Below are 72,089 nucleotides of genomic sequence, written 5' to 3' on the forward strand. Positions count from 1 at the left end.
AAATATTTGCAATAAACACTATATATCCTATGACGTTACGCACATTTTGTTCGGTAAACATTTTTTTTTTTACAACACACAATATCATACTTCACGCCTCTGCTGTAGCAGCTTTCAAGTTTAAAATTATAATACGAAATAAATTACTTTTGCAAATATCATTATAATAATAATAATTATAATATTATATCTCGTGTGACATTACACGTGCATTTCGTTCGGTAAACATTTTTTTTTGCAACACAATATCATACTTCACAGTTTACACCACTATAATAAAGCTTTTAGTTTTCAAGTTTAAAATATTATAATACGAAATAAACTGCTTTAAATATATTTTGCAAATAATATCACGATAAAATAATATTATATTCTATGACGTTTTGTTCGGTAAACATTTTTTTTTGCAACACGCAATATCATACTTCTCACCACTGCTGTAGTAGCTTTCAAGTTTAAAATTATAATACGAAATAAATTACTTTTGCAAATATTATTACAACAATAATATTATATCCTGTGTGACATTACAGTATTACACGTGCATTTCGTTCGGTAAACATTTTTTTTTGCAACACAATATCATACTTCACGGTTTACACCACTATACTATAGCTTTTAGTTTTCAAGTTTAAAATATTATAATACGAAATAAATTGCTTTAAATATTTGCAAATAATATTATATTCTATGACGTTTCGTTCGGTAAACATTTTTTTTACAACACAATATCATACTTCACGCCACTGCTAAATTACTTTTGCAAATATTACTATAACAATAATATTATATCTTATGTGACGTTAAACGCGCATTTTGTTCGGTAAACGTTTTTTTTCTCGACACAATATTATCATACTTCACGCTAATGCTATAGTAGTTTTCACGTTTAAAATTATAATACGAATAAATTGGTTTAAATATTTGCAACACGCAATATCATACTTCTCACCACTGCTATAGCTTTCAGTTTTCAAGTTTAAAATTATAATACGAAATAAATTAGGTACTTTTGCCAATATTATTACAAAAATAATATTATATCCTGTGTGACATTACTCGTGCATTTCGTTCGGTAAACATTTTTTTTGGCAACACAATATCATACTTCACGGTTTACACCACTATACTATAGCTTTTAGTTTTCAAGTTTAAAATATTATAATACGAATAAATTGGTTTAAATATTTGCAACACGCAATATCATACTTCTCACCACTGCTATAGCTTTCAGTTTTCAAGTTTAAAATAAAATTATAATACGAAATAAATTACTTTTGCAATTATTATTACAACAATAATATTATATCCTGTGTGACATTACACGTGCTTTTCGTTCGGTAAACATTTTGTTTTGCAACACAATATCATACTTCACGGTTTACACCACTATACTATAGCTTTTAGTTTTCAAGTTTAAAATATTATAATACGAAATAAATTGCTTTAAATATTTGCAAATAATATTATATTCTATGACGTTTCGTTCGGTAAACATTTTTGTTACAACACAATATCATACTTCACGCCACTGCTAAATTACTTTTGCAAATATTACTATAACAATAATATTATATCTTATGTGACGTTAAGCGCGCATTTTGTTCGGTATACATTTTTTTTTTTTTGCAACACACAATATCATACTTCACGCCTCTGCTGTAGTAGCTTTCAAGTTTAAAATTATAATACGAAATAAATTACTTTTGCAAATATCATTATAATAATAATAATAATAATAATATTATTATATCTCGTGTGACGTTACACTCGCATTTCTTTCGGTAAACATTTTTTTTTTCACGACACGTCGTATATTGTCATATATATTATATACTTTGCGCCCCTATAAAACACCGCTGCTCAGACGTTATATCCGATAGTATAATAGGGTGCACCCATTATGTACCACTGCGCGTGGTCTGCGTATTATCACCATTATCATTATTATTATTATTATTATTATTATTATTATTATTATTATTATTATTATATATAGGCGGTTACCACTCTGTCGCGGGTCTCGTTTATCGTCATTGTGCGTCTCCCGAGGCGGCTGCTGCGGTGGGCGCGCGTCTTCTCTCTTCGCATCATCTCCTCCTCCTCCTCCACTCCCCCCCCTCCCATCCGGAGTTCGATTTTCATTTTACTTTTCGTCAAGGGCAATAATCTCGGGTGCCGCCTGCGTCTGACGCGTGGCAGATGTTCCGGTCCGTCCCAGACGGGCGCGAGAGACCGCACAATATACATATTGTATTATATTATATACATATTGTGTTGTACGGGTGCCTCCTCCCATGTGCGACGACGACCTCACCACCACCTGGAACACAGGAATTTCGTTTAATGTTTTTTTTTTTTTCCGCACACGAATAACAATTCTGTATCCGTTTGCCCGGGCCCAACAAGCCGTATTTTATATTTTTATTGTACGCATACAATAAACCGCCTGCACCCGCCGACCGGTCGTCGTCGCACCCGCAGACCGTTTCGAGTGCCGATAATAAGTATAATATTATTTACAATGTATGCTATACAGGGCGATTTTTTTTTTTTGAAGCATGCTCGCCCCCGTTTTTTTCAAATCCTGATTTTTAAGTATACCCGCAGAAAACTATGTTTTCAAATTTCTGATATTTTTCGTACTACTTAACCATATTGTAGTCCTGCGACGTTTATTCGTCGAATGAGAAACACCCTTTTTTTACGTCAAATTATTTAGTCGATGCGTCTAAATCAACATTCTAACGAGTAGTATAGACACTCGATCGGCTGATTGGGCCTCTGTACGAAAAGTATGGGAATCCAAAAATAAAATATTATACTATTGTTATTTGACATTTTTCAAATACATAATTTATAATATTGATATGAAATATTTAATTGATAACGTGTACCCTGGATACTGTGTTGAAGACCACTATCAAACGATTTTTCCGATACACACAGTGTCTATACCCGCCTACCATAACTGTTCGGTAATAAAAAAAAAATTTGATTATCGCGAATATCGGTTATAGTTCATTTTAAATTTTAAAATACGCCGCGTAAAGGTTATCGTGATAACCGAATTGTTTATTTATTACCAGTCACTTATAAAAGAACATTCCGTTTATACTATACAAGGATAAAAAGGTCTTACAAAAATATAAACTATATTATGTCCTAAAGCTGAGGGGCATTAACGAGTTGAAAGTTAAAATTAAGTTAAAACGTTAAGTTAATTTTAATAAAGTTGATTAACTCGTTACTTTTTTTTCAAATTAACTTTTAACTTAATAAGTTACTTTTTTTAAGATTAAAGTGTGAACTCTAAGTTAATTTTCGTACGAAGAATAATGCAAATTTTTGAATGAGGTTTATATTTTGATGTATCATTTTAAATTTTATTGACCGTAGAGAAACACTATCTAATGAACCATATTATGAGTTAAGTTACGTTACTTTTTTTTCAAAGTTAACTAATACCGAAAAAAAACACGAGTAACTTTTAATTCAACTCAAGTTTATTATTTTAAAATAACTGAACTTAACGAGTTCAAAAGTTAAGTTTCCTTGCAAGTTAACTTGCCCGGCCTTGATATTATCATTCATAATTTAAACACGAAAATAGGGCGAGCACGCTTGAAAAATCACTCTGTATAATGTAATATATTATAATAAATATAACACTACATTATAATATTATGCTGCTCGTCGAGGGCCACCCCGCCGCTTTTTTGGGTGATATGTTGTAGGTACCTACCTTATATTATTATATTATAATATTATTATTATTATTATATCCGCGGCCGCAGATGAAGTGTGCGGCTTATTATTATTATAATATATAGGAACGTGGTCGACACGCGTTCAAATCACCTGCGCACAGTGTCTACATCGTACCCGCGGCCGATTGTGATAATATAATATATATTATTATTATAATATGTATGGGTACCTACACGAGCGTACGCACGACGTGATATCTTTGATGTCGGATGTTATTATTATATGGTAAAATTCGACGAAAATCGAAAATACATAAATCAGCGGCAAACCGTATAGGTATACGGTATAGGTACCTATGTAACATTTGAAACACGTGTACCTACCTAAATATATATAATATAATAATACATAAATAAAACATTGTCCCGCGCATGAACGCGTGCTACCGTAAAAGCCAGATGTTCGGTGTCGGATGATCATCATTGTCTTTTACAATCGAAAAGTTTAGAAATACACAAACTTAAAATTTCCAATTTCGTAATATAGTAAAAGCTAAGAGTTTACCGACGAAAAGGTTATGTGCACTACGGTGTGACACGATGGCTTGTTTGGTCGACGGTCGATAATAATTTTCAATTCCGATCGCTAATATATTATAATATTATATTATCATGTAGGTATTTACACAAACCTTCGACGTGACATCGGATATTACTATAAAATTCTACGAAAATCGAAAATACACAAATCAACGCCAAACTATATAGGTAACATTCGGAATACGTGCACCTACCTACCTACCTAAATATAACATGACAAACGTACGAATAAGACATTGCCCAGCACAAGACTATGTTATATTATGCTTGAGCGCGAGCGCGAGCTTCCCCAAAAGCCAGATGTTCGGTGTCAAATGATCATTATTGGCTTTTACAATCGAAAAGCTTAGAAATACACAAACTTAAAATTTTCAATTTCGTAATATATAGTAAAAGCTACGAGTTTACGACAAATAAGTTATGTGCACTACGGTGTGACACAATGGCTCGTATGGTCGACGATCGATAATAATTTTCAATTCCGATCGCTAATATATTATAATATTATATTATTATATGTAGGTATTTACACGCGCATAAACCTTCGACGTGACATCGGATATTACTATAAAATTCAAATAACTATAAAATTCAAATAACTATAACGTGAAAAATGCACGAATAAGACATTGCCCAGCACAAGACTATGTTATATTACGCTTGTGCGCGAGCGCGAGCTTCCCCAAAAGCCAGATGTTCGGTGTCAGATGATCATTATTGGCTTTTACAATCGAAAAGCTTAGAAATACACAAACTTAAAATTTCCAATTTCATAATAATATAGTAAAAGCTAAGAGTTTACGACAAATAAGTTATGTGCACTACGGTGTGACACAATGGCTCGTATGGTCGACGGTCGTAATGATTTCGACGATCGATAGTAATTTTCAATTCCGATCGCTAATATATTATAATATTATATTATCATGTAGGTATTTACACAAACCTTCGACGTGACATCGGATATTGCTATAAAATTCAAATAACTATAACATGAAAAACGCACTAATAAGACATTGCCGGGCACAAGACTATGTTACATTATGCTTGTGCTTGTTCCGTGTCAGGTGATCATCATTGGCTTTTACAATCGAAAAGTTTAGAAATACACAAACTTAAAATGTCCAATGATAATTGCAATGGCCAATTCGCATAACGCACGCATAAGGTGTACGCATACGAAGTGATAGGTATCTATAATATTTGATATTGTTATCATTGAAAATGAAAATGAAAAATACATAAATCAGTGACAAACTATGATTTATGTACATAACATTGTACGTTCGGTCCATTCAACGGAACACGTGTACCCAAATAATATAATAATATGGAAAAAACGTGAATAAAACATAGCAAGACTATATTATATTTTATTTTATTTTTTTAAACAAGTAATATATACAATCCGCATCAGTCGACAAAATAAGCATAATACATAGACTAAAAGTAAAAACAAAACATGAATATTTTTGAAGAAAGAAACCTGAACCCAGTGGTGACACTTTCAATAAATTCTGTACCTGAGAGGCTAAAGGGTCCAAGTCCACTTTTATCAAAATTGAGGTTATGGTTTTTTCTTATGTGAAATTTTGACGCGCGTCATTTTAGCTATCTTCATTTTAGTCCAATAACGAATATTTACCGAGATATTGGGAAATAACAAAAAGAACTAAGTCCAAATATTTATTTTGATTTATGAATTATGATCCAAGTCCATGATTAGGACTTGGATCATTTTGCAAAATTCTTGTAAGGACTTGGACCCAATTGATAACATTCTATTTTTGGACTTGGCTCTTCTTGCTAGGATTTGCTGTGACTTAGATCTAATTGATAACGTTATTATTATCATCATCATTTATTTTATTTTATTGTTTTATGAAGAGAACCAAAGTTGTTAGTTGTTACTTGTTAGTAAATTAGCATATTAATTTGAATGTTATAAAATATAATGACGTGATACACAAGGTGTAGAATATAATATTATAAAAATTATATAAAATATATACTAAATAATATGAACAGAGGGAGAAAACTTGTAAGCCTTGCAAATGGCAATTCAACACTTGCAAATTCTAACAAAGGTTAGTCAAAATAATATTATAATTATTAATTATTATAATTACATAGTATTATGGATTTGAAATTATATTAAAATATGTAATATAATAGGTATCATAGATATTATGATATAAGTTATATTATATTTTAGTTTATATTGTATTCTAATATTGTATGTAGTTAGGTACCTAGTTAATAATAACCTAACCTGGATTATAATATCAAACCAAGATGGTTATGCATTTTTATTTATTATGTTTTGATTAATAAAGATTTGTTTTTAAAAAATGTTTTGTTCTTATTTTGAATTTTATCAACACTGTTTAATTACATTTTGTTTATTGGTCTAATAAGACCTTTTATAGGGATAAAATATTTTTATATTTAACTGGAATACAATATAACTTTACTAATACCTTAATAAAATTCATAAAAATTGTAAATTATTCAATATTGTATTATAATATTTTTATCTATATTAAAATTTAGTATTTACTACACTCAATGATATAATATTTTCAAAATAATCAAAATTAACATGGAGATTAATAGAGTCCAAGTCCACTGTGTGATTGAGCAAAATGATCTAAGTCCAAAACATTTCATTTAAATCGTAAAATAAACAATTATAGGTAAGTTATAATTAAAAGAAAAAATATTCATCTTATTGAGAATATTACAGCTTATTATTTAAAACAAACCTTGTTGGTATAATCATTAAATTGAATTTACACCAGCCATTTAAGTAAAATAAAAATAGTTGAAAAACGGTTTTTTGGCTCTCCTGAAAATGTACAATAATGGACTTAGACCCTTTAGCCTCTCAGGTACAGAATTAGGAGCTTATATATTGTGCGTCAGGGGCGTAACCAGTAATTTTTAAAGGGGGGGTCCACATTTTTTTAACACGTAATAACTAAAAAGTATACTATCAGTGGTTTGCACCTTGAGAATTTTAAATGGGGGGCCCTGGACCCCCCCCAACCACCCTTGCACGCAAATTTTTCGAAAAGCACCGTGTGCCGTGTTTAATAAAAGTATGAAAACCACTGCGCGCTGGATGTCATATGTAGCAGGTAATACAATTTTGTGTTCGGTAACTACTAATTACTTATATTACACTGCCATATAAAAATATTATATAGTGTAATGGTTCACGACGAGTATACTTAAAATCGGTTCTAGGTCACTTTGTACGGTCGAGCATTAAAAGTGCGAAACACGGACACTTTGTACGGTCGGGTAAAAAGGTACATTGAAGAACGCGGACACTTTGTACTATTATATACATTAAGTATATATATTATAAATATAAGTTATATACCTAAGTAGTAAGTATATATAATATTATAAATCATAATGTAAATTATTAAAATAGAAAAACTAAAAATAAAAAGTAAATTGTTTCATCGTATATTAATAATGATGAAAATAATCAAACAATCAATAATATTATTATAAATCTTAATTGTATTATAATATTAGATATTAGTTTAAAGCAAATTAAAAACGTGTACAGTATAAATATGTCATAATGACAAATAAAATATATAACGAAAAAAATTAATAAAAACTCTATGCATGTAGTTTTTAATAATTTTTTACCTATAATATGGAAATAATTCGTCAAAATTAACGATCTATAAAATATAAAATTTCCATTCTTTAATATTTAAAAAAATCTTTAAAAACTACATGTATAATATATGGAATTTAAAAATTCCATATTTGTTATTTCCTTTTTTTGATGTTTGTTACATAAATTTAATAGTTTATTATTGCAGCCAGCAGTATAGGATTTTTGTCTCTTATGAAGTCTATTGCCACATTCATCCAATTGTATTGCTCGCAAAACCGTCCAAAAACTTAGTAAAATTTGTCATATATAATAATATATAGTATTATTTACTTGCTAACTTAGGTATATCACTTGTATTTATAATATATATACTTTATGTATATAATAGTACAAAGTGTCCGCGTTCTGCAATGTACCTTTTTACCCGACCGTACAAAGTGTCCGCGTTATACATTTTGAACAATGGACCGTACAAAGTGACCGTTTACCCTTAAAATCACATGATAGATAATATATAACCGTATATTATTGTCTCATTAACACTATACCTATGTATATAATATTATACTGCACACATATTTCATGATAATATATAAGAATAGATGACAAGCCACTATTTAATTTCACGTTCCGGCCGGCATCGGATTACTGTAAACAACGGCGATCCATATGGAAGAGGAGTATAATATAATATTATATAGGTACTCACTTTTTTTTTTAAATCCGTTTAAATATTTTCTGGTCTCACGATAGAAGCTATATTATATAATATATATATAACTGAAGTATCGTCGGTACACACACACACACTCGTATAGGAATTAACGACCATAAAGACACACGAATCGCGTCTCTCACATGTCTTCAGTTACGTCCCTGTCCGGTGACGATTCGTCTGTACCCATATGACCCACCACCATCGTAAACATTGTTCGCATTTAGCCGAGCGGATTATTATTATACGCCGCAGTCTGGTAGGTATACATACCCAAAAACAATTATATTAAACCCACCGACTGTTATAAAATACTATAGCTGATCCCCCGCTGGCACTTCGTTGCCCGTTAATCGTGCCAACTGTGTACGGCTCAAACTTTGTTCAATTCGTTATATTTTAATATTCGGTGTATGGTGTTCAAAATGTATGTGAACTTTTCTGTTGCCTGGAATAAAAATTCTGATTCGCAGCAGTATAATATTATCAGGTAGGCAATCTACCTGCGGTAGATCGCAGACCCCGTGCCGTTTGTACGTAACTGTATGATTTAACTCTAAAGTCTTAGAGTTATACCGAGTCTGTCGTTTTTACTTAATTCACCTACGGTGGATTAATATAATCAATTAATATAAAATCCTAACCTATAGCCGTACTAAAATCCGATGAATAAAAAATCCGAATTTAACCCTTTTAAAATTAGCCCATCTTCTTCCCAGAGGTCTAAAACATTGATTTTTATATCTATATATATAAAACTGAAATCAAGCGTTCATTTTTATTATATTTGAACTCATAAAATTGATTAATAGTTACCCATACAGTGTACTCTCGGTAACTCGAACCTATTGATAACTCGAAATTCTCGACAGCTCGAACAAATAAAATTCCCCTTTCAAATAACAATAACACATTCAAATTTTGATAACTCGAAATTTTTAGCAAGTCAAATTCGACTCATGATGCATTTGTGTATACTTAAACCCAAGGCTGGGCATTATCGAGTTAAAAAGTTAAATTTTTTACTTAACTGTTAACTTACTACATTTCTTTTCAATTGACGTGAAATTAACGAATTAATTTTTAATTTTAAGAAGTAAGTTAAGTTAATTTATTTTTATTTTTATTTTATTATATTTCACTATTTCAGTCTATTTCGTTTTCATGTCGAAAAATATTTACCGTAAATTGTTTAAAGTTACAAATTTATATCATTCGAATCCAACTTACTTGGAAATACTGTATAAAGCATAAAACTGAAATCAAGCAAAAGAGGAAATCTTTGTTACGGTTTGGCTTCGAAACTTCTTATCCAATTGTCATGCAGTTTTTTTTTAATGAAAGAGGATATCACGGAGCAGGTTTTAGGCATAAATAAAGTCCGATAATGTTAGTCAATAATTAGTTATCTATACATATAAAATCCAAATAGTAGGTATATAATTTTAGGTATATAGTAGTACCGACTCACTGATCGCTGTATCTCAAAAACTACTCAACATACGGACTTGAAATTTAGAATAGATAATAATAATAATAATAATAATAACCGTTAATTACTCCACTAAAACGCAACATTTTTGAAAATCCTTTTTTATTGCACGGTGAAAATATGAGAAGAACCTCTATTCCAAATGTCAAGTCCGTAAACATTGTCAGTTTTCAATTAGATTCTGAGCGAAGCGATAAATGTATTGATTTTACAATGATGTGTGTTTTTTTTTTATTTTTTTTTTATTTTTGTGTCTGTCATCACCTTTTAGGACAGTAAAAGTGCTTGGATTTTCTTCAATAGTAACTTTTCTGATAGGAAAGTGAATCTAGTTGGTACTTTGAGGGGGTCAAAAGTAAAAATTTCCCAGTAGTTTTCACAAGCGACATGAAAAACAAAAGAAAAATTAAGGAAAAACGGGAATTTTTACGCAAAATCTGTTTTCGAAAAAATCGATTTTAGTCTTTGGTGTAACTCTAAAACAAATGACCCTAAGGACATGAAAATTTCACTGAATGTTTATATTAGCATTTTCTATACACCATAAAATGTTGAAAATATTTTGACTCTTTTTGAGCTGTTTACGGACATTGTCAGTTTTCAATTTTTTTAGTTTTTTTTTCTATAAATATTAATAAATTTTTATTCGTTGGGTAAAAAAGCGTGAAAATTTAATATAAGGCTCCTGATATATCGTTCTAATAGCATTTGAAAAATATTAAAAATACATATGCACAATTTTTTTTTATAAGCATTTAAAGTTCAAATTTTGAAAACATTTATCAAATTTATAATTTATTAATTATTTTGTGGTTAAAAATTTATAAATTTTATAAATTTTTAACTTTATGGCTAAGGATTGAAAATTGAAAACAAGGCTCCACGTAAATAGGTTATATATAAATTACTTTATTCACAATAATATCATCAAATATACTTGGTAATATCATAGGCTGACTGACCGTTTTTGCTCAGAATCGTTTTTCTTATACAATGATATTATATCATTGAATTCAAATTTAACACCATCCGTTACAGTGACCCACTTGTAACCTACTGTACAGCAGAGCGACACCCACTTATCCACCTTTTTTTTTGTATAAAAATTTAAACGAATAGTTTCTCAGTTATTAAAAATATGTATATAGTATAAAGATAGTATAGATTATTGTAGTAAGACATACTTGGGTCCTTTAAAAAGTATTTGGAGTGAATACTCGAATACTTGTGAATAATAGTGTTCAGATAATGTATTCGAATACTCAATAAAAAAAGTATTCTGAATAAAGTGTTTTAAATACTTTAAAAGTATTCCAAATACTTTTTAGTTTTAATATTAAACCAATAATAATTAGCTTTAGGTAGCTACATTTAAAAATTATTCTGAATAGTTACTTAAAATGTATTCCGAATACTTTATTCAGAATACTACCCAAGACTGACCAAGGTTATAATATTCTAATTAATTTTTTTTTAACAAAAATATAAAATAGGTGTAACATCGGAATATTGGATAATTTTTACAAATTACTATAATGTTTATGGATTAATAATATTGATCACTAACATTATTATGTGTACCCCGCAGACGTCTATATTGTGATATAGGTACCAATAGACTACTACAATAAATTATTATTAAATGTTGGCCAAGAGACGAAATTTATTCAATATTATTAAAGTATTGACTGTTCAAATATCTAATGAGATTTTATTTTAAATATGTGCTGCGTTAATATTATCAGCCACAATTATACACGTCATAATATAAGTGTTTTTTTTAGGAGTGTTTCACACAGCCCAACAAATCTCGTCACAAAATATACAGAGTGATTCGCCATATTATTTACCTCTTATAAAATTTAGAAGTAAGAATGTATACGGTATATAGTAAATATTTTTTTATTTTTTTTTAAAAAAAAAAGTGGAAATAAAGGGGAATGATAGTCACACTCAAAAACCAGTGCAAATGAATAGGGAAAATCGTAATTTTTTTCATTGTACTCATAATTTCATAAAAAAAAAACATGAAAAAACATGATAACATGGGTAACATAACACATATTATATTATTATATTATATTACATATATTTGCAAATGACTCATCGCCCCATAAGCATTGACTGAGGATACCCCATTCTGCAGTTTATAACAAAATAATATTTTTTTCATTGGAGATTTGTTTAATTAAATTTGCAATTACAGATTTGTAGTACTCCACAAATTACTTGTTATTTAAGTTACATCTAAAGGAAAATATAATAAAATTTAGACTTACCTTGAAAAGCGTTTTTCGAACACGATTTTTAACAGGATAATGGGGAAAAAACTTTGATAACAATTTGTTGGCGGTAAAACTTAACTGATACTTACCATATTTAAATTATTAAGCTTTTGATGACAAAATTAATCATTCCACGTAGTCAGCTGATTTGTAGTTATCTTAGTTTCGTAATAATCAAGGTGACCACGATTACCCCTTGACCACCATTCCCCCATTCTTATCCCCTGGTCGTGGTATACTTTTATAATTCAGATTCTTGAACTCGCTTCTGTCATAACCACTAATAATTGTGTGATAATCACCCTTTTAATGGCATGTTCAGTATAAATAATTTTTTGTTTTGTTTGGATGTCTTGGATGCCTTGTATAGAAAATAAACATCAATATTTCTAACCACCTCTTTTACAGATAATGCTCCAATTTTTTTTTTTTTGAAAATGTTGATGCCAAAATCTCATTTTTTCGATATTTATGATATACGCCCTTTTAACAAAACACCATCGAATTATATACTTTGACAATTTTTACGAATTACTAATGTCCGATGGACCACACACATTATTACAGTGAAACTTTTCTCCTCGACGGACACCTGTAAATAGCGGACGTTTTTTTTTTTTTTTGGAAACAAACCAGCTTCAACATTTCTACAAACCGAACCCTCTGAATAGAGCCAACCCCTCCGAATAGTGGACAACATTTAACCGAGAGTGTTCGGTATTTAGAGGTTTCAATATGTGTTAATACGCCGCAGACGGCCAGTCTAGTACGATAATATAATACCAATCGACTATTATAATTATTACGCAACAGGTCAAGACACGAAATATATAGCTATATGATATTATAATATTAAATCGACTGTTCAATCGTATTTTATCATATCTTATTTTGAACATGTGCTATGTTATTTATCGACCACAGTTTTAAGTGTGCACCATAGAGTAATATTACTCTTACGGTGTATACCTACTGCGGAGTGTTTCACACAGTGTAACAAATCTCGTCGCAGGCCGTTTAAAAAATATAGAGTGTGATTCACCTGCAAGCATTACGTTCACCCTGGTGTTTTACTCTAATCAAATTTTTACTTTTGGAATTTTCAAACATTATACCTGCTGAAAGACCGTATATTTTAAAATCCTTGAATTTTTTTACACTACACAATATACACATTACACGCACTGCAGATGTCTTTACTTACCTGAAACATACAAACATATGATTTAAGAACCATCATACCTATAGACCTATCATAATGTATTCAGCATTTTTTGTATATTTTCATGAATACACCTATACAGAGTGCTTCGCCAAGCACCTCATCTCCATGTTTTCTTCCGTTTCCCCCCCTTTTTTTACTATACATTATTTAGATTTTATAGGACGATTTTTTTGAACATTTTGATGTACTTATCTAGTTGAAAATTCGAACGAGTAGTTAATTAGGTTATTAAAATGCATATAATATTATGTAAACACAAAGGACAATAGACGTTTATATTCGTTTTACAAAGGTGAAAAATAGACGTAGGTAATGATTTACTTCGAGTATTTTTATAAGTTCCTAATGTTAACAGATTAATGCTGATCAGTGATCACTATCGTTTTCAAATCACCAAAGCCCCCATATGTTCCAAATCCATTGTCATATCTTGTCCCGAGTTCACCGAGTTTTGAATAACTCAAAATAGCAAGGCTGGGCCAGTTAATGATTTTTTTTAACTCAGTTAAGTTAAGTTAATATGCACCAATAACAAAAAGTTAAACGTTAAAAGTTAATTTAACTCTAGGTTAACTCAGTTAAGTTAAAAGTTAATACACACTTTTTGTTAACTTTTTATTAAGTTAAAAAAAAAGCAAATTTGTTTATACAACGCTAGTGTACTTAATTTTTTTCCAACCCAAAACTAAATTATAGGATATAGTGTTAATACTTCATACAGTATTTCCATATAAGTTAGATTTGAATGATATACATTTTTAACTTTAAACAATTTACGATACATATTTTTTGACATGAAAACGAGATAGACTGAAATAGTGAAATATTATAAAATTAAAAACAAAATAAATGAACTTAACTTGCTTCTTAAAATAAAAAATTAACTCGTTAATTTCACGTTAATTAAGAAAGAAAATTAGTAAGTTAATGAAAAGCCAAAAGTAATTGGTTAAGTTAAAATAAAATTAACTTTTTTAACTCGTTATTAATGCCCAGCCTTGCAAAATAGGCACTCGTTAAAATGTTAATTACGAACGGTCCAGGTTTTCTGAAAAATTACCCGCTAAACGGTTTAAAGTGGATGAAGGGAAGTTTTCGTCTGAAAAAAACTGCAGAATATTGTATATCCACAGGACACGAGTCGTAGTACAACAAACCTCAACGGTTTGAAAATATAATATTATATATAAGGTCTTTGAGGATATTTGAAAATTCCAAAAATCAGATTTCGAATAGCTCTAACGTTTTTGAAGAAAACAAAATGCCCAAGTGTTGATTCACCCTGTATATAAGATGTGTTACCATTAGATATATTATATTATTTTCGCACGCCGACCGAGCAGTTGTTACACGAAAGTCATTCAAGTTGTGGCCGTCGCACGTGACTTCTGGTTATTCCATTGACCAAATATCGAGTGCCGGCCACTAACCTAAACTGGTTGCAATTAAATTAGGTGCCTACACACCATACTTATGTTACACAAGTTATGTATTCATGCAAACCTACTATTCAGCTATGCCTTAAATAGACACGTCAAAATGAGATCGGCAGACCTTCGATTTTTTTTCCTATATTAGCAATATTATTATTCAACAAAGTGTTATAATAGTTGTAGATGATATTATTTAAATCATTGTCCGATTCCTATTTCCCCCCCCCTCCTCTCGTACATTTTTCGCCGATTGTCTATTATTATAAATATCTAAATATCATTTCCACCACCCCCTCCCCTATTTATACTTTTATTTGTTTATTCATTCATCATTATATTGTATAATAGTATGCTTCTTGCTAAAACGGCATATAAATATCTGTACCACAAAAGTCAAGTAACGCAAGTCACAAAAAGCAAATTTTACTGGAGAGACAAAACAATATTGCTGTCGCAATGGACTTACCTACGACTGATGTATAACTTCGATAATAATATTAATTTCTATTACTTTTCTAATGGTGAAGCTGGACATACTTTTCCCATCGTAGTTTAGGTCGTTTAGGACTTAAGTCAGTATACTTCTTACTGCCTATGAGTTTAATGTGTTTTGGACTTACGTTTTAATACGTTTAAAAATATCGAAAAAAAGATATTCTAATTAAAGAACTGACTCAATATTTCAAAAAATTGACTTGTGTAACTTTACTTGTGTAGTACTTGTTCTCAGTTGAAGTTTCGGGAAGTGATATAAAACTGCACAATTTACAATACAGTAAAATGTCTTCTGAATGACTTCTTTCTGTATAGGTCCATCACAACGGTGCAAGCCATTAATAATAGTGAAAAAGTAATTTTTTTTTAACTTAATTAGTTAGTTAATTTTCTGATCAACTTATAAACTTAACTAGTTTAATCGACAGTTGAAATAACTTGGCATTCTTCAGTTGAATTAAAAATACTTAATGCAAAGAGTTAAACAAATTTTGAAATTTTTTAGTTTTTATAGTTTTACAAGTACGTAAATATTAATATAAAAGTAAAAATAATCCAAATTTATATAATAATACAAAAATTTCTGTTATATTTCTCGATGAATATTTTAGTAGGTTAGATAATAGGCATAATATTATGTGACCTTAAAGCTTAAATATAATTATTTTTTTTATTTATTGTTTATTATTATTATTTGTTAAATTATTAATGAGAAGCGCATGTGTAGTTTAAAATTTAGAATATTTAATAATCATGTAAAGTAAAATAGGTATAATAAACAATATATATTATGATAAAATGTTCAGTAAAATTGTCTATTATAATTAAGTAAATTAGAAAATACACAGTCGCTCTTTGTGTGATCCAAATAATGATTTAAAAAAGTGGACTACCTTTATTTAAACTGAGTTTGATTAATATTTTTTCCATAATATTAACTTTTTAAATTTATGATTTGTGAACTATTAACTTCTAACTTATCGAGTTAAATTTATGATTTGTTAACTTCTAACTTGTCGATCTTATGCTATCTTAAACTAACTCACCCACCTTCACTCCATCATAATAATATGTGTCAAAGACGGATGTTTATGTTACTGGTCATAGCAGAGATATAACATTTTTTACTTCGTGATTTTTGTTAAGGGGACACATAATATGCACGAGTGACCTTTTAACAAAAATCAGAATACTAAAAATATTTCTATAGCACAAATGCCGTTTTAACACATGGTATGCGATGGACCCGACGATGACAGAAAACCAAAATAAAGCGATTTTTAAAAACGGAAAATGTAACGTGCGGCCTTTCAACGAGAAACAATTTATACATAAATGTTGTTATTTTTTTAAGAAGGATATCGTCGGTGTAATAATATAATATTATGAAAGTGCAATGATTTATAACCGTAGTTTTCAAAACGTACGATTGTTATGCAATTTGCAAAGTTATTTAGTCGAAAGTTATACACTAGTATTTTACACGTTAATCGCTTTAAGTTTCTATTTTTCCTAGAAACAATCGCGAACAATAGACGTCAACTATTCTTAAGTACACAGCAGTGTTGGAAACAATATAAACATAATTCATTATAACGGTTAACATTTTTACCACGAGTAATAATAAGACAAGTTTGGAGAGTAGTAAAAAACCCACATATGACCGGAGTCCTAACCTAACCCGTAAACTTGATTGAATCCAACTGACGGAATAAAGAATATTATTGTTTGAAAAACGATTTCCGCTGCACATGAATTGCGTCCCAAAGATATTTAACGACTACACGAATTGCGTCCCTACCATATTTAACAACTACCCAAATTGCGTCCCAACGTAAAAAACATTATTTTCCTTCCCATTTCATACAGACTTAGCACTGTCAATAGCAAATTACGACTATCGGTTAGGTTAAAAATATTGTTTTTTTTTATCATTGATATAATATGTAAAAAAAAAATTTATATATATAAAAAAAGTTATAATTGTAAAATTAAAAAATTGGTAAAAACTTGAATGATACCTTCTTAATATAATCAAGACGGGTTAATTGGCCACTTTCATATTTTGCCATATTTTGTCTTAAATACTTTTCTTAAGGTTGAATCATAAGTTGACAATGTTGGAATGTCTTTTTATAAAGCTCCATAATAAGTTTTGATGGTTTATCGTAAAGTTCTTCTACAGCCTTTCAACTGTTGTCTATGAAATACTTCAACAGAATCTTTAATATGATTATGATCATTTGCACGTTCGATAATCTCATTTTAATTATTTAACACAAATTTTTTTCAAATTTGTAACCTAACCTAACCTACGATTTCCTACGTACAATTCGTACCTATAATATAACCATTCGAAATCATCGCAATTCTGTGCGTTGAAATTAATTTCGAAAAAAAAATAAACAGTTTTCCATGATAACAAATATTGATGAATATAATAAATAAGTGGGCTGGTTTTTGATGGACGGATCGTATTTTATTTGTCCACTGTTGTACTACACATAATATGTAATGTATATTATAATATACAGGGCGTAACAGCAGAAACACCTGATGAATGAATCGATGAAACGTCGATACTAGTTAACCGTATGAATACAATATTATGAAAATTATAACATGTGCAGAGTTTGTGTATTTTTTGAAAAATATGTGGCTTTTACAACTGTTTTGTTCATTGTTTATTTATTTGCTCTCTATTCTATTCCTGAATCAATCATAGATCGATTTTCAAGAGTAAAAAATAGATTTATATTACTATGAAAATTGTTGTAGATATTTTATTTATTTATTTTTATTTTTTGTACAATTTATATATTCATATAGGTACCTATATGTATTTCTTAATTTTGTTTTATTATAACCAATCAAGGACTCGACTGCAAAGGCCGCGCTAGGAGTGTTCCATGACTAAAAAGGATTTAAAAATATAATACTACGTAAGTCGGAAAATTCCCAAGAGAATTATATTTAAAAAAACATTATTGAGTTTTGAGTTATTCATTTACTGCTAGAAAAATATTGATATTTTAAAAATTTTAAAAACGTAACCGCTAGATTTTTTTTAAATTAAAAAGGGGATGTTACACGTGCTTTGGTTGTCTCCGTCTTACAAACGAACACATACCAAATGTTCATTCAATACTTTCAATAGTGTGCTGTTAGTTTTGACATTAAAGTGAATTTTATTGAACTTTTAGGTGAGAACATTATATCTTTGCTCTGAGCGTCAGCTTTTATTCACTATTTTCATTTTCAAGGGAGATATGAGCATTTTTAATTTGTGATATTCCATACCTAGCTTGAAAATTTGAGTTGCATTATTATTATATGAGCTATCAAGACTCATGTAAAATTTTGATAAGCGGAGTAGTGGACCAACAGTTTACGGGGTGACCGCATATACCACTCCACTCCGTGAACTTTATAAATATTTATAACTCACAAACTACTCGTCCTGTATTCAATTGTTATGAATCAAAATATTTAGCAAATTATTCTGCTTTGTAATTGAAACTACAGTGTAGTCGTTCAAAAAATTAAAAACTTAAAAAATATTTAGAATAAAATGTTTAAAAAATATATATATTAGTTTTTTTTAAACCGTTGTTTTTTAACCACCGGAAACTTTTTTGAAACAACGAAGTCCCGTTGGATAAAACAATCACCCGGTATACATTTCAAAATTAGAGGTTTTTTTTTCATATAATAATATAATATCATTTATACCTATGTTAATAACCTATTGTTACGGCATTGTGCTATATTGACAAGCCGTAAGTACAATACAAAATATTTATTTAGATTGCGAAACCTGCAGCAGCCGACCGTTATAGCATAACCGTGATTTATGAATATTGTTATAAGATAGCACCTGTTGATTTATCAGAGTCACTCAAATGGAACTCGCCACATTAAAAAATTGTCCATGAGTCCGCGGGACTTAATGATGCGCGTTATTCCTTTTACCATAGGTAATATTATAATATTATTTGCGTAATCATTATATTGTATTATAATTTTTTTTTAACTAATTACGACGACGACGAAATACAATATTACAGACTCTCAAGGTGTTTTCAAATAATATCGAATTCGAATAAGACGTGTTCGCCGTTCACAATCGTCGTGCATTTATAAAAGTTACGACATTTTATGGCAAATCAAACATCAGCTGTCAAAATTGCTCAGAGCTTTTGAGATTTTGAATACATGCCGTGAAAATATATTGCTGTTCGTGATATGTTATATTATAATCATAGATAGGTACTAAAGACATGAATAGGACATAATACGTACCAATTCAATAAATAAATAAATGTCAGTTAAGGGCCCATCACAGGTGGTTTCACTGTAATATGTTAAAACTACCTATTATACGTAAATAATGTCCCATTATTGCCAATGTGGAGCCCCTCCTTTACTTTTTAATAATTGTTAAATGTTTTTCGAGTATCGTCGCATAATTGATCTTAGTATAACAGTGAAATCTCCCTTAACGGACGCCTCTGAATAGCGGACACCTCCGAACGGCGGCGAACAAAACTCCCGAGAGCGTCCGGTAGGTTAGAGGATTCGCCGTGTTTTGTAAAATAAGTATTTGTTCTATAGTTATTGTATATAATATGTAAACGTGTTATATTATGCGCTGTTATTGTGCCCAGACCGTCAAATCTTAATAAATAAATAAAATATTAACGCAACGACCGTGGTAACAATAATAAATTGTACAATATAACTATTACAATAATAGCGTTACGAAAATCGGCCTCGCGAAAATCGGTCAGAAAAAAAATTGTTGTAGCCCCCAGCCCGAAAACATAATATTTATGTCAAACGAAATAAAAATATCATACTGTTCAGCGGTTAAACTTCATAGCCAGTCACTATACAGCGGTCTTGTAAAAGATACTTTTAAAATTGTATTTAAATACAGATACAAATACATCCATTCAGAAAGTATTTAAAATACATTTCAAATACTTTTAAGAAAAAGCATTTAAGAACAAAATATAAATACTTGCCATGTATTTAAATACTTTTCAAATACTTTTTTTTATTTTACTTTTCCACTAGTTAGTTTGCTAAATTAATTTTATAATTACTAATTTAAAATTGTCATTATACATTCACCTAGGTATTACTAGAACTTTTTGTACCACTTTAAATTGTATACTGAAAAGTGAAAATAAATAAAACTTGTTATATAATAGAAATTCTTTAATAATAGGTACCCAATTGAACAGTTCTTAATGAAATATAAATGATGTGGATATACAGAGCTAGGGGACAGGAGTTCTCAACAATTATGAAAGAAAAATATTTTTATTATTTACAAATAAAATAGTATAATAATTAAAAAAAAAAAAAGTGACGACCGACGGATAATTTGTTTGAGTTTTCAAAAGTATTTGATTTTCAAATACAAATATACGTCCAAGACAGTATTTAAAATACTTTCTAAATACTTAAACCAAAAAGTATTTAAAAAGTATTCTAAATACTATAAAAGTATTTAAACACTATAAAAGTATTTAAATACTATAAAAGTATTTAAATACATTTACTCAAATACTTTACAAGACTGCTATATAGATGTAATATTTTCAGGTTCTAATCGATATAATTATTATGTATAAATCATTTACATATTTTGTCTGTAACCCTGCGCCATTACGTACTATAAATTCAGTAGGTAATTAACTACTAAAAAAAAAATATTATAATTCTTGTCGATTGTTACACTATATTGTCGTCCGGCGATTGCGTTGTTACACAACAATAGAATATTCACACCGAATATTAATTATTATGACGTCACGCACAAACATATTATTTTTCTTGACTTTATTTTTATAAGCAATTTTACAATCCGTACTGTAAGTCACGATGAGTAAATATGATACAGGAACGACAAAATGTAAGGTATTAAAACAACAACAAAAAAAAAACCCCCGTTTACAATAGATTATACATAGAGATGAACATTTGAGGAGAGCTGACACTTTCGTTTTTGGTAGATACCTAAGTTAGGTTTACTTAACATTTTTGAACCGCAAAAGAACTTATGAGGAACCGCTTGCGTTACATTTTCAATCTGTTTTACTTAATTCTGTATCGACAATAGTTAAAATAAAACTATTGGTTTTTGAGTTTTTTTTTATGGTCATTTTGACATGACGTGTCGACATACCTATTCAGAAGAATTATTTTGTCTATTCAAGAATAACGGAGAGTGATTCTCGACGAATCAGCTTGTATTATATTTATTTCGTACGAACAATAACGAAATCTTGAGAAGGAACTCTGGTATTTACCTGGTATGAGTTTTTTTTTTGTAAAAACGTAGCTTGGAACTGCTTCCTTTAAAAATAAAGAAAAAAGAAAATTGACGAATTCCGTTTTTTTTAGGAACGTGAACAAAAATCACAGTTCCTTTGAATTTGAAATACAAATTTTAATTAGGCAATATAATTTTCTTTGTTTCTACGCGTTGATAAGAAGATATTTTTAGTTGATTTAACTTTAATTCGTCGGTTGTTGTTCTTGCCCAATATTATAAATAAAAAAGTATTATTCTAAAACGGCAATTTTGTTAATAACTTGGTTAAAAATGAACGAAAATCGGGACGAGTTCTTTTTTTTAGAAAAACTAGATTTGGAACGAGTTCCTCTTATGAATAAGGGACATAAGGATCTGGAACGAGTTCATATGTCAAGAAATTAACGGGGGACAGAACGAGATACTTTTGAGACGGAACTTTCTCAACGCCGTACCTAACCTACCTACCCTAACCTAACCTACCATCATTATAATATATGGATCTTGATTTATATAATATATTATAACGATTTATGCTGCACCGCTGAACGCAAAGATAATAAAATAGTTTATCTAACTAGGAAAGTAGTAAAAACGTTCGGACAATCGTAAAATCGAGAATTCCTTAAAAAAAATATATATAATATGTATAATTAAGAAGATATTTAAAAAAATTCACACGGTATTATAATAAGACGTAGGTATTCGACGTTTTCGAAATTTCGAGTTTAATTATATTGTACGATAAACGTTTAATTAGTTCGGAGCTACCTATACTCTTAGATATTATATGTATAGGCACAAAGAGGAATGTTTTAGTTTTTTTTTTTATATTAAAACTTTAAATCACGGACATGCGCGGCACCGAAGATTTTAATTGGTCGGGAATGTCAAGTCTAATTATTATTTTTTAATGTCGCCGCGAAGAACTCGTATATTAATTAATTAATGGAAGAAAAAATTATAATTTATGTAAATATTACATATTATTATCATAATATATCGAAGTGGCATATCCAACTAAACGTGTCGGAGAAATATTACACGTCGGAACAATATTATACAGGGTGATTCACCATAAGCATGCTCGATCCCCTTTTTTTCTTTAATAGTGCAGTTATTCGAAATCTGATATATTATTCTAAACATACTAATTAAAGACCACATTTTTAAATTCTTAAAATGTATTGTACCACTCGAGAAGTGTCCTCACAGCATTAGGGAAATAATAATATTTTGTGAACGTTTTAAAGTGATTGAATAATGAATAATATGTATAATGAATTTTACAAATATTCTCTTCTCATGATAACAAAATGTTGTACTATACGATTACATAAAAATATTGACTTAATATTTTTGTAAAGTTTCCGTTAAAATGTTTTTTGAAAATATATGATTAAAATATTTTGTAAATGTTTTTTATAAAATATTTTCAAAAATATTTTTACAACTATATTATTTTCCTGTAAATATTTTTACCGCAGTTAGGAAATATTTTTATGGTGTGTGGATATATGTTTTTAAAATGAGAACCTCCCCTTTTCTACTGTAAATTATGTAGTGGATATATTTTATGGAAACTTTAATCACGTGATCAATTCTAAATTCGGACTAGTAGTTTCTCGGTTGTTAATGTCATCGCAAAAAACATATTGTATATTAATAAATTAACGAAAAAAAAATGTATAATTTATGTATATATTACATGTTACTATGATATCGAAGTGGCATATCCAACTAAACGTGTCGGAGAAATATTACTCGTCGGAACAATATTATACAGGGTGATTCACCTTAAGCATGCTCGATCCCCTTTTTTTCTTTAATAGTGCAGTTATTCGAAATCTGATATATTATTCTAAACATACTAATTAAAGACCACATTTTTAAATTCTTAAAATGTATTGTACCACTCGAGAAGTGTACTGTGGTGATACAAATACCCACACAGCATTAGGGAAATGATAATATTTTGTGAATGTTTTAAAGTGATTGAATAATGAATAATATGTATAATGAATTTTACAAATATTCTCTTCTCATGATAACAAAATGTTGTACTATACGATTGCATAAAAATATTGACTTCATATTTTTGTAAAGTTTCCGTTAAAATGTTTTTTGAAAATATATGATTAAAATATTTTTTAAATGTTTTTTATAAAATATTTTCAAAACAATTAACTTTTAGGCCAGAGAATACAACTAAAATATTTCCTAATTATTTACGCATTTCTCAAAAATATTTTTACAACAATTATTTTCCTGTAAATATTTTTACCGCAGTTAGGAAATATTTTTATGGTGTGTGGATATATGTTTTTAAAATGAGAACCTCCCCTTTTTTACTGTAAATTATGTAGTGGATATATTTTATGGAAACTTTAATCACGTGATCAATTCTAAATTCGGACGAATAGTTTCTCGGTTGTTAATGTCATCGCAAAAAACATATTGTATATTAATAAATTAACGAAAAAAAATGTATAATTTATGTATATATTACATGTTACTATGATATCGAAGTGGCATATCCAACTAAACGTGTCGGAGAAATATTACTCGTCGGAACAATATTATACAGGGTGATTCACCATAAGAATGCTCCACGCCTTTTTCTTTAATAGTGCAGTTATTCGAAATCTGATGTATTCGAAATATACTTAAAGCCTGTATTTTTAAATTCTTGAAATTTATTGTACCACTCAAAAACAGACCTAGTGTGGTAATACAAATTTATGTTTTAAAATGAAAACTTCCCCTTTTTTACTCTAAATTATGTAATTGGTATTTTTTATGAAAACTTTGATTAAGTGACCAATTCAAAAGTCGCACGAGTAGTTTCTCAGTAAGTTGTTAAAATGTTTATTCTAAGGATAATGGTCCCGAAAAATGGTTTTACAAAAGTATAAAACAGAATATGTAATATAGGATCTATTATTTATTATAATTGGGCCATTTTTACAAAATTTTTTGAAAAATTTTAAATTTAAAAAAACCGTCGTCTAGTACCTACATTTAAAAAATCCAAAAACTGTAATAATTCTAATTATTATTAAATGATAAATTGGGGATGAGCGTGCTCGGTATATAAATTTATATTTTATACATATTTAAGCGTAATTAGTTATAAGTACCGCTAATAGCATATAGGTGATAGGATATAATAGGTACATAAATAGTTATTCACTTTAGGGGAGGGATTCTCATTTAAACAGAAATTTGATTCGCCACAGCACATTCCTTGAGAGGACGTCGTATCGGTTTCAAAAAAGGTCGTAACTTACTTAAAAATAATAATATCTTTATGCGAAACTACGGGTCAGGTCAGTCAGGCTATGACCTGACCTAATACTGTCTGGATGATACACTGACTTAATACAGTATAAAATTTAAATAAAAATGTTGTAGTTTACATTTTTTTTATACATATCATTTGGCATGTCCTAGTAAAATATTCTAGTTTCGCGTATGATATCAATAAAAACCTATGTCTTGCCCTAGAATTTGGATAATAATCTTACGTTCTTACCTTTAAATTGTATAATAGGTCAACACACACTAATATAAAAAAAATAAACTGGTGAACGAAAATTTGCTATGTCGTACGTGTAAAACGGGTCCACTTTTGAGTGATACGAAAAAATTTAAAAAAAACCGTCGTCAAGTACGCGTTTAAAAAATCCAAAAATCAGAATTTCAACCATTTTAATCATTGTCAAAGGATGAATTGGGGATGAGCGTGCCCGGTGAGTCGCCCTGTATACAAATTTACATTTTATACATATTTAAGCGTAATTAGTTATAAGTACTGCTAATAGCATACATATATAGTTATTCACTTTATGTTCAAGGAAACCGAACGAAACAAGTTTACTTGACATAATAATTATGTTTATGATTATGTTTGCGAAAAATTTATGGTGGGAGGAAAGTAGGTAACCGCTTTGTTGCTGTACAGTAAAGGAGTCGAGTGTGCATATATAGTCATTGAGTAGGTCACTGTTACAGTGGATGATTTGTTAAATTTTAATTCAATAATAATTAATAATATTGCACAAGAAAAAAAGATTTTGATCCGTCGGCCTTTTATCGTATAAAATATATTATATTACAATGAATTTTGCTGTAGTCATTTGGTTTAATAATAATTGCAGTAGAAACCGTTTATGATGACATTCAAGGGACTAGTCAAAGTTATTATAGTCATAATAACTGATTGTCATTTAACCAAAATTTAAAAACAAGATCATAATAATATATTATTTATATGAACTATATATTATTTTTTTATTATTATTATTTATTAAAGCCTCGGCGTCTAAGGCCATTGGCTGCAACGACTCTACAAAGGTTCGCGTTTTATCTCAAACTACATTAATATAGATGTTCTTTTTTAATTGATCTTTAAGCCCGGCGACTATGGCCATCAACTGATTGTGGGGTTTTAGATCCTGAGTGGAACGATGAATGTATTGATTTTACAAGGATTTGTGTTTTTTTTTTTATTCTTTTTTCATTTTTTTCTTTTTTTTTTTCTTTTTGTGTCTGTCATCACCTTTTAGGACAGTAAAAGTGCTTGAATTCTCTCCAACAGTAACTTTTCTGATAGGAAAGTGAATCTAGTCGGTACTTTGGGGGGGGTCAAAAGTAAAAATTTCTCAGTAGTTTTCAAGCTCGACGTGAAATACAAAAGAAAAATTAAGGAAAAACGGGAATTTTTACGCAAAATCTGTTTTCGAGAAAATCGATTTTGGTTTTTGGTGTAACTCTAAAACAAATGACCGTAGGGACATGAAATTTTGACTGAATGTTTATATTAGCATTTTCTATACATCATAACATTTTGAAAATATTTTGACTCTTTTTGAGCTGTTTACGGACATTGTCAGTTTTCGATTTTTTTAGTTTTTTTTTCTAAAAATATTAATAAAATTTTATCTGTTGAGTAAAAAAGCTTGGAAATTTAATAGAAGACTCCTAAGTTATTGTTTCAAAGGCAGATGAAAAAAATTAAAAATCCTTAGTCACAGTTTTTATTTATAAGCATTTAAAGTTCAAATTTTGACAAAATACGGAAAAATCACGAAAATTAGCAAATTATTTTGAGTTGAGAATTCATAAACATTTTTCTTTTTAAATCTAAAAAAAATGTAATATAAGATTACTCATAAGTCATAAGTTTGTCTACCGTTATCAAAAAAAAAATGTCTACAAGAAACTTAAATTAAATTTTTTTGAGCGTGTGAAATTTATATTTTTACAACATTTGATATTCACTCGATTTCTCATGTAACGATTTTTTTATTTTATTGTAATTAAAAAACGAATGACTGTAGATACTTGAAAATTTCACTGAATGTTTATATTACCATTTTCTATACACCATACAATTTTGAAAATATCTTTTTGAACTGTTTACGGACATTGTCAGTTTTCAATTTTTTTAGTTTTTTTTTTTATAAATATCAATAAAATTGTATTTGTTGAGTAAAAAAACGTGAAAATTTAATGCAAGGCTCCTGATATATTGTTACAACAAAAGTTGAAAAATATTAAAAATACATAGGCACAATTTTTTTTTATAAGCATTTAATGTTCAAATTTTGACAAAATTTATCAAATTTATAATTTATTAATTATTTTGTAGTTAAAAATGTATAAAATGTTTAACTTTTATGGCTAAGGATTGAAAATTTAAAACAAGGCTCCACGTAAATAGGTTATATATAAATTACTTTATTCACAATAATATCATCAAATATACTTGGTAAAATCATAGGCTGACTGACCGTTTTCGCTCAGAATCGTTTTTCTTATACAATGATATTATATCGTTGAATTCAAATTTAACACTATCCATTACAGTGACCCACTTGTAACCTACTGTACAGCAGAGCGACATCCACTTATCCACCTTTTCAGAGTTTACTTTATGATAATATTTGAGTAGGTATTACAATAGGTAGTTATAGTAATAATTATACTTCAATATTTATTTTTAATTGTTATACACATTTCTGGAAATACAGCTATTAGTAGGTAGTCTCATATTCTTATTTCCGCTGTCTGAAATTCGTAATCACTAATTAATAAGTACGGTGAGTATATTTATAACTCATTTTCTTTGTGGGGGATAGTCATAATAGTCATACTTAAGTCAGAATTTATAATGGGGCACCTGTAGGTTTCAGCCATGCCCCGATTGGGGGATGGCGGCACTTGTTCTCCAGACACCGTGACTTGGCCGAAGAAAAATGCCACCCGCGGCCGAGGTATCGAACCAGCGTCGGCTGCGTCACAGCCGACGCCTTAGTCCGCTCGGTCACTCCGTCCCCCTACTATAGATTGTATAAAGACATAACCAAAATAATTATTTAAGTATTTTAAAATTAGTATTTGACCTTAAAATATTCAGATACTTAAAAAGATACTTAAAAAGATAATTTAAAAATTTAAAATACTTTGTCGAAGTAATTTTCTCAAAAGTTTTTCCAAAACGTATTTCATACTTCAGTACTTGAAAAGTATTTGAATATTTTTACTCGAATACATTACCACACTGTCTATTAAAAAGCATTCCATGACTAAATAAAAACCAAAAATAATATGTACCGAATATAATAGGCTTGAATCTCGAAATAATCAAATATTCGAAATCAACACTATGAAAAATTGAAAACTAACAATTTATGTGATGATCCGATTCGAAGAGCAATGCCCAACTCGCCAAACGCTGGATTTTATTTAAATAAATAGCGGACGTCAATCAAATTTAAAGAAATTCAAACAAATTGTTGGAACCGTTACAAAGGCAGTAAAACGCTTCAATTAGGAATTTTTCGCACCGTATATAGCCGAAGGCAATAATAATATAATATTATGCATTCGAACGGTTCAAATAATATATAACGTAATTCCAAGTCCACTGACCACGGCTGACGTCGTTCTTAAATACGGTGTGCTCGTATAATATTATATAATATAATAATGCGTGTTATTGCGATCGTAATAAAAAAATGTCTCGCCATAGATAAAATAAACGAGACGTAAACTGTACACAAGTACATAAATTTAGTGTTGGTCGAGGGCCGTGCCTCTCTGTCGTTTGCAGGTTTTTCGGGGTCGTCACGGGATGAGTTGCAATTACCTCTCATTGGGATTTTTTTTCAAAAATTGTTTTCATTAGTTAAATTATTTGCGATGTAGATAATACGCGGTGTAGAAATTCTGATTTCACCAACACATTGAGCATAATAATACCACCTGTTCCAAAAAAACAAACGCTTGGGAATAGTAAGCTATGTTCGTTCCTAAGTTTTAATGCGTATACCGCCACACATAATTGTTTAGAGAATCCGCAGACTTCTTAGCGCTCCTAGAGACCAATTATGTGCATTGATATGTTTTATTTTCGGTGTCCTTTTACATCACATTTGATCAGTGATATCCGCGAATCGCCTCATATTTGATGCACTCAATTTGTTATTTCGCTCAATATTTTATACATAATTGCATATAATAATGCATATTATTGCATATTTTAAATATAATCACGAAAAACGCATATCGTATGGTATGATCGTTTGAAAAATGTCGGTAAACTCCTTGTGCCCATGTTTTATTACATTAATTGTATCGCATATTTTAACGAAACGAAATGCTTTTTTTATTATATTTTATTAGTTTATATTGCACATTAGTCCTAGCTCCAATTATAGCCGTACGGACCACGCCAAGTGCTAATCGTAATAACCAAATATATGACCGTTTTGCCATAAGTACTATAATTATCAGATAAAAAATTGAGACATAAGCCACATATTTTCGAGTCAACGGAGAAGACGCCATCGTCTGTCATTCGCTCGCAGGTTTGGGGGGGGGGGGGCATCGCAATTAGCAGAGTTGAGTTTTTTAATTAGAAGATTAACGAAAAATATACGCAAATGGACAAATTTGATCAGTGATATCCGCGAAACACCTCAAATGCATAATCAATTTGTTATTTCGCACAATATTTGATGCATAATTGCATAATAATGCATATTATTGCGCATTTCAAATATAATCACGAAAAACGCATAACGTATGGTATGATCGTTTGAAAACTCATATTTTATTACATTTGTATTGCATATTTTAACGAAACGAAATGCATGTTTTATTAGTTTATATTACACATTAGTCCTAGATCCAATTATAACCGTACGGACCACGCTAAGTGCTAATCGTAATAACCAAAATATATAATACGACCGTTTTGCCATAAGTACTATAATTATCAGATAAAAAATTGAGACATAAGCCACATATTTTCGAGTCGACGGACAAGACGCCATCGTCTGCTGTCATTCGCCCGCAGGTTTGGGTGGGCATCGCAATTAGCAGAGTTGAGTTTTTTTAATTAGAAGATTAATGAAAAATATACGTTAATGGATTATCAGTGATAATACGGCTGTGCCGGCTCGTGCACAGGAATGCAATATACATAAACGTGATACCCAGGTATAATATTATACCACGGTTTCGCGTACTCGGTTAGGTATATAGAATTATAGTAGTCTTCCGGTAATGGTCGGAGGTATAATATATCGATCGGGTGGATAGGTACGAACCACACACGAGTGCCTATAAAACATTTATCATTATACCTTTACGGACCGAACCGTACACGCTAAGTGCTACCGATGACCACGTAAAGCGTATAAAAGTATTTTGTTTTTTATTTTTTTATCATTGTTCCGACGCGATAATTACACACACCATTCGTGGAAATAAATTGCAGTCTTGCAAAGAACACTTTTATTTTGTATTCGGAATACAATATATTCAAATAAATGAGAGTTAAGGTATTCAGAATACGTATTCGAATACTTTATAAAGTATTCAAATGCTATTAGAATACTTTTTTTCACAACTAGTTTTTGTCAGTTTTTGAATGGTTGGTAATTAATATTTATTAATTAATAATTAAAAATACAACGTAATCATAAGTTATTTATAAATTTTAGCCACATATTATGATACGGCCGATACGGGATACAACACATTGGTGTTTATAAAAATAATCACATCATGGGCCAATATTATATTTTGTTCAAAGAATAAAATTAATGTTCATGATTTATTATGTCTTGTCACAAATTTAAAACTATTTTTCTGGATCGCAAAAAGTATTTTTTTAATGATAAAAAAAAAGCAAATAAAAGTATTCAGAATACCTATTTGCAGAGATGTAAAATTTCATGTTTTCACTGACTTGTTGAAACTTTTCAAAAAATTTGAAACTTTTGATTTAACACTTTTGTATACCTTTGATTTGTTTTGTATATGATTCAATAGCTTTTTTTATACATCTAAATAATATTATCAAATTATTTAAAAGTGATTTGTATATTAATGTAATTACCTATTAGATGCTGGCCATCTTAATTTCATTTAAATGGTAATCATTGAATACTAATAATAATTATATTGAAGCAGTGTTTAATTATTTATTTATTTTACTAGTTATTTATCCCTTTTCTAATAGAAACTATATTAATTTTTAAAACCAAATTTAGACTAAAAATAATAACAAACCTAATATATTTAATGAATAATAATTGGTTTGTCTCGAATTCATGATAAATAACAAAGGTAGTAAATCATAGAAAACAAATTAAATATTACAAGGCAGTAAACAAACTATAAAAATTAATTATTACTAGATAATAGATTTATCGCACTATCATAGTTGTAGCAAACTGTATATCTTAGTTCATGACAACTAGCAAATAACAATTTAGTTGTAGAAAATTATCATGATAACAATTAACAGCAGATACCAGTGGTACCATAATACCTACTATAATAACAATCATAGATATTTAAACTACTATCTATTACCTATTTATCGGTGTATGTGTACGATCATGAAATTAAATTTTTGATATCGAAAAGTTTCAATACTTTTCATTTCAATGGCCTTGAAACTTTTCAAATTTCATGAAAAGTTTCACTTGAAAATTTCTGAAACTTTTCAGCCTCACGTCTCTGCGTATTTGAATACTTAAAAAAAAAGTATTTAAAATAGTATTCGAATACAAAAAAAGTATTCGAATACTTTACAAGACTGATAAATTGTTACATTCGTACGCAACGAGATATTATTTACTGCAAAATTGTTCGGGCACGCGCGTATACATGTACCGCGTATACCGCAGACGCTGTACCAAAGACCTAGCCGGTAATTACCATTATTTAACTCGAGTGCATATATAAGATATTCCGAATTACTGTGATTGATAACAATGTAACAATTGCCGAGTACTGTGGTTCGTGATGTGTTATTAAAACACCGAGCTCCTACTATGTACAAGGTGTAACAGAAAGACTGGACGGAAAAAAAATGATGCTATTTAAACATATAGCAAGAGTAGTTAAAATTAGATGATTAGTAAATAATTTAAGAAATATACTTATGTCAGCAAATTCCCGAAAAAAATATTTTGAAAAAGTTATCACGTTCCAAATTCATTTAATCGAAAAAATATTGCTATTTAAAAAAAAATTCTAAAAAACAAACTACTTGACGAATGTCTTTACTATCAAAATTGTTCTTATAATCAGATTCACAAATTGGCTTTTTTCAATATATCCAAACAAATTTAAAATCAAATTTGAAATTTTTTATTTTCAGTGTTAAAAAATAAAAATAATGTTTGGTATAATATAATATGTGTAGCGCAAGTGACTATAAATTATTTAACACTGAAAATAAAAAATTTCAAAATTTTTTTTTTAAATATCGATTAGAACAAAAGTTATTCCAAAAGTCAGTCCTGTCTGTAACACCCTGTATATGGGTAGTATAACCGCATAAAACGGCTTCTGAAGTCGGTCCGTACATTATGCGGAATAACAACGGCGATTATTATGTTCTGAAGACATAATATTGTATACTATTATTATTATTGTTACTCGCCGTTAAATCCATCCTCCCTAGAGCCGCACGTGTGATTCGACGTTAATTTTATTCCACTTGTTGCGCGTGCGAGGCGATTTAATTAAAAATTTACCGTTCGATGTATCTTGCTCCACTGCCCAATGTCCATTACGACTTACCGTAATGATATCGTTCTATTCATTTTACTTTTTACGTTTTTGGTCGAGCGATCGCCGCGGCTTTTGAGACGCATACCTAATACCGACGAGTGTATAAATTTAATTCTGAACTATAACCGTTCGGTATCAACCGCTGCAGCTAACCTATACGGTTTTCCTCGACGTTGTTTTGTTTTGATAAAATATGACAAATAAAGACGAGTTCCGCATAGTCGACGCGCGTTAATATGCAATATATCGTAGATTCCTCTTTTCGGGTATAATAAAGTACCTACAGAGCAGGTCACGAAATCGATTTTGAATTTCGGTAAAAATCAATTTAAGAAATCAATAGTGCGATATCTGCTAAATAAAAATTTTTTTTTTAATGATTCTCAAAGTTTAAATTGAAATCGAAAAAAAATTAAAACGATAATTTATATCAACATAATAATCGTTTTATAGTTTTTATAATACTATAAAAAATTTAAAAAAATGTATTTGAATTTAAAAATTAACAATAGCCGCAGTAGGTCTATAATGCTGTTCAATGTTCATATATTGTGTAAGTAATAAAAAACAACTAATATTTCGTTTTCTGAAGCTATTAAGACGGGCGCTTTTCTTTATTTATCTCTTTTTTGAATGGAACGATTCGCAACAATTTGTAGTCCTATCAATATTTTTGTCAAATCCCCCAAATTTTCGTAGTAAAAAAAACTGATCAAATTTTGGGCAGCATGGTTTTATGGCCATTAAATCACTATAAAAACAGTCTTCGGATGCGATAAAATTGGCAGTCCTTAATATGGCTTCAGATGCTGTCTAACACAAACGGAAACCAATTCGGTGTGCCGATTAAAATGATAAAATTCGGTAGTTATTGGCGCACCTGACCTGTTCCATCGAATTGCGAATAATCAAATTCATAATACGACAAGTGATAGCGCAACGATTGATAATATAACCATTAGGTGTAACCGAATAATATTAAAATAAAATATTTCTAAATCAAACATTGTTAATCATAATAATATACGGAATAATATACAAAATTACTTGGTGACAATATAACACCGCCGCGCCAACGACTATGCAACTCTCAAGTAGTAAGAAAAAGACTATACCTATAATAATAGCTATTATTATATTTTTCGTAAAAACATGTCAAGTCGCCAGCCACACTCCCGGTATGTACCCACGGGGCAACCCCCCCCCCCCCTTCCCACTCACCACGTCCCACCAAATGGCGCTTGTACGAGTGTTCTATATAATAGGTATCGCTATCCGAAACGGTTGTCGTGAAATTCCGAGGCGTAGGCAGCAATAATCGTATGAACAATACCCTCGGGGCCCGTTTCGAACGTATTCAATTAGCACAACCCCGGAGCATGGGCGGCGGCGGCGGCGGCGGCATCTCGTCAAAGTCGACGACCGACACCGGTCGGGTTAGAATTATTTAATTAATAATAATGATTTATTTATTTGCAAATCGAGAATCGCGTGTACGGCTGTTAAGTATATAATATAGTACGCAAAGATTTGAAACTCCCCTGCAAGCGTCATAATGTAGGTTGCGTGCCGGGAAGATTTTAATTTGATTTCGGTTATTGCAATGATTGAAAATTTAAAAATGTAAAGGCAATATACTAATTAATAGGGCAGAGGACTTGTGTTTTGTTTTGTCACAAAAATAACAGAGCGGCGAAACAAATACGTTTCGTGCTTTCACAAAACTAGTTTTGAATACTTTTCATTTCAATAGCCTTGAAAATTTTCAAATTTCATGAAAAGTTTCACTTGAAAATTTCTGAAACTTTTCAGCCTCACATCTCTGCGTATTTGAATACTTAAAAAAAAAAGTATTTAAAATAGTATTCAAATACTTTACAAGACTGATAAATTGTTACATTCGTACGCAACGAGATATTATTTACTGCAATATTGTTCGGGCACGCGCGTATACATGTACCGCGTATACCGCAGACGCTGTACCAATGACCTAGCCGGTAATTACCATTATTTAACTCGAGTGCATATATAAGATATTCCGAATTACTGTGATTGATAACAATGTAACAATTGCCGAGTACTGTGGTTCGTGATGTGTTATTATAACACCGAGCTCCTACTATGTACAAGGTGTAACAGAAAGACTGGACGGAAAAAAAAATGATGCTATTTAAACATATAGGTAGCAAAAGTAGTTAAAATTAGATGATTAGTAAATAATTTAAGAAATATACTCATGTCAGCAAATTCCCGAAAACAATACCCTCGGGGCCCGTTTCGAACGTATTCAATTAGCACATCTACTTCATATCACAAAACTAGTTTTGAAATTTGATTTTAATGCATATTTTGAGCTTTTTTCAGTTTTTAGGGCATATCTTAACTCAATTAATAATTCTATAAATTCTATCTCCCCTGACATATTTAATACAACCAAAACATAAATTGAATTTAAACTTTTGTGATATAATATAGTTTCTGACTGCCCGTCGGGCGCACGTTTTTTCTAAAAGAGATTGGAGATCGTCGATAAGATTAATTTTATTAACGGACAGACAATATTGTTGTTTACGATTCGATGTCAGTCTGCCGGCATAAAATTTTATTTTTGAAATGCACACTTTATTCCCACATCTGACTCAGTTAGATATCTTGGACTTAACTTGGATAAGCGCCTCACTTGGAATATAGCCATATCCGTATAAAAAAGAAACACTTGCCTTAAACGCTCGTCTTCGCAGACTATACGAACGCTGCTTACAAATAACAAACACTCCAGTTTAAAAATTAAAGTTCTTATGTATAAAATATTACTCAAACCTCTACGGACATAATATGGTCTCCAACTATGGGGCACAGCAAAAGCGTCCAATACAGACAAAATTCAGCGTTTTCAGAATATTGCTCTTCGGAAAATTACTAATGCTCCACCCTTTGTTTCGAATTACACTATATACATAATGACCTGTCAATAAAAACTGTGACAATAAAGAAGCTATATACGCTTCTACAAAATCTCTCATGCCCGGCTGCAAACACACCAAAACCCACTCATTAAAAACCTATCCATCCAAACATTGCCTGGCAACCCCAGGCGTCGCTTAAAAAGGAGCTGGGGCCGTGACTTGCTAGGGAACTAATATCAAAAAAAAAAAAAATCTGTATATATAAATATAGCTAGTTTCATACAACTCGCAGTCAAGTGCCATTATTGTAACCCTTATCAAATATGCTAATTGTGCATAATTGTACAGATTGTATATTATATTATTGTGTAAAATAAAAAAAAAAATGCACACTTTGGACATAGGTAAATGCAATCAAATAATATTTTATTTGTTATCGGTCATACGTTATTTCGAGGAAGATCAACATTATTTAAAATTCACGTTCATCGTTAAAATTGTCTATGGATGTTAATTGTAATTATTAGTCTGCAGTCATAGTTTGATTGCCTTTTGGAAAAGTACTTTCGTGCAAAAATAACACATTGTTATGGTAAAAACGTACATTTAAATTAATGTATGTTTGATTCGTAAACGCGTATCGTAAACATATTGTGGTTAACATCAACAATAATTGTTGGTTCTAAATATTTTATAAACGGACAAGCGTTAATCGTGTGTGTAATACCCGCGGGGCCGATTTCCAACGACGAGCGCAATCAATTAGCACAGCCCCGAAGCATGGGCGGCTTTTCGACCGACACCGGTTACCGGTTAGGTACCGGTCGGAATATAAAATATAATAATTAAAATATAACAACAAACCATTGCGGAACGACGGCGTTTTTTTTTTTTTACAAACACGCTGTAGACCGCCGCAGAGTGCATAATATTTTGATATAATATGTCATGCCAAATATATATGGAACACGACGGTATAAACAATATAATTATTATGGTATAATATTGTTATCTAAAAACGTTTTGCGCTTTAGGTAACCAGGTAGGTAGGTAGGTTCGACCAACTCGACAAACAATATTATTAAACAATATAATTATTATTAGGTGTTATTATTATACAACATACGGGGTGATTCATAAAGCTTAAAACACTCATTATCTCAAAAAGTATTAATGTTTTTGAAAATATTTTTTTACATGGTTTCAAGTTGTTAAAAAAACTATGTTTTTATTAAAAAATTATATTTTTTATTATGTTTTTATATGGTTTTTTCCTGTGTTGCCGTGCGACCCAAATTTGGGTCTCGGCGAATTTTCAGATTCTGCACTATACTCATTGGTATAATATATGAATGGCGAAAACATATCGAGTATTGTTTTTATAAGATATCAAAAATATATTTCAGTTTTACCGTAAATTATGGCGATATAAAACAAAATTTTAAAACCGTTGATGGCAGTCATCAAAGTCTAGCTGAGATCCAAAACTGGGTGTCACGGTGCTCAATCTATTTATGAGAGATTTTATGGTGGGATTCGAAAATGTTTTCTATACATATTTACAAAAGTAAAAATTTCCCAGTAGTTTTCAAAAGCGACGTGAAAAACAAAAGAAAAATTAAGGAAAAACGGGAATTTTTACGCAAAATCTGTTTTCGAGAAAATCGATTTTGGTTTTTAGTGTAACTCTAAAACAAATGACCGTAGGGACATGAAATTTTGACTGAATGTTTATATTAGCATTTTCTATACACCATACAATTTTGAAAATATTTCGACTCTTTTTGAGCGGTTTACGGACATTGTCAATTTTCAATTTTTTTAGTTTTTTTTTCTACAAATATCAATAAAATTGTATTTGTTGGGTAAAAAGCGTGAAAATTTAATATAAGGCTCCTGATATATCTTTCTAATAGCAGTTGAAAAATATTAAAAATACATAGGCACAATTTTTTTTTATAAGCATTTAAAGTTCAAATGTTGACAACATTTATCAAATTTATAATTTATTAATTATTTTGTAGTTAAAAATGTATAAAATGTTTAACTTTTATGGCTAAGGATTGAAAATTTAAAACAAGGCTCCACGTAAATAGGTTATATATAAATTACTTTATTCACAATAATATCATCAAATATACTTGGTAATATCATAGGCTGACTGACCGTTTTCGCTCAGAATCGTTTTTCTTATACAATGATATTATATCATTGAATTCAAATTTAACACCATCCGTTACAGTGACCCACTTGTAACCTACTGTACAGCAGAGCGACATCCACTTATCCACCTTTTTTTAAATAAATTTTCACAAACAACAAACCTTGCTTTACCTATTTTGGCCTATCAACTATAGTAGGATAGTGCCGTTAGTGAACGAAAAAATAAATTGAATTATTTAAGGGCGTCGAAGACTGTGCGTTTTTTAGTACAAAAACATGTCTTACGAGAAAAACTCTCACGCCCTGTATAAGAGTCGGATTTCGTATTATTTAGTTTAAAATAAGAGGACAATTTGCAGGTCAGATCAAAGCCTGATTTTCAAAATTATGATTATAAAAGCTAAAATATGCATTTAAATAATGCACAATATTTGTTCTTTTATAAACGTATTTTTCTTCCAATATTTAAAGTAAAATGAAAACTCAGTCTTTGATCGGACCTAAAAAATGTTCTCTTCTTTTAAATATAAAAAAAACAAAATAACGAAATCTGACTATTCTCCAGGGCGTGAGAGTTTTTCCTGTGAAGTCATTTTCATTGATATAATACACCTTATCGTAATACACCCCCCCCCCCCACCCACCCCTAAATAAGTATCGGGCTGTAGATCAGTGGAAATGTATTGTAATTAAGGTAGTAACTAAAATATAAAATATAATTGTTTAGAACTTCGGAAAATTGGAAAAACCAGCACCGACCGCGACACCCTTAACTTTATTTCTTTGGGATCTTTTGAGTGGACGTCGCGCCCGCTGCGTTGTCTGCGTCTTACACAGACAAAACGCCTTTACGCAGTCTGAGTAAGAACATTGGATCGAATTTGGTCCGAGAGTAAAATTACCTATATTTTAAAACGAAAATATGACAATATTTCGAAGAGCAAGACGGTGCGTTTTTTCATTATTTTGAAATGACACACAGTACCTATATTGTTTAGAAATAACGACAATTTCAATATTTTTAAACGACCTGCGACTTTTCAAAAATATTTTATTTCTAAAAAACCGTTTGCACGCCGAAATTTCAATCTCATAATAGACATTTTTATTCTAAAACCGAAATCGAGCGAGTTCTACTCAGGCCGCGTAAACGCGTTTTTTCCATGTCGTACGCGTGACGGAGGCAACACATGCGAGTGCGACGTCCTCTTGATAATTGTGTGAAAAGAATTTTTGTTTTTAATTAATTAATATTATCGTATCAATTGTATTATTATTATTACAGTGAAACCTCCCCCGGCGGACACCTCCCAACAGTGGATTTTTTTCGGGAAGCAACTACAAACAATGTGAACCCTCCGAATAGCGGACAAGATATCAGCGACCGAGAGTGTAAGGTATTTACAAGTTTCACTGTATTAGTGTACGTATACCTACGTTAAAACTATAATTTGCCGCATTTAAAAAACTTATTTCAATTATTCGTCAATTATATTATGTACAATTTTAAGTTATTATTATCGTTCGCGTGGAATATTATATTTTTTAACCGTAGAGAAGTCTCCAAAACGATGGAAAGATAATATTTATTTTTCACACAATTACGTACAAAATATGTATATTTTATTTGTTATCAGATTTTTTGACAATAATTACATATTGTTTTAAATATGTAGTCGAATAATACCATGTGAATATATTATGATAATCAGCGAAACAGGGGGGGGGGAGGGGGTCAACGTCGAAAATGTACAGACTTGTGCGTTATCACATAATCATATTATATAAGTAATAATACACTAATACGCCAGACTTTTAGTAAAAACCAAAACTATGAAAATAATAATGACGAATTTTACCAAGAACCCTCTTTACCTCTGTGCAGCTAATATTTAAGACAAGCCACCGCCATTTCAGTTTTTTTTAAGGGTTTGCAAACAATTAAAGAGGCCAATTTTTTCCCACCACCAGGCAAATCGTTAAAAAAACGCTTCTCGTGTTTTCACTATAGAATTTTCACTATCATAAACATTCTTAGCTTTCATAACTAACATATAAATTTAATATAAAATATTCAAATTTTACTATTTTAAGTAGATAACTCATCGTTCATTTTTTATTATTTTTGAACTCATAAAATTGAATAATAGTTACCCATACAGTGTACTCTCGGTAACTCGAACCTTGATAACTCGAAATTCTCGACAACTCGAACAAATAAATATCTCCTTTCAAATAACAATAACACATTCAAATTTTGATAACTCGAAATTTTTAGCAAGTCAAATTCGACTCATGATGCACTTGTGTATACTTAAACCCAAGGCTGGGCATTATCGAGTTAAAAAGTTAAAGTTTTTACTTAACTTACTAAATTTCTTTTTAATTGACGTGAAATTAACGAATTAATTTTTAATTTTAAGAAATAAGTTAAGTTAATTTATTTTGCTTTTTATTTTATTATATTTCACTATTTCAGTCCATTTCGTTTTCATGTCGAAAAATATTTACCGTTAATTGTTTAAAGTTACAAATTTATATCATTCGAATCCAACTTACATGGAAATACTGTATAAAGTATAAAAACTATAGTCTATAATTTAGTTTTGGGTAGGAAAAAAATTAAGTACGCTAGCGTCGTATAGATGAAAATTAATTTTTTTGAACTTGATAAAATGTTAACAAAAAATGTGTATTAACTCTTAACTCAACTAAAGTTGACCTATAGTCAAGTTAACTTTTAACTCAACTGAAGTTGACCTATAGTCAAATTAACTTTTTAACTTTTTGTTATTGGTTCATATTAACTGAACTTAACTGAGTGAAAAAAAATCATTAACTTGCCTAGCCTTGCGAATATTATACGTTAATCTCACCTCTAGAACAATACTGCGCCATGATTCAAAATATATTAGTTAAGCCATTTAAAGTTTGAGTCAAGATATATTTTAAAGAGTTCTTTACACCTGTGTGTTTGGAACCAAAAACATAAATACTTGCAAACATACGTCTTATCAATAGATAGGTATTATGACTTTTTAAAATATTAAGAAATACTTTTTTAAACCCGAAAATTAGACTTGCAGTGGTCTTTTACATTTTTTTTTTGCATTCAACATATTATCACACGATAATTAGTTTTTATTTAGTGAAAGAAATCGCCAAAAATCGAAATAATGGAATTGACTTGAAATTTGACTTCAGTGATTATTTGAATAAATATTGAAATAAGTATACTGCCATAATAGTATAGGTATAACTTAATAAAATGTTAACAAAAAATGTGTATTACCTCTTAACTTAACTGAGTTAACTATAGTTAAATTAACTTTTAACTCTTTGTTATATTGGCGCATATCAACTCAACTTACCGAGTTAAAAATAATCATTAACTCGCCCAGCCTTGCGTCGGGGACTTCTTCAACAGTTTCCCGCGTTCATATACAATAATAATAATTATTAGTATTATTATCATGCATAAGTGCATGATGCAAGTGTGTTTATACTTACCTATATGCGTCGTGGAATAACGCATTTCTTCGACCAACTCTCTCGTTGTAAGTTTCAGAGTGTATCATAATATATAGGTAAGGTAATAGTATTAATATTTAATAACGATATCCGCGATCGTCGTATAATATACAAGGCTGGGCATTAACGAGTTAAAAAGTTAAAGTTAAGTTAAAAAGTTAATTTTATTTTAACTTTTTAACTTAACCAATTACTTTTGGCTTTTCATTAACTTAACTGTTAACTTACTAATTTTCTTTTTAATTAACGTGAAATTAACGAGTTAATTTTTTTATTTTAAGAAACAAGTTAAGTTCATTTATTTTGTTTTTAATTTTATAATATTTCACTATTTCAGTTTATTTCGTTTTCATGTCAAAAAATATGTATCGTAAATTGTTTAAAGTTAAAAATTGATATCATTCAAATCTAACTTATATGGAAATACTGTATAAAGTATTAACGCTATATCCTATAATTTAGTTTTGGGTTGGAAAAAAATTAAGTACACTAGCGTTGTATAAACAAATTAACTTTTTTTTAACTTAATAAAACGTTAACAAAAAGTGTGTATTAACTTTTAACTTAACTGAGTTAACCTAGAGTTAAATTAACTTTTAACTTTTAACTTTTTGTTATTGGTGCATATTAATTTAACTTAACTGAGTTAAAAAAAATCATTAACTTGCCCAGCCTTGATAATATATATAGTAAAGTACAATATAATATTAATATATTATGTCTTATCGTCGTCACGCGTCAAGTATATAGTATTAAATATTATTATTATATTCCGATCACGAAAAGTCCGCACACGATCAGTGTAGATATATATATATATATATATATATATAATAATAATGTACTTAACGCAATATCAGTGGGATAAGACTTTTTTTCGCCATCGTTTAATCCGCCGCGTGCGAAAAGCACACAACCTGTTTGGTTCAACACACACACACACACCTACACATATACAAGGTGATTATTTTATCGCGAACCAATTATCATTGCAAAAAGTATAAATGTTTTTGAAAAAAAAAAAATGTTTACATGCGGTTTCTAGTGGTTACGAAAACAACGTTTTAAAAATATATATATTATTTTTTATACTTTGTATCCTGTTAATTTTTTTAAGTTTTTACTTTTTTGAATGACTGCAACATACAGTTTTGATTTCGCATTCCCAATCGGAATATTTTTTTTAGATATTTCGACACGTCACATAAATCGAATTTAAGACAAGTCGTTTATGACTTATATGAGTTATTACTTATTGTAAGTGTTTAAAGTTTGGATGAGCGGTGCAGTGGTCCAACTCTTTGCGGGGTAAACGTGAACCACTCCACTTATATAAACTTTAAGCCCTCATTACGCATAAATTCATAAGCACTCATTGTATATTCAATTTTTGTGTATCGAAATACTCCAAAAAATATTCTGCTTTCGAAGATGAAATCAAAACAGTGTGTTGTCATTGAAAAAAGTGAAAAACTGAAAAAAATGTTATTATGTAACGACTATTAAAACACGTAAAAAAAATATTTTCAAAAAACATTAATGGGATGTCGGCGCAACATTCGTTTTTTCTCTCGGATGCACAACATAGGTAAAACGGTTTCAGTTAAAATCGCGGTTTTTTTTAAATTTTTGAGTAATCTTAGAGCATAAAAATACAAAAATTACGGAGGATAATATTTTCAAGGCCTACAAGGGCCACAGTTTTTGTATTTAATTATTAGTCTTTGAATTCAACTATTTAAATATTGTTTTGAGACGTTATTTAGACTAATCATTATGACGTCACATCCTCGAAAATATTATACTCCATCGTTTTTGTAATGAATGATTTTACTCTATTCAAAAACATAATAAAAATATAGATTCTGTATAAACGCGTTTAGTCTAAATATCATTCATTATTTTTACTATATTTGAGGCGATTACTACATTTTTTTTTTTTGTATTTTCTCTGAGTTCTCATAAAGGTTTTAGATTCTGAGCGGAGTGATGAAGATAGCGGTTTTACAAATTTACAAAGGTGCAGTTTATTTTATTTTTTTTTTTTTATCTACGAAATTTCTACCAGAAGGAGGGCTTCGATTTCACCATATAGTATCTTATCTTTTAGCAAATCGGACCAATAGATGGTCATTTTTCGATTTTTCGATTAAAATATCCAGACCGACAAACCGTCTCCGTTCAGAATCGTGTGATGCTATTGGATATTAGAGTGAACTGATTCATCGAGACTTTATCAAACTTGAAGTTGAAAACATATTAATGTTACTATATCGTGTCTCTTATCGTCTTAATACGTTTGGAAACGACGAGTGCAGTTTTGTGCGTTAAATGAATTACCCTGTACATATAAGTATATATCGTGGTACAAACGACGACGTACCTGTGCAGAGGTAAGTGTATTGTTAACCGTCGCGCATAAACAATATAATAATAATAATAATAATAATATTGTTCCCACGACGTGGTACACGATAATGTTTTTTTCCGCATTATAAGACACGCGTATCACGTGTGTGCCGGTATAAAATAATAATAAACTTATATATTGTTATTATTAAATCTGTGCGTGTGTACACATGGTCGTCGATTATTAAACGACGGTCGTCGCCTGCGCACTAAGACGTGTACGGGGCACGCGTACGATACACATTAAATGTAATAATATATTAATAATATACTTACGACCGTTAAAGTCTCCACTCCGACGTCTGCTGCAGAATTATCCATATAGCAATAATATTATTACACTTTATACGACTCGACGGAAAAACACGAGCCTCCGACTAGAAATATATTTTTCTATTACCTATCTATTTGTATCTATAACAGAGTAATATTATTATTCAAATGACGTTATACAATCGCACCCCAACGGCAGTTTTCCGAATTTTAATATGTATTAATATAAACGTGCAGCCGGTATCATCTATAAAACGACTTAAATTTCAAGGTCCTGGCAAATTTCCATCTATATATTATTTTGTAGGTAACTACAATGTAATAAAGGTGACTGTGTACAAGATGACTGGTGACAACGACATCGGACGACATCACATCAATAACCGTATTTTATAATGTTTAGTGCGGTTAAGACGCAGTTTCATTAAAACTAATAAACGAAAACATTTTTCTATCAGAGAAAAAGCGAGTTCAATATTAATTTTCGCTTGAAATATAAAGAAGAAAATCCATTTGGAAATGCCGCGGTATAATAAAACGAGAATCTAAGTTTAAATAAAATATATCGTATTAATAATAAACATTTTAGTAATTAATAATTACAATTACATATCATTATGACGTGTTTATAAAAATCAATAATTATCGGCTCCGTGACCGATGCAAAGTAAACTTGTTTATATGCATTTAAACGTCTTTACATTTTTTAAATCAAATCACTGGATGTATTAAAATGTTTGTCACGCGTATAGCTACTTTATACATTTTTGCTGATAATATATTAATTTAAACGACAAATAAATAGGTAAATATCTCATAGATAATATAAGAATGGATAGGACAAAAGAACTTATCACATGAAACTTTAGTGATACAATTTTTAAGGTTGTATGGGGCAAATATTGATACGATAATATTGATAAATAATAACAAATATTTTAAATATTTTAAATATTTGACAAAGTTTAGGGTAATTTTCCAGTCACGAGTGGCACAACAATCAAAATACAAACTGACAAATATCTAAATATAACTGACTATCGTGTTATCATTATTATTTAATAAAATAGTTTTGCACATGACCTTAAAAAGCCCCATATCGTCTTTCTCTCTTCACGTTCTCTCCTCCCCAAAAAAGCACACGGCCCCATATGGAACTAATACAGGCATGTCCTATCCATTTTAATATTATCTATGAAATATCTGCACATATACTCTTAGATAATATATAAGTGTATAACTTATAAGTATGATAACATATTATTTCATAACAATATATTATACGTTTTCGCAACGTTTGGAACGAGTGCAGAAAAAGTATTAAAAAAAAACGACTACTAAAATTACGTGTGGAAACAGATTTTTTTTCCCGAATACGCACTCGAAGCGCTTCGAATAATTAAACACACTAAACGCGGTTGGAGTATACGACCTGTACGGTTACGTCTATACCGCGTGTGTGTGTGAACCGTTCTCATATTTCTGTTTCGTACGGTTTCCTAGCCGTTATAGGTGTGTCGTAAAATGTGTACATACCTATGTTTTATTTTTTTTGTATTTATACCCTCGGCAACGTGAGCCATTAGGTTTACGGAGAGAAAATAATAAAATTACATAGGATGTATACGAAATCTAAGTGTTATCCGTTAACTAAATTTTGGTCTGAAGATTGGCGGCTGTGATGAATAGGAAGATGTTGGCTATATGCAGAGTTAGGAACAGATAACAAAAAAATCATCTAGATAAAGATAACAACACTAAATTTTATCTAAGATACAGATAAAAGATAAACAAATCAAATTCATCTAACAAAAAGATAAAAGATAAAAATATTAATATAATATCTTAATATTATTTAAATAACAGATAATTTTAGAAATTGAAATTAAAACAACTAATTCAAAAAAATATATATACCGTCATGTAAGTACACAAAATAGTACACACACAAGATAGCCCATGGCTAACGGCCGTTCTTTCCGGGAGGGTGTTGAGGTCACCGGCAACTTTTCGTGTCACGTACCATTATTAATTAACAACATTGAAAAGATATTTACGAGTATTGTGTATTTGTGTATACGAAATAATGTTTATTATTATTATACGTCATGTGCAATTAAAATTGGTTTAGAGATGGTTTATAATCCATAGATTTATAATATAAAACCTAAAACCCGAAATACATAAATAGCATCTCGTGTATTGCTCGTCAGACTTATCAATTGTCATTAATTTCAGACACATTGCAAATACGGAAAGAATAGACGGCTGGTTTATCTTTATTTCTCAATGAATAATATTATATTCTATGGAATTTCGTTTGGGACGGCGGTGGTTATAACTTGCCATCTGTTCTATTATTCGTATTTTAATTATAGATTGATAATATTTATAACTAAATTTTGGATTGAAGATTGGCGACTGTGATGAATAGGAAGATGTTGGCTATATGCGCAGTGTTAGGAACAGATAACAAAAAAATCATCTAGATAAAGATAAAGATGACAACACTAAATTTTATCTAAGATACAGATAGAAGATAAACAAATCAAATTCATCTAACAAAAAGATAAAAGATAAAAATATTTTATCTAGAATAATTCTAGATAATTATTTAAATAACAGATAATTTTAGAAATTAAAATTAAAACAACTAATTCAAAAAAATATATATACCGTCATGTAAGTACACAAAATAATGCACACACAAGAGAACCCATGGCTAACGGCCGTTCTTTCCATTATCAATTAACAACATTGAAAAGATATTTACGAGTATTGTGTATTTGTGTATACGAAATAATGTTTATTATTATTATACGTCATGTGCAATTAAAATTGGTTTAGAGATGGTTTATAATCCATAGATTTATAATATAAAACCTAAAACCCGAAATACATAAATAGCATCTCGTGTATTGCTCGTCAGACTTATCAATTGTCATTCATTTCAGACACATTGCAAATACGGAAAGAACAGACGGCTGGTTTATCTTTATTTCTCAATGAATAATTATGGAATTTTGTTTGGGACGGCGGTGGTTATAAATTGCCATCTGTTCTATTATTCGTATTTTAATTATAGTTTAAAAATATTTTTACAATTCTGGGAATTTGACATATTTTTTGCGACAGTAATATACTAATATAGGCTAATCACATAAATTAATTAGAGTATTATATTAAATATTATTAACCGAATACAGAATATTAATTACTTATAAGTAATAAGTACCAAAAAGGAATAATTAATTATAGTCTTTTCAGAATAACGTCATATATTATTAGCCCTAGATGATAGTTTACGTACAAGTTGTGCCTCAGATAATGAGAATAAAAATAAAACATTTTCGAACAGATCTAGCTAATTTTCGCCAAAAAATTTATCTTGTAAATTTATCTAGATAAGTTAAATTTTTATCTAAAATAAATGCTTAGATAACTTATATCTAGATAAGATAAAAGATAAAAAATAATCATCTGGATAATTTATCTAGATAAGTCCTAACACTGGTTGTGATTGAACACCTCCTAAACGGTTGGACCGATTTGAATGCATTTTTTTTGTATGCGTTTGGGTGACGCCCCAGATGGTTTAGATTCACAAATCATCCATCCAGGTCCAACCAGGGGATGTGCTCGAACGGGGATTTAGAGATTAACGGTGGAAATTTTCGTTTATAAATGGTTGCCGCGAAATCAGTGTATCCATTCAATGCATTTAATTTTTTTGCACGCTTTTGATATTATTGTGTGTATCGAAATTACGTACATATCGAGCGTATTATACTTATACGTATAAGTTACGTACACAAAACAATGCCACGTCTTCGTGGACGAGGAGGAAATGTTGGTCGACAGACTCGGACATTCACGACATTAGTCCAGCCGTTTAGGATGAGTTCTGCAGTGACACGCTTCGTAGAACTTTGATACTTTAGAGTTGAATATTATAAAGTTACGTACAGACGGCACGGGGTCCGCGATCTACCGCAGGTGGAGTGCCTACCTGATAACTTACTGAATCAGACTTTTTATTCCAGGCAACAGAAAAGTTGAGATAAATTTTGAACACCATACACCGAATATAAAACTAAAAAATTTATCTTGTAAATTCATCTAGATAAGTTAAATTTTTAGCTAAAATAAATGCTTAGATAACTTATATATACCTATTTATCTAGATAAGATAAAATATAAAAAAATAATCATCTGGATAATTTATCTAGATGAGTCCTGACACTGGCTGTATGGATCGAGGGTGATTGCTTAGCATTTCAGCTAGCGATTCGGGCAGGTTGTGGCTTGTTCGGGTATATTGTGGTTAGGCTAGGCATTCGGTGAGAATGTGGCCGATGGTGGTGACTCGGACACCGCAGCATGTGCACGTTGGGAGGTTCTTCCTCGGCCATTAGGAAACTGTGGGCGACTTGCGTGCGTCTAAGGTCTACTTAATATATGACTTTAAATTTTCTATGAACTTCGATAGGAAATGTCCAATACCTATGTTTTGTAATGGACTGTTGGACTTTTCTTTACAGGTTCGCGCTCGTCATCATTATTTTATTGTCATCCAAAACCGCATTTCCGCGAGTTCTCGACCTTCACATATTATTATTTTATTATACTGCACCGGACTTCGTTTGTTCCGAAAAATTGCCACATTACATTCCGATAACCCGGGAAAATCCGATCAAGCGTTGTAACGCTGCTCGACTTAGTCGAAATCGATTTTTTGACTTATAATAATAATAGACACGTGTGAGTACACACCTTTTTTTTTCAAAATTGACGTAAGCCTCAGATCATTTTTTCAAATAATTCAAGTTGATTTCATTCAAGAATACTATGCTCAACTCCGGTGGCGTATTTGAGGGGGTGGCAGTGGGGGCGAATGTGAAGGGTCCATAGTCTTCTCGGCTTAAAATTACATTGAGTGGTAATCCGTACTTTTTATAGTGCCTACAAGAATTTGTTTTTCTTGTTTGAACTAGCAGGCGTTGAGCCCCGTCACCCACCTACCATGTTTACCACCACGGGCTTGGTATGTGGGGGCACATGGCCACTTTTTCATTGGTTGAGGCCCACAACCATGTATTGGCCCCTGGGCCCATAGTCTTCTGGGACACCAATTAATAATTTTAGTCCCCCCCTTAGTAAAAAGGGTAATTTTATTTTAACTGTCTACTTTTGGATTTTCACCAACTTAACTGTTACTTCATTTACTAAATTAATTTTTTTATTAACGACTTAATTTGCACGTAAAATGGACATACGGTATAAAGTATAAACACTATATTATAGTCTATAATTTAGTTTTGGGCTGGAAAAAAATTATGTACGCTATCGTTGTATAAACAAATTAACTTACTTTTAACTTAACTGAGTTAACTTATAATTAAATTAAATTTTAACTTTTTGTTATTTGTGCACATTAATTTAACTTAACTGAGTTTAAAAAAAAAACGATCAACTTGTCCAGGCTTGCATCCTCGGATAATTTTTAACAAAACAATCACGGTTTTAGTATCCCTCGTAAAATCGCATTTTTGGAGATAACATCGCTTGGGCCCATGATGAACAATAGTATTATGTTGCAGTCGTCGGGAAATGATTGCGCTTAACAAGGTACATATTAATATCATTTGCGCAGATGGTTTGCAAGCCGATTTGTTGTTAATTACCTATCATTACTATTGGATTATACCTTCAACGCGGTCGTCGGTATAAATCGATGTCACCGTCGACCGCGCGCTGATGCACAGTTCAATCGCAGAACAAATTCTGTGGTTCGATCGCCGTTCGCTCTCTGACCGTCGCTCGGGTTTAAAATATGTTTTATTGCACGCACGTACTATGTATATATGCTCGCGCGCGTGCGCGTTCACTCGTCCGACGAGCTCCACATAATAATAATAATGTAATAATGTCGAAATCGCCGTCGTCGTCGCCGCCGTTCTCTGTACTGTTTCTTTTTTTTTTTTTCATAATGATATTATATTGTTAATGGTTTTTTTTTTCCATCCGATTATAAATGGATTTCACGTGAACTGCCGCGGTGACCAGTTGCATACGCACACGGCACACGCGCCGTCCCCCCCCCCCGCCCCCGTTTCTCATCCAATTCGGACGACAGCTGTAAACGATTAATAAAAGTTCGGTCTTCCTATCGGCGCTTCGGTCATAATGGCATAGGTATCGTGTTTATGAGTACTTATACCTCTGGTCGCGACGTCGATCTCTGCTCGCGTCGTTATTATATAAATACGACTGCTGAGCAGCGTATATAATATAACAACAATTCAATGTACTACCTACTACAGTCGACTCGCGGTACAACGAATAAAATTATCGTTCCCTTGAAAATCTCGTGATATAACGAAAAATTAAATGTAATTTTGTCCCGTCTACATAACGGAGTTTCTCTAGGCAAAAGTTCTCGCGGAATGTAACGAATTTTATAATTTCGGAGAACGATGTTACAAATTATACGAGGTTATTACTATCGAAATTGTTCTCATAATCAGATTCACGAATTGGCTGTTTTCAATATATCCAAACAAATTTGAAATTTTTTATTTTCAGTGTTAAAAAACAAAAATAATTTTTGATATAATATATGTGTAGCGCAAGTGACTATAAATTATAAAAAAAATTTTTTTTTTAAATATCGATTAGAACAAAAGTTATTCCGAAAGTCAGTCTTATCTGTAACACCCTGTATATGGGTAGTATAACCGCATAAAACGGCTTCTGAAGTCGGTCCGTACATTATTCGGAATAACAACAGCGATTATTATGTTCTAAATACATAATATTGTATACTATTATTATTATTGTTACTCGCCGTTAAATCCATCCTCCCTGGCCGCACGTGTGATTCGACGTTAATTTTATTCCACTTGTTGCGCGTGCGAGGCGATTTAATTAAAAATTTACCGTTCGATAACTCGCGGCGGTATAACGAAGTTCGGTACAACGAAAATCTCGGTACAACGAATAAAATTGTCATTCCCTTGAAAATCTCGTGATATAACGAAAAAATTAAATGTAATTTTGCCCCGTCTACATAACGGAGTTTCTCTAGGCAAAAGTTCTCGCGGAATGTAACGAATTTTATAATTTCGGAGAACGTCGTTACAAATTATACGAGGTTATTACCATCGAAATTGTTCTCATAATCAGATTCACGAATTGGCTGTTTCCAATATATCCAAACAAATTTGAAATCAAATTTGAAATTTTTTATTTTCAGTGTTAAAAATTAAAAATAACAAAACGGCTTCTGAAGTCGGTCCGAACATTGTGCGGAATAACAACAGTAATTATTATGTTCTAAAGACATATTGCAGTATACTATTATTATTATTGTTACTCGCCGTTAAATCCATCCTCCATAGCCGCACGTGTGATTCGACGTTAATTTTATTCCACTTGTTGCGCGTGCGAGGCGATTTAATTAAAAATTTACCGTTCGATATACGGTCAACTCGCGGCGGTACAACGAATAAAATTGTCGTTCCCTTGAAAATCTCGTGATATAACGAAAAATGAAATGTATTTTTGTCCCCTCTATACAACGGAGTTTTTTTAGGCAAAAGTTCTCGCGCAACGTAACGAATTTTTATAACTTTGGAGAACGATGATGTTACAAATTATACGAGTTTGTTCCGGCTATTATTATGCATTTATGCGATGAGATAATGTTCATGTCGTTGCTTATAAGTGGGGCTCGGATTTTAAAGCAAATGCTTCTTTTTATACATATAAAATAGAAATCTACTTTTTATACATAAATTTGTTTCACGTAATTCTGATTCCAAATAAACGATTTTATTTTGGCTTTTTTTGTGTAAATGCTTTTTGATTTGTTTTTTTCAGTTATTCTAACTGTGGAATTCGAAGTGAGAGTTTTCACTTAAAAAAATGTTTGTTTAATTAATAAGAAATGTGAAAACCCGGAATACGGACTAAATGGTTGTATCGGATTATTATAGTTTTTGTTATCGGCTTGATTTTATATCTATGTATAATATAAATATAGATTTAATTGTAGATTATCGATATCTACAGACAGGTCGATAACTTATCGGCTATTGCATATAGCCTATAGAACCTACGCTCACATAGATAACATCGTTATCGACCAGTTCAAAATTTAAGTTTTATGGCGTTGTAATTTATAAAAATACTTAAAGTTAAAACAAATTCATTTTTAAAAAGAATTAGTGTTAGAAGTTGATGAAGAATTTTTTCAAACAGATGGATCGATTTTATGTTGCAAATTTTGTGAAATAAAAGTGTCATATTATGAAAAAATATATAATGTACCTACAACAGAATGTACGGAGAGAAAAACATGTGCAAGCTGTTAAAAGACACGAAAACCTTGTCAGATACATGGTAGTGAATTCTTTTTTTTTGAATTTAAATTAATTTTTCAATTTTTATTCGGTTTCATAGCTTACTAATTCGTGTTAATTTTTGGTCATGCTTTTTTTCGCTTTTTTAAACGATAAATATGCCTCATTTTTGTGTTTTTAAAACAATTTCGTGCTTTTTTTGTTATTTAATAAGCTTTAAAATCCGAGCCCTACTTATAAGATACACGTCGATATAAGTCAAGCTATAACGGACGAGTTTATTTCAGCGATTATCGTGCGATAAAATAAATGACTCTACAACGTTATTGTAACCTCTGCGTAATGTCGTTATCGTTTTAGTTTAGTTTCGTTGTTGTGTTAAAAGCGCGATCACGCGCTTGGAATTTTGCGCTTCGCATTTATATTTTATAGTTATGAGCTTAAAACGAAAGTGTTTGTCAGTCACCGACAAAAAAAAAGGAATAATTGAAGCGGTCGAGAGTGGTAAAAAGAAAAAAGACGTAGCGGATAGTTTTCGAATCCCTCCGTCGACACTTTCCACAATTTTGAAACAGAAAGACACAAAATGTTAAATACAACTGATGCAGAAAGTAACCGAAAAAAGAATCGACCGAGTGAGTTTCCGCGTTTAGAACAATGTCTGAACACTTGGTTCAATCAAGTTAGGCAGCAAAACATTCCGGTCAGTGGTATACTATAACCAAAGAAGGAGCCAAAAGTTTTGCTGAAATGCTAGGTTAATAAAACCTAAATTTGTTTACTTTTGAATCTCGTCTAAACGAATTTTGTTGATTTGTCCTATCGATGTAACGAACTTTCGACATACCGAACTTTTTTCTCAGTCCCTTGAAATTCGTTATATCACGAGTTGACTGTACCTATAGGCAAGGCTGGGCATTAACTAGTTAAAAAGTTAAAGTTAAGTTAAAAAGTTAATTTTATTTTAACTTTTTAACTTAACTAGTTACTTTTGGCTTTTCATTAACTTAACTGTTAACTTATTAAATTTCTTTCTTAATTAACGTGAAATTAACGAGTTAATTTCTCACTTTAAGAAGTAAGTTAAGTTAATTTATTTTGTTTTTAATTTTATAATATTTCACTATTTCAATCTATATCGTTTTCATGTCAAAAAATATGTATTGTAAATTGTTTAAAGTTAAAAATGTATATCATTCGAATCTTACTTATATGGAAATCTGTATGAAGTATTAACACCATATCCTATAATTTAGTTTTGGGTTGGAAAAAAATGAAGTACGCTAGCGTCGTATAAACAAATTAACTTTTTTTTAACTTAATAAAAAGTTAACAACAAATGTGTATTAACTTTTAACTTAACTGAGTTAACCTATAGTTAAATTAAGTTTTAACTTTTAACTTTTTGTTATTGGTGCATATTAACTTAACTTAACTGAGTTAAAAAAAATCATTAACTTGCCCAGCCTTGCCTATCCGTGCGACGTATAACATAGGTATAGAGTTCAATGTGACGCGCGCACAATATAATATAATCACACGCATTTACTACCATGCGCATAACCGGGGTAGGTATATAACATGTAAGCGGTATCTGGTATGAACCTATACAGTGTAATAGTCGCATAATATGAAATACGTATTTTCCGACATAGAGTCGTACGATCGCGTGTCGTACGCGGCTTGCGTCATGCGTGTCCATAATACGATCGTCTTTTTTGTCGTGTGTCGACACACAGTGGTCGAAGTGAGGGGGCATCACTCCACTTCTTATGATTAACATTTTCCATCCCTCCACTCGATCCGTCGAAAATAATACATTGTACCCTTATAATAATAATAATTTACAGAAATTATCGATTTAAATTGGTGTTATTTGATTAGCTCTACAACAATACGACAATGAACGATAGCGCTTATTGATATTATAAACAATTTTACTTTTTTGATAGGAAATTAGGTTTTATATAATATTGTCTGCTCGTTCGAATTGGGCCATATAATGACTACATAGGAACCCACTATACAGTTCTAATAAATCTAAACGAAATTATTAACTTAATTACCGTTTCAATATCAATATTGTATATTGTAATATCAATTAATGACGGTAATTATTATCTTATCGGTTGTGCGGTTCGATGTTACGACTTTTTTGATAAATTTTACAACGTTTAATAAATACGATTTTGCAAAAAGTTTAGCTTTTCTATTTTTTTTTTTTTTTTTATATTATATACTTTCTGGATAGCGGTATACAATGCATAGGTACTGTTAAGTGTTAGTATCTATAGGTTGTATGTACATAAATGTAATATTTTGTAGGTAAGTATATAGTTGCATATACACAAGGCTGGGCAAGTTAATGATTTTTTCAGTTAAGTTAAGTTAATATGCACCAATAACAAAAAGTTAAAAGTTAAAAGTTAATTTAACTCTAGGTTAACTCAGTTAAGTTAAAAGTTAATACACACTTTTTGTTAACTTTTTATTAAGTTAAAAAAAAGTTAATTTGTTTATACAACGCTAGTGTACTTAATTTTTTTCCAACCCAAAACTAAATTATATGATATAGTGTTAATACTTCATACAGTATTTCCATATAAGTTAGATTTGAATGATATAAATTTTTAACTTTAAACAATTTACGATACATATTTTTTGACATGAAAACGAAATAGACTGAAATAGTGAAATGTAATAAAATTAAAAACAAAATAAATGAACTTAACTTGCTTCTTAAAATACAAAATTAATTCGTTAATTTCACGTTAATTAAGAAAGAAAATTAGTAAGTTAATGAAAAGCCAAAAGTAATTTGTTAAGTTAAAAAGTTAAAATTAAATTAACTTTTAAACTTAACTTTAACTTTTTAACTCGTTAATGCCCAGCCTTGCATATACATAACTAAACAACTAAATACACATAACTAAATAACTACAATTTCTAAACGCTTTTATTGATAAAACTTTGGCAATTTGTAACTTGAGGTAAAATACTTACGCAGCATAACGTGTGAGTACCAGACGAAATAGTATTATACTTTTAAATCAAGCAACGAACACTTTGCAACTTCGCAAGTATTTTTTTAAATAATTATATTAGGATTTTCTTCGTAGTCATTATTAAATAAGAATATGATATGATTGTTCTTATAAATGTACTTCTAACTTTTAAGTTTTTTTTTTTAAACGACGAATTTAATTTTATATATTGGGCCTTATCGATGGATATCATTAGACAACTTTACTTTACTTTATCCCTGTCAGTGGGTCGTATAATATACGCCGTATCAAATTGAATGAAATAAAACGTAAACAAATAACACATCGTAAATAATTCGCGGGCTCAACATAATATCGTATAACTGTGTAATTATAGGTAGCTGTATAGGTTGTTAAGTGGTAACCGCGGTTGTGCATATTGCATAATATATAGGTAATATATATATATATATATTGCAAAAGTACCTATAACCTAGCTTGCATGTCTTACTATACACGAGCATAATATAATGTTATAATATATTAGTACGATAATAATCATTATAATTAATCTCGTTACGCGAGGAGACGCTTTCGCACGGGTATTGAAAATATAATATAACGCACACGGGAGTTTATATTATACGAGATAACATTATTATTATCATACGCCTGCAACAAGTGGCTACCCACTTGTTGCAGGCGACGGCGGCGTGTGTGTACGACTGATTAGAAACAATTAAATAAATTGTAAAACGCGCGTCGATTACGGCGGTGTGTTGCGTGCGTGATGGACGACAGTCATCTGATTGCGACGCGATAATGATATAATGCACCTAACCATGGCTAAATATATAGGTATGATCGCATTGAGACTATGCATTTTCGTTATGGACTGCGCACGTACAATATTATTGCATGGTCTAGCACGGAAAGGAATCTCAGCTGGCAGTGATTTTTGGATTTATTTAGCCAAGAAATTAATAATTCATATGGTTTTGTTAGCAAATAAATCGAAGTGATAAAATGCACTGCCAGTGGCGGCCATGACACCTGCGTATCACAGAGTTGCGATCATACCTATACATTTAGCCATGCACCTAACCATAGCTATGCAGGCCATGATAATGTATCATAATATTATTATTACAAGTAGGTAGTCGGTAATCGGTAGTCGGTTTATATAAATGCACCCGTCGGACATGCGACGACGACGACGACGTTACTTTCGAATGTTATTTCCATTTCGGGTCTTTACTGTACATAGGTACAGGTAATAGTTGGTAACCCACCCACCCCCCAGTCACGGACCAGAAATGTTTATAAAAAATATGTGTCTTTTTTTCGACGTAGCGTCGCGTAAGACGAACGTAACTACACGATATTGTGTTATCAATGGCTATGACGAATGTTCAAGGCTGGGCATTAACGAGTTAAAAAGTTTAAGTCAAGTCAAAAAGATAATTTATTTTTTACTTTTTAACTTGACAGTTAACTTACTAAATTTCTTTTTTAATTAACGTGAAATCAACAAATTAATTTTTCATTTTAAACTTTATTACATTTCGCTGTTACCTACTGCAGTCTACTTCGTTTTCATGACAAAAAATATTTTCTGTGAATTGTTTAAAGTTATAATTGTATATTATTCCAATCTAACTTGTATGGAAATACTGTATAAAGTATAAACATTATAATCGATAATTTAGTTATGGATTGGAAAAAAATTAAGTACACCAGCGTTGTATAAACAAATTAACTTTTTTTTAACTTGATAAAAAGTTAACAAAAAGTGTGTATTAACTTTTAACTCAACTAAAGTTGACCTATAGTCAAATTAACTTTTTAACTTTTTGTTATTGGTTCATATTAACTGAACTTAACTGAGTGAAAAAAAAGTCATTAACTTGCCTAGCCTTGCGAATATTATACGTTAATCTCACCTCTAGAACAATACTGCGCCATGATTCAAAATATATTAGTTTTGAGATAAAGCGATTTAAAGTTTGAGTCGAGATATATTTTAAAGAGTTCTTTACGCCTGTGCGTTTGGAACCAAAAACTTAAATACTTGCAAACATACGTCTTAACAATAGATATGTATTATGACTTTTTCAAATATTATGAAATACTTTCTTAAACCCAAAAATTAGACTTGCAGTGGTCTTTTACATTATTTTTTTTGCACTCAACATATTATCACACGATAATTAGTTTTTATTTAGTGAAAGAAATCGCCAAAAATCGAAATAATGGAATTGACTTGAAATTTGACTTCAGTGATTATTTGAATAAATATTGAAATAAGTATACTGCCATGATGGTATAGGGCTCTCTTTCTTTGAAAATTAGCTTAAAGTTAAATAATTGAATACTGACACATCGTTTTTAGTGGCCAAATGAAAAATCATGTAGAATGTGGCGCGTTCTTGCATTTTATATAGAGCTTATTTTTTCACTATTCGAAAGAAGTCATAACTCAAAATTATTAATGCATTTTGAGTTGTGGCAGTCTTGTTTGAGAGATACGAATTTTATTTATACGGTATAATATCGTGTTTGCGGGTACGCAATTATTTTCCATTTCATATTAATTTAAGTCAAACGATACGGACGTTTAAATCTCTCACTACTGATTGCTACTTTTTTTTGTTATAATAAATGTCTTGGGCCTCGGTATATACTTAATACTAAGACTGCAAGAACTCTTGGGCTCCACTCGAGTTTTCTCAGCGGGGCCCAGTATTCATCGAATGAAATTCAACATAAATAAAAAAAAACTATTACATATAACCTAGGTATAGGAGGTGTTATATGGACAATATTTAATTACGATGTATACAGTAGTAAGTACCTCCGTCATAGGTATATGACATAATAAAATATTAAGATCGTCTCAAACGATATAATGATGTTATCAGTAAACGGATGAACGTAACCTCCGCAAACAAGGCGGGTAGGCATAGGCACCTGTTGCTGCAGACGAATGTGTTGTCATATATTTTATTTTTACGCTAGACAGACAGTTGCATTTTTTACTCACAAGTACACCCCCCCCCCCCCCATCCTGAAATGTATTTCTGTGTATATTAGATTCGTTCTATGCCCGGGCATGGTAGCCAGACCACATTGTCAGGGGGGACAACAAATGGGCAATCGCCATTCGCCATTTTAAGGGGACGTTGTCGCCATACGTAACAAGGAAACCCCGTAAGTACCGTTAGACACCCAGGCGGTAGCACCCCCCCCCCCTCCTGTTTGGCTACAGCCCAGGCCCGGGATCTGGAGGTAGGTACCCTATACCAATGTATAATATCGTCATTAAATATTGTACGTATAACACCTATACCTATATGTACCGATAACAAGAATTGTTCGCGCGTATAGATATTATAACAATATCGAGATGGTCTCAAACAATATGACGATGTTATCAGTAAACGAATGTATCCGCACACGAGTGGGCAGGCGACCTACCTGTTGCGGACGAACGTGTTGTACCTATATCTTTTATGTTGACGCGCGCGGGAGGGAAACTTCAGTGGCGCAATTACAAAATGATTTGTTAATAAGTATTACGATGCTGCAGCTGCGTAACAATAGAATAATATTATAATATCTATTATATATATACATGTGTGTGCCACGATCTCGTACACTATAAAACACGGCTTTATATAATATTATAAGTGTACCTATATACTGCTGTACACATTCAGTGCGTATGTCATCTCACGATAAGTCTATTATGCCTATATTAATATTATAAATATAATATAAATACGATGCGATGTTCGATAGGTTATTTTCGGAGAAAGTTAGAGATTTAAAACGAACTTATCTCGGTGATATATTGCATTCGCAGTGGCGCCGAAGTCCAACATTTTACCTATGCGACATTAGACACCTGCACATAAAATGTTGACACCCACCTAATATTTCTTATAATTACCTTACCATACGCCAATTATAGTTTTTTATGTTGTCTATTAAATAAATATTCATAAAATAACTATAGAATGACAAAGGTGACCCCCTACCTACTAAAATCACCTATGACAATTGTCATAGGTAAATATATATTTTGGCGCCACTGTATTGCAACGACTAATACCAGCTACGATATATTATAACGGTGTTGGAATGTACTTTATATTATTATATAGCCTTTATGTTCATATTATAATAGTATTGTACAATTATTTCGAAACCCATAATTAACCAGTCTTACGTGTGCATGAGGCAACTACGGTGAAACTTCCATGTTATATTGTCACGAAGTCTCGCGGGCGACGAAAAAAAATTCGGTAAACAGAGAAATTCTTTAAATAGAATCAAATCGAATTGGCTTTCCTACACAATTACCTATACATTTTTAATGATAATAATAATCATAAGTTGTTAAAATAAAATTTGAACTATTATTCTATTTTATTTGCTCAAGTGTACTATGTCGGATTTTAGAGTGTAAAAATCAGTTTTAGTGCGAGTCGCACAAAGAAATTCGGTAAATAGAGAATTTCTCCAAATAGAATCAAATGAATTTAGCTTCGAGCTCAATAACTTTTCGTCGGACAGAAAATAATATCACTTTACCGAATACCAGGTATAAACTGTCTTACAAAAAACGTCAAAATCAACAACAGTGATGCTCAAACGACCACCGGCGATCGCGCATTACCAAAATTGACCGAATACCCAAGTGTAGGTTGGTAATTTAAAATCATAAAGTAAATACATGTTTTTTGATTTATTAAAATGTCAAAAATCGAACAGTTTGTACTTATCACATCTCTATTTTATATCCCCCCCCCCCCAACCACACCTTTTAATGATAATAATAATCATAAGTTGTTAAAAAAATTTGAACTATTATTCTATTTTATTTGCTCAAGTGTAGAATGTCGGATTTTAGAGTGTAAAAATCAGTTTTAGTGCGAGTCGCACAAAGAAATTCGGTAAATAGAGAATTTCTCCAAATAGAATCAAATGGATTTTGCTTCGAGCTCAATAACTTTTCGTCGGACAGAAAATAATATCACTTTACCGAATACCGGGTATAAACTGTCTTACAAAAAAAGGTCAAAATCAACAACAGTAATGCTCAAACGACCACCGGTGATCGCGCATTACCAAAATTGACCGAATACCCAAGTGTAGGTTGGTAATTTAAAATCATAAAGTAAATACATGTTTTTCGATTTATTAAAATGTCAAAAATCGAACAGTTTGTACTTATCACATCTCTATTTTATATCCCCCCCCCACCCCCGCGTGTAAATAGATTCCTAGTTCCTACACAATTACCTACATTTTTAATGATAATAAAAATCACGAGTTGTTAAAATAAAATTTGAACTATTATTCTATTTTATTTGCTCAAGTGTAGAATGTCGGATTTTAGAGTGTAAAAATCAGTTTTAGTGCGAGTCACACAAAGAAATTCGGTAAATAGAGAATTTCTCCAAATATAATCAAATGAATTTTGCTTCGAGCTCAATAACTATTCGTCAGACAGAAAATAATATCACTTTACCGAATACCGGGTATAAACTGTCTTACAAAAAAAGGTCAAAATCAACAACAGTAATGCTCAAACGACCACCGGCGATCGCGCATTACCAAAATTGACCGTATACCCAAGTGTAGGTTGGTAATTTAAAATCATTAAAATGCCAAAAATCGAACAGTTTGTACTTATCACATCTCAATTTTATATCCCCCCCCCCCTAACCACCGCGTGTAAATAGATTCCTAGTTCCTACACAATTACCTACATTTTTAATGATAGTAAAAATCACAAGTTGTTAAAATAAAATTTGAACTATTATTCTATTTTATTTGCTCAAGTGTAGAATGTCGGAGTTTAGAGTGTAAAAATCAGTTTCAGTGCGAGTCGCACAAAGAAATTCGGTAAATAGAGAATTTCTCTAAATAGAATCAAATGAATTTTGCTTCGAGCTCAATAACTATTCGTCGGACAGAAAATAATATCACTTTACCGAATACCAGGTATATAATATTATGTTTCGTGCACTACAACACGTGATACGTCACCGATATAATACGTATAACTGCAGTGAATTGTACTGACGGACAACATTATAATATAATACTATTTTCATGACGTACAATTTATTGTATAATTGATATTTGATAAGACGATGATTCATTCTCTCCCCTCGTGCGTATAGTGTTCGTCGATTTAGGGTGCATATAATATCCCGCCAGATATGTAGTTAGGACTTTTTCGAGAATTTTTTTTAGGTCAAGCCATACGCAGGAGAGGTACCGCGTTGTACCGAAATTTACTGAAAACTAGATGGGTAATTTGAAAATAAAAAGTAAATACACGTTTTCGTTTTTATTAAAATGTCAAAAATCGAACGGCTTGTACCCATCACATATCTATTTTACACCCCCCCCCCCCGCCCCCACTCCGGGTGTAAAGAATCCTCGTTCCTATACAGTTACCTGCATTTTTAACGATGATAATTATAAGTCATAAGTTATAAAATAATATCATCTTAGTATAAGTGTTTTATTTGATTTGCTCGAGTGTTGAATGTCGGAGTTTAGAGTGTAAAATTCGGTTTGCGAGTCGCACGAAATTTGTTGGAGGTCCGCGCTAGTGGCCGCTTCAATCCAACGACGTAATCAGTCCGATAAAATTCAGTGTCCCCTAAATCGGCGAACACGCGGTATAGGTATTCAGCATAACAATATAATTATTAATTACAATTTATTTCGAAACATAACACCCAACGAGACGTTTGTAATGCATCTTTGGCAAACTTCAAATCTATCGTATTCAACAATATTTATTGGCTTCTGTATAAGTTTACATGTTTAACTAATATTGTTGCGGGGTCTGATTGAAAAATGGTTCTTTAAAATATGTACAACCTATAAAATGTAAAAAATTCCTTGCGTCGTTCAATACACAATTAAAATATAATAAAAAAAATCCTGCACGACAAAGCAATAAAACAAAGACACAACGGCAGGTTAATGTTTTTTTTTTTTTTAATTTGCAGCAACAAATCGTAAACTTTCCAGGTACGCCGAAAAAGATAAATGGTTATATTTACAAGACAACATTTTTATGTTTTGTTTTTTTTTGGGGGGGGGGAGAGGGAGGGTTTACGCTAAACAGACAAAACAAACATTATTTTTGAGCGATGATGTTAAAATTAAATATTGTATTTTTAAATATCTTTAAATTGAGCACGTTGATTATTACTACCTATTAAAATCGTGTAAACAATTGAAAAAAATCACTTGATTATAGTCATAGGACTTAGGGAAGAAAGAGGCAATCAAGAAGTCACCGACTCTGGCACCACAAAGTGAACATTTTGGTACAAAAATCGTTTCACAAATTAGTAAACAATTCGTAATCAAGCTCGATAAGCTTATATGACGCGTTGGTAAAGTGTTGGGAAATCTTTAAAACAAAATCAGTCGTACATAAAAACAGAACTCTAAAAATAGTTTTGAATCAATTTCGATTTTCAGGTACCTATTCGCAAGACACTTAAAAACACCTATAGTATAGGTCCTATACATTTATGACCTAGAGTAGATCGTCAGATAATACATCGATTATAGTTTTAATTGCTGATAATAAAATACATAATATTTACCAATTATTTTTGTATAATTTAAATTAAAAATTATGGTCACGTCTATGGTCTATACATAACATGACAAAATAGAAAAATAGTTAAAAAAAAAAAAAAATATCTAAACAGAAATCCTTTGATATTTACCGCTTTTGATCGGACACGATAATGTCTCCAGAACATGAATATATTGTTGGGCCGCCGGTTTGGAATCCATTTTGTTTTATATTTTTCGGGAAACAGAGAGTGTTTCGGTTATGTCACCTGGTGCAGTAAATCTGGAATTATTATAAGGATACAAACCTACTATATAAAAACTATGTAAATTCATATTATATTCGGATTTCATTAACACTTTCGTACAAGCCTGGGTATAAACTAGTTAAAATGTTTAAGTTAAAAGTTAAAAAGTTAAAAGTTTTTTAATTTAATATTCGTTAAATTAATTTTTACTTAACACTGTTTTTATTGATATAAATTTAATAAATAAAGAGTTACTTTTAATCAAATCCGAGTTACGTTAAAATTTGTAAATAATTAAATAATAAATATAATTAAATTATTATTGATGATACACATATAGGTACAGGGTGATTCTTTTATAATTAAACACTCATTATTTCAAGAAGTGTAAGTGTTTTTGAAAATATTATTTTACATGTCTTAAGTCGTTTACAAAACAACGTTTTTATCAAAAAATTATATTTTTTATCCTTATAATGTTTTAAGTTTTTACGTTTTTGAATGATAACAGACAGTTTTAATTTCGTATTCCAAAGCAGAATTTTTGTCTAAGTATTTCAAAACATAAAAATCGAATTTAGGGTGAGTAGTTTATGAGTTATAACTTGTAAGTATTTAAAGTTTAGATGATCGGAGTAGTGGACAAAAATTTCGCAGGATTACCCCGTACCACTCCACTCCACTCATCAAAACTTTAAATACTTATAACTCATAAATTACTCGCCCCAGTCAATTTGTTGTAGACTTGACGACAAATTCAAATCTGTTTTTAGAATTCTTATTGCTTCGTTAGATCAATTGGTATGTTTGGCAAAGAACCAGTCTAAAATCCTATGTCACGTGTGTGTTAGACGAAAACAAAAAATCACGGTATCGAATCTCCTTAAGTTCAAACAATTAAAATCAAAAACAATTAAAATCAAAAACAATTAATAACTATTAATAATTGATGTAGGAATTCTAAAGAATTTGTATTGTAAAAATATTTATAAATGTTTAGAATTTTTTTTTTTTGTTAATCTAAAGTATTTTTGCTTTTAGATAGGTCGTAGTAGCGATTTATACCCTGGGTAGCTCCTTCCCTATTTAAAGTGAAATGAAAATTAAGGCTTTAATCCGACCTGCAAAAAGTTTTCATCTATTATATAACAAAAATTTCAATCGTAAATCTCGAAATTCCCGTTTGAGCATCTACTGAGAGTGATCAATTCCCCTTTTTAAATTAGCCTATATGACACTCACAAAGAATGTGGCTTTCTATTGGTGAAAGAATTTTCGAAATCGGTTCAGTAATTCCAGAGATTACTCTCAACAACGTCAACTAACAACTCCTCTTTATATAATAAGTACTAGCTGATCCTGTGCACTTCGTCGCCCGTTAAATGTACCAACTCTATATGACTCAAACTTTGTTCAATTCGTTATTTAATATTCGGTGTGTGGTGTTCAAAATTTATCTTAACTTTTCTGTTGCCTGGAATAAAAATTCTGATTCGCAGCAGTATAATATTATCAGGTAGGCAATCTACCCGCGGTAGATTGTAGACCCAGTGCTGTTTGTACGTAAGTGTATGATTTAACTCTAAAGTATCAAAGTTATACCAAGTTTATTTTGATATAATACGGTGGATTAATGTAATCAATTAATACATAATCCCAAGGCTGGGCAAGTAAATGATTTGTTTTAACTCAGTTAAGTTAAGTTAATATGCACCAATAACAAAACGTTAATTTAATTATAGGTTAACTCAGTTAAGTTAAAAGTTAAGACACACTTTTTGTTAACTTTTTATTAAGTTAAAAAAAAGTTAATTTGTTTATACAACGCTAGCGTGCTTAATTTTTTTCCAATCCAAAACTAAATTATAGGATAATATAGTGTTCATACATCATACAGTATTTCCATATAAGTTAGATTCGAATGATATACATTTTTAACTTTAAACAATTTACGATACATATGTTTTGACATGAAAACGAATTAGACTGAAATAGTGAAATATTTTAAGATTAAAAACAAAATAAATTAACTTACCTTACTTTTTAAAATGAAAAATTAACTCGTTAATTTCACGTTAATTAAGAAAGAAATTTAGTAAGTTAACAGTTAAGTTAATGAAAAGCCAAAAGTAACTGGTTAAGTTAAAAAGTTTAAATTAAATTAACTTTTTAACTTAACTTTAACTTGTTAACTCGTTAATGCCCAGCTTTGCATAATCCTAACCTAACCTAACCTAACCGTACTAAAAAAACCAATTTTAACCGTTTTTAAATAAGCCTATCTTCTTCCCAAAGATCTGCACACAAACATTCATTTATATATAATATAGCTGATCCTGCGCACTCCGTGGCCCGTAAAAAATGACAAAAAAAATTGTGATTGTTCAACTCCTTTTTGGTGTAACTCACTGCAGTAAGTGCAACTCAGCCACCCTTGTAGGCAATGTGCGAACATTCGATTTGATGCATGCTTGTACCTGATCTGCCCGATTAACCAATAGCAACCATTTACAAACAAATATTTCCATCGTAAATCTCAAAATCCCTGCTTGAGCACTTCTATTAATTGGTCGTAGCGTGATGTTATAATATAGCCTATAGCTTTCCTCGATGAATGGACTATCCAACAAACAAATAATTTTTAGTTGTTTCTGAGATTAACTCGTTCAAACACACGAACTCTGCGGCTTTATATATTAGTATAGATATAGATAGACGATCGACCACGGGCTTATGAAATGAAACGCTGTGTTATAAGCACCTGTTTATTAGATCAGTTTTGGAAGCGTGTGAAATTACTCGATGAATAAGATGCTGTCGTTATTGTTTGGTATAGGAACGGGTCACTATGGTTGGACGGGATGATATTGATAATGGTGTTATTTTCACCCTTTACTCGCGACGGACAGCAGGTGTTTGGCGATGAATGGGAATAAAATATATATTATTATTATTTTTATCATATTCAATATTATTGAACAGTAAATCGTATACGAATATTATGTATATATACAATGAAAACTTCCAAATATCGAAGTCTCGGGGACATCAATTCGTATTACAGCTGTGAAACCTTCCCTAACAGAACCTTTAAATTGCGAACACTTTTAAAAACTGAACTCTCTGAACAGCTGACAACTCCGAACAGTGAACGAAATTTCAGTTATAACCATAGATAATATACACTATAAAGGGTGTAACGGGAAGATTTGACAAAAAAAAAAAAATGATGCTACTTAACGTATGACAAAAATTGTGAAAATGTTATGGTTGATAGTTAATAATTTAAGAAATATACTCATGTCAGGAAATTCCCAAAAATAATATTTTGAACGTTATTACTTATTAGATGAATGTTTTTAGTATCAAAACTTCAATCATAATTATATTTCCAATTTTCAATCAAATTTAAAAATGTTTATTTTTTATATTAAAATATAAAAACGATTTTTTTATATTATACATGTAACGCAAGTGATTATATAAATTATAACATATAAAAAAAGAAATTTTAAAATATTGATTAGGACAAAAGTTATTTCATCTGTCAGGTCTTCCTGTCATACCCTGCGTATATACGTTTATGAGACATCCCTATACCTAAATTTTATGCCATGTGGTATTTACTGTGAGCGAAAAGTATACTAGTTACCTTAATGGTTAGGTGTTATCGCTATTTGTCAATGTTTTTTTTGTCGGATTTGATCAATCCGGTATCTGTCAATTTTTGAATTAAATAATTAATTTCAATATGGTTTTTTTTTGCTATTATTATTGACTATTACCTATACTATTTTGTCAGTGTCTTAAAGTTATTATGAAAAAGTACAAAACCAAAATGGTATATAAATGTTTGTATTGCGGTTCATCACTTTTCACGGTTTGTAATGTTACCACACCTTTACAATATAGAACGAGGTCTTATTTTAAAAACAAGAGTATCTATTCACACGGAACACTCGTATCATAAGAAATAGGTACCTACCCACATAGACGATCTGAAAATATGGAGTTTATATTTTAAAAATTCAAAAAATGAGATTGGGAATAAATGCAGCGTTATTAAAGCCGTGCTCGGTCAACCGTCCTGTATATGCGAAACGATTTGGATACGTCACATATAGTTTTCACAAAAGTTATCCACCAAATAATTCACACTAGATTTCAACAATTTGAAAATACGGGCTTTATATTTTAAAAAGTTCCAAAAATCAGATTTGGAATAAATTAAGATTAACTGAAGCCGTAAAATAGGAACCGATTTCCCGTGGAAAAATATAATGTATATGTTTTACAATATGTGTGCTCGAGTATAATATAGATATAGGCGATATGTGAATGAAAACAAAAAAAATTGTGAAACATGGACAAAACATTACACGATCGGTTTTCGGACGCTCAAAACGCAATATGGTTTACAGTATATACGGCCGCTAAACGTGAGGAATAAAACGAAATAACTGAAAACGACTCGTTTGAATTTTTATTTGGATACGTCACATACTCACATATAGTTTTCGTAAAAGTTATCCACCAAATAATTTACAGTATAGAAAGAGGTCTTATTTTTAAAAACAGGAGTATCTATTCACACGGAACACTCGTATCATAAGAAATAGGTACCTACCCACATAGACGATCTCAACAATTTGAAAATATGGAGTTTATATTTTAAAAATTCAAAAAATGAGATTGGGAATAAATGCAGCGTTATTAAAGCCGTGTTCGGTCAACCGTCCTGTATATGCGAAACGATTTGGATATTATGTCACATATAGTTTTCACAAAAGTTAACTGCCAAATAATTTACACTAGAAAGGTGATGGGTCTCGTTTTAAAAATAAAAATGTCTATCCTCACTCTTTATGAAGTACTAAATATTTAAAAAAAATTCAGATTTGGAATAAATGCACAACACCGCGTATAAGACGGCGTCGGGAACTGATTTCCCGTGGAAAAAATATAATGTTTTGACGTGTGTTCGAGTATAATATAGGTATTATAGGCGAAATGTGAATGAAAACAAAAAAAATTGAACATAGACAAAACATCACACGATCGGTTTTCGGACGCTCAAAACGCAATATGGTTTACACTATATACGGCCGCTAAACGTGAGGAATATAACGAAATAACTGAAAACGACTTGTTCGAATTTTTATTTGGATACGTCACATATAGTTTTCACAAAAGTTATCCGCCAAATAATTCACACTAGATTTCAACAATTTGAAAATACGGGCTTTATATTTTAAAAAGTTCCAAAAATCAGATTTGGAATAAATTAAGAGTAATTGAAGCCGTAAAATAGGAACTGATTTCCCGTGGAAAAAATATAATGTATATGTTTTACAATATGTGTGCTCGAGTATAATATAGATATAGGCGATATGTGAATGAAAACAAAAAAAATTGTGAAACATGGACAAAACATTACACGATCGGTTTTCGGACGCTCAAAACGCAATATGGTTTACACTATATTATATACAGCCGCTAAACGTGAGGAATATAACGAAATAACTGAAAACAACTCGTTCGAATTTTTATTTGGATACGTCACATATAGTTTTCACAAAATTTATCCACCAAATAATTCACACTAGATTTCAACAATTTGAAAATACAGTGTTTATATTTTAAAAAATTCCAAAAATCAGATTTGGAATAAATGCACAACACCGCGTATAAGACGTTGTCGGGAGCTGATTTACCGTGGAAAAAGTACAATATGTGTACGAGAGTATAATATAGGTATTATAGGCGATATGTGAATGAAAAAAAAAATTGAAACATAGACAAAACATTACACGATCGGTTTTCGGACACTCAAAACGCAATATGGTTTACACTATACACGGCCGCTAAACGTGAGGAATGTAACGAAATAACTAAAAACGACTTGTTCGAATTTTTATTTGGATACGTCACATATAGTTTTCACAAAAGTTATCAGCCAAATAATTCACACTAGATTTCAACAATTTGAAAATACGGTGTTTATATTTTAAAAAATTCCAAAAATCAGATTTGGAATAAATTAAGAGCAATTGAAGCCGTAAAATAGGAACCGATTTCCCGTGGAAAAAAAATATTATTTTAACGTGTGCTCGAGTATAATATAGGTGGGTGATTTGTGTATAAAAAAAAACCAGACAAAACATCGGTTTTTAACGCTTAAAAAGACAATAGCTTACACTATATAGCCGTTAAACGTAAGGATTATAACAAAATAACTGAAAACGACTCGTTCGAATTTCGGTTTGGATACGTCACATATAGTTTTCACAAAAGTTATCCGTCAAATAATTCACACTAGATTTCAACAATTTGAAAATACGGTGTTTATATTTTGAAAAGTTCCAAAAATCAGATTTGGAATAAATTAAGAGTAATTGAAGCCGTAAAATAGGAACCGATTTCCGTGGAAAAATATAATGTATATGTTTTACAATATGTGTGCTCGAGTATAATATAGATATAGGCGATATGTGAATGAAAACAAAAAAAATTGTGAAACATGGACAAAACATTACACGATCGGTTTTCGGACGCTCAAAACGCAATATGGTTTACAGTATATACGGCCGCTAAACGTGAGGAATAAAACGAAATAACTGAAAACGACTCGTTCGAATTTTTATTTGGATACGTCACATACTCACATATAGTTTTCGTAAAAGTTATCCACCAAATAATTTACAGTATAGAAAGAGGTCTTATTTTTAAAAACAGGAGTATCTATTCACACGGAACACTTGTATCATAAGAAATAGGTACCTACCCACATAGACGATCTCAACAATTTGAAAATATGGAGTTTATATTTTAAAAATTCAAAAAATGAGATTGGGAATAAATGCAGCGTTATTAAAGCCGTGTTCGGTCAACCGTCCTGTATATGCGAAACGATTTGGATATTATGTCACATATAGTTTTCACAAAAGTTAACTGCCAAATAATTTACACTAGAAAGGTGATGGGTCTCGTTTTAAAAATAAAAATGTCTATCCTCACTCTTTATGAAGTACTAAATATTTAAAAAAAATTCAGATTTGGAATAAATGCACAACACCGCGTATAAGACGGCGTCGGGAACTGATTTCCCGTGGAAAAAATATAATGTTTTGACGTGTGTTCGAGTATAATATAGGTATTATAGGCGAAATGTGAATGAAAACAAAAAAAATTGAAACATAGACAAAACATCACACGATCGGTTTTCGGACGCTCAAAACGCAATATGGTTTACACTATATACGGCCTGCTATACTGCACGTACAGCAACAGGTCGTATAATGAATATGTGTGGGTACGAATTAATTTACCTGTCTGTGTAAAATATGCGTTTAGATTTTTTTTTTCGTCCGTCCGTAACGAGAGTGCGCACGTATTAGCAGATAGTGGCGCGGGCACAAAAAATACGATCGTGATCGAGATTTTCTCACGCGTATTTGTTCTGTACGCCCGAAAAATGGTTACAGAGCGACGGAAGAAAAAAAAAACATCATCGAATGGCTGTGGTATATCCCTAAACAAACGCATGTATGCGTATACGGCGTGCTCGTCTCTCGGCGATTCATCATCGCATAGAGAGACCGGCACGTCCAGCTATTATTATCATCGCGGATTGCGGTATGGCACTACATACAGGCACTTGACCGGTAGACAAAAGCGCGTGTGTACAATGCGATAATAGTGATAGTATTATTATTGTTCGGAGGGGGGGGGGGGGATAGGTACTGTGATATTATATCGTAACAACGCGATGGTAGAAATATTATAATAATAATAATAACAAAGCGCGGCCGCCGCCGCTCGTGTAAACATAAGACGCGAGTTTTTTTAAATACGCGCTGGCTACGAAATAATAATGTAATACCGTACAATAGAGTCTTTTAAAAAACGCCGCTCACATTATTCGGCAGGAAAAGCGTTTAGCGGAAAACCTGTGGAAAATCAATAGTTCAATAATAATCACAATGTATATTATTATATTAATATGTCTGCAGCACGTATATTATAATATACAATTCGTCGATATAATGTGGTCCGTGTCGGTAGAGAAATATACCGAAATAGAATTATAGTAGACACTATTGAGTCGCAAATTTTTTGGAAAGAAAAGCGTTCAGCGGAAAACCTGTGGAAAATGAACGACGCGCGCATAGTCAATAGTTTAATAATAATAATCACAATGTATATTATTATATTAATATGTCTGCAGCACGTTAAATGTATATTATATGACCCCTGTCGGTATAGGTAGTTGATTAGTTTTTCTTTCTCCACAAAATATACTTTAAAAGTCTTTTTAAAAAGCAGCTCGTTTTTTATTTGAGTTAAATGACATATAAAAATTTTGTATAATAATAACTTAAATGATTAGGACACGAATGTTACTGCCAGAAGATACATGGTAGAGAAGCCGCCCATTGGTGACACTCCTGAGTCGCAAATTTTTAGCAGGAAAAACGTTTAGTGGAAAATCTGTGGAAAAGGGAACACGCATAATCAATAGTTTAATAATAATCACAATGTATATTATTACATTAATATGTCTGCAGCA

This window comes from Metopolophium dirhodum, chromosome 6 (genome assembly GCF_019925205.1).
Source record: "Metopolophium dirhodum isolate CAU chromosome 6, ASM1992520v1, whole genome shotgun sequence".
Lineage (NCBI taxonomy): Eukaryota > Metazoa > Arthropoda > Insecta > Hemiptera > Aphididae > Metopolophium > Metopolophium dirhodum.